The sequence below is a fragment of the Emys orbicularis genome, chromosome 11 (genome assembly GCF_028017835.1).
Source record: "Emys orbicularis isolate rEmyOrb1 chromosome 11, rEmyOrb1.hap1, whole genome shotgun sequence".
NCBI classification, from domain to species: domain Eukaryota; kingdom Metazoa; phylum Chordata; order Testudines; family Emydidae; genus Emys; species Emys orbicularis.
The window spans coordinates 667,967-737,286 of NC_088693.1; the positions used below are offsets into that span (position 1 = coordinate 667,967).

The window sequence follows — 69,320 nt, forward strand, 5'->3', positions numbered from 1 at the left end:
TAACCACTCATACCGATGAGGAGTGCTACTGGTGGTGATGGAAGGGAACTGGGGTATCTGAGAGAATTGCTTGTATGATTTCTTGGTAGCCAGTGGGGTGAAACAGAAGTTCTCTTTTTGGCTGGTTTGGTGCCTGAGAGGTGGAGAACCACTAGCCTGGGGCTGTGACTACCCTCGTTCTAAGCAGTTTGTTCTGAACTAGATACTCTCAGTAGTGTCCCGCTAGGACACGCCTTGTTACAGTTGCCTACAGGAGTATCCTTTCCCCTGCTGACCGATGGAACTGGAGAACACTGGGATTGTGGCAAAGCAAGGTAAGGTATTCCTGACCCCACAAGGGCTGAGCATTACGTCCTTCACAACAGCCACTTCTGGCCCCCGGGCAAGAAATGGAAGGTATCTCCATGTGATGACACCGCCTCTGTTTTATTAATTTGAATTAGCTGTCAGACATGGCGTGGAACCTCTTATTTGCAGGGATGTGTTCTTAGGCTTCTAAAGAAAGGGCAGTTACAGCAGGTTCTACATGTGATCTGTTTCCCCAATAGATTGTCCATCAAGGCTTATTTGGATTCTGAACTTTCTTAGAGAGAAACGATTTCAGCCACAGTCATTTCATGCTGCAAATACACTGTTTTGTTTGCCTATTTTCTTTCTACTGATCCGTAAAACTTATTTACTGTTTCAATTACTTTTTCTATTTTTGCAACTTCTGTTCGGATTTTAGCTGAAAGTCCTGTTGTGCCAGCTCCTAAACTCGTCTTTAGGACTAATGATGAATCAGTATCACTGCCATTTGTACGGATTTTGAATTCCATCTCAATACGTTCCAGCATACCCTGACATTCCTTTAAGATCTTCTCCACTTCGTTCTTTTTGTTAGAACTTGTCACCCCGTCTGTGATGGTTGCTGCAGCCCTGGTAACTCGTCCTCCCGTAGAAACAGCAAGGCTAGCCACAGGGACTGCTAGGGATCCTCCAAATGTTACAGGAGCCAGCAGGAGTCCAGCTAGGCCAGCCACCCCTCCAACAATTCCCATTGACTCGCCACAAACATTTGCTATTACAGCATTTTTATGAATTTCATCAATTTCATTTGCGATGTTTCTAAGTTGGGTTACGTGACCCTGCAGTCTGTTTGCTTTGGGCAGTAATGACTTCTTCATAATTTCACCAATGTTCTTCCTCTTCTCGCTAAGAACAGGAAAGAAAATTTATTATTTATTGCACATGGAAAACTACCATCCTCACCTTCTGTCCCCTCTGTGTCTACCTGTGAGATCTCATTTGGGTAAGGAGAGGGGTAAGAGGACTGCCACTTATGGGAGTGACACATGAGATGCCTGACACTTGGAAGTCCTGGGTTATTCTGTGTCTTGGTGAATTGCAACAGTTCAAATACCCAAGAGTTTAGGAACTCGTCTGAAATCTTTTGGGAGAGTATTTCACCGTTTTTGCTTCTAAACACACCTAAAGGTGAACAAGTGCACAAATAAGAGAGCAAAAAAGTTAATCCAAACTTTTCAGACCTTCAGGTTAGGCTCAGGTTCCCTTCAGGGAATGGACGAAAGTATGATGTATGGTGCTGGTTTTCAACCTTTTTTTATATGCGGGCCCCTTTGGAAATCTCTGGTCGGTGTATATAGTTGAATTTTGTTCAGTCAGTTTTCAGTCTAAGTCTTTCACAGACCTCTTAGACGTGGTCCGTGTATCCCCACAGGTCCGCAGACCACAGGTTGACAACAACCAATTTAGAGCGTGTTCTTTCTGAATAGTGCATCCATTTCTACCGCTCCCACAGCTGCCTGCAGGAGATCCAGGGGTGACATGGGTTCTATTAATTTAGATGGAGCAAAGGGGGCCCTAAGCCTCAAAGGTGTTAACTAGACCTCAGCTGTGAGTGCCCTGGGAACCGTTACAGAGAACCGTTATTGAGGCAAGTTGCAGGGAAAGTGACAGCGGAAGGCAGGGCCGTGCTGACTGTGGGTCCCTGGGGAACCGGGCAGAAATCTGACCAGATCTCGCTCTGCCGTGAGCTAACAAAAGGCTTTGAATCCTGTCCCCAGGTGACCAGGAATCCTGGGTGGGAGGAGAGAGATTTCCTGTGGTTCATCGCCCAGCCAGGGGCTCCAGGACCAGCCAGGGCTCTGTTTGCTGATTGCGCAGCCGGTTCCGCTGAGAGGGTTCGACTCCGACACTCACCCAGGTAGGGAAACACAAACAACCCCCCCCCTTAAAAATTAACTTAAAAAAAAGAAACCAAACGTTCCGATTTGTGGGGCCCAGAACTGATCATCTCACACCTCAACTCCTGTCCGCTCATCTCCGGCCTCACAGCCAGTCACCTTCCCCCTCAGGTTCATTCAAACCTTCCTCCTGGATGAGCTTCCTGGCTCCCTGCTCCACCCACATCACCCCGTTGTGTCACTCCCCTGGCTCCCTCTCCTCTCCCATGTCAAACCCCAGCTCCTGGTCTCTGCAGGTTGGGCACTTCCCTGTTCAGCCCCTGTCACGTTATTGATTTGAACTGGGACCATATAGAACATGGTTGCAACCAAGGTCCTGTAGTGGCACCAAATCTTGTATAAAGGGGGTCAAATGAGGTGTCTAAGACAAGATTATGGTTGGCTGGTTATGATTATGCTGTCTATATGTGTGTATCAATTTTGTAGTTGAAGTTATGAATATTGGCTCTGTACTGTCTGTATTTCAAACTTATGCTATGCTTCTGGGAGACATCCCAGACAAGTTGGTGTTAGCTCTGCCTAGCCTGCTGGATGGCCCATTAAGGACCATCAGCTACACAACTGACCCATTGAGAGAAGGCAGATATGCCTTGCAACTCAGCAAAGTATGCAGGGACTGGCCCATGTGACTCCAGACTCCATTTTGCTGTAGTTTTCCACAGTAAGAACAAAGAGGTGTTCTTACACCTGGAAAAGACTATAAAAGACTGATGCCTCATCTCCCTCTTGTCTTCAATCCGGCTTCTTACCTCTAGAGGGACTTTGCTACAAACTGAAGCTCTGAACAAAGGACTGAGGACCCATCCCAGCGGGGGATGTATTCCAGAGACTTGATTGGAACCTGCAGTTTATTGTATCACTGCTATAAGCCTGAACCAAGACTTTGCCATTACTGTATGTAATTGATTCCATTTAACCAATTCTAACTCTCATCTCTATCTTTTTCCTTTTATGAATAAACCTTTAGATTTTAGATTCTAAAGGATTGGCAACAGTGTGATTGGTGGGTAAGATCTGATTTGTATATTGACCTGGGTCTGGGGCTTGGCCCTTTGGGATTGAGAGAACCTTTTTTCTTTTACTGGGGCATTGGTTTTCATAACAATTTGTCCCTATAACGAGTGGCACTGGTGGTGATACTGGGAAACTGGAGTGTCTAAGGGAATTGCTTGTAAGACTTGTGGTTAGCCAGTGGGGTGAGACCAAAGTCCTCTTTGTCTGGCTGGTTTGGTTTGCCTTAGAGGTGGAAAAACCCCAGCCTTGGGCTGTAACTGCCCTGTTTTAAGCAATTTGTCCTGAATTGGCACTCTCAGTTGGGTCCCGCCAGAGCCAGCCTCGTTACAGCCCCACCCCACAGTCCGTTACAGCAGTGATTCTCAACCAGGGGTCCGGGGCCCCCTGCGGGGCCGCGAGCAGGTTTCAGGGGGTCCGCCGAGCAGGGCCGGCATGAGATTTGCTGGCCCAGGGAAGAAAGCCAAAGCCCCACCCGGGGCTGAAGTCGAAGCCTGAGCAATGCAGCTTTGCGGGGCCCCTGTGATGTGGGGCCCTGGGCACTTGTCCTGCTTGGTGCCCCTAACGCCAGCCCTGGATTTTATATGCAGAAAAGCAGTTGTTGTGGCACAGGCGGGGCTGTGGAGTTTTTATAGCATGTTGGGGGGGGCCTCTGAGAGAGAGAGGTTGAGAACCCCTGAGTTATAGTATCACAGCGTTGACCCCGGCCTTCCCTCTACCCGTTACTTCATCCCTTACTGCCGGCTAGTCTTTCATCCACCAGCACCTTCGTACCTTCTCCTAAACGCCCACCTCGTCCTCTGCAATCCTCCTTCAGATTTACCCCTGGCCTGGCGCCCAGTGAAACAATGGCTGTAGTCTGGCAGTGGCTACGCTGACAGTGGCTGTAGTCTGGCAGTGGCTGGCGTGAGGAAGGCTGAGATGTGTGAGCTGTTACGTAGAGGTGTGAGCGGGTCTCAGCTAGTGCAATTGGCTCCATTGCAGTAAATGGAGCTATGCCACCCTGGTCTGCACCAGCTCAGGGGCTGGCGCCTGGTGTTCATTTTACTGTCACCGTCTCCTCTCACCCTTGCCCTGGTTGTCTTTCTTCCACCTATTGGTATCTTATAATCCTGGATTGCGAGCGCCCTGGGGCAAGGGCTGTCTCTCCATCATGAGTACAGCCCCTAGCACCATGGGGACACAATCCCTGTTTGGGGTCCCTAGGCACCACTGCCATACAGTTAATAGGGAGGGAACCACACACAACATGCACTGCCCATGGGAGAGGAGAGTTGCTTACCTTCCCTGGAAATCGCAGGTAAGAAACTCATCAGGCACAGCTCTCTCACAAACTGAGTTCACGGCTTTTTCCCCACAGCAGGAGTATTTTCCATTCTTGTATCTTCCTTTGTGATTTAGGGTAATTTCAAATTCATACTCAATGTTGTTAGCATTTAATAGTGCCTTCCCAAGGGGATTCAGATCTGGGGCACTGGGGTCTGATTTGCTTTTTACCAACTTCCCTCTGCAGGCAACATAGATACTGGCTTTGGAATAGGTGATATCATGTGTCCCCAGGAAGTGAGATGCTTCATGGATAAGAAGCCCTGGCTGAGAACCTTCTCCAAGATCTGTAGAAGCCTTCCAGAATGGTGAGCACAAATACACTGTTTTGTCTCCAGTCCTTGGATAAACATATACAGACCATTTTTCAGTGGTTTGACCCTCCATAAACTTCACACCTTCCAGCTCTGAGATGAGGCCTTGAACTAACTCTTCTGTCAGTATCGCATGGCGTTCCATCCAGAATTTGGGATCTCTGCTATCACCAAAAACCAGATCCTGGGGTTTCTCCATCAGCACTCGGTCCTTCTTCTTCAGGGCATCTCTCAGAATCTCCATTGCTCTCCGCTTTGCTGTTTCTGCAATTTGTCTCCTTTCTTTAGCTAGGGGTGTATGATTTGGTGTCACGCTGCTCATGATTATTTCCTGGCAACTCGTCTTTGCGCCTACGTAGCACGTTCACTTCAGCCAAGAGTAATTCTCCAGGTGAGCTCTCTCTGTTAAAACACAAGATTTGGCTTTGATTACGTTGCCTTTTGAGGTAAAGTGTCCAACACATTTCAATTCACTCTAGTGGGAACACAAGAAACACCCGACCAGATCAGACCAGGCGTCCATCTAGCCCCCTTTTCTCTCTCTGAAACTGGCTGGTACCAGCTGGTTCAGGGGAAGGGGGAAGAAACCCCCACAATGGATAAGTACAGAATAATTCACCCTTAGAGAGAATTTCCTCCTAACTCCAGGTAGTTAGTGCCTGGGAGGCTTGTGCCTTGGGGCTGGAGCACCCATGGAAAAAAATTGGTGGGTGCTCAGCACCCACCGGCAGCTCCCCGTTGCCCCTCCCCTCCCCCCTGCTCCCGCTCACCTCCGCCTCCGCCATGAGCGCGCCACCACTTCCTGCTTCTCCCCCATTCCTCCCAGCGCTTGCGCTGCAAAACAGCTGATTCGCGGGGCAGGGAGGGAGGAGGAAGAGGGGGAAGAGGCGGAGCTGGGGCAGGGATTTGGGGAAGGGATCCAATAGGGGCAGGGAGGGGGCGGAGTTAGAGCTGGGACTTTGGGGATGGGGTTGGAATGGGGGTGGAGTCGGGGTGGGGTCAGGGGCGGGGAAAGGGGCGGGGGGGCGCAGGCACCCACCGGCACAGGAGAAAGTTGGCGCCTATGCCCTGAGGGGGAGGGTTTAGATCCCTTCCAAACACTGGAGACTTGGTTTTGTGTTTTCATTCTCTCTCGTGTAACTGTGGAGGTGCTGCCTGTCTGTCTGAGTCTCCAATTCTCCTCTGAACCCCGCACAGTTCATAACTCTAATGACAGCCTGTGGCCATGAGCTCTACAGCCGAGTTACGTGTTATGTACATGGGTGTCCGCGTGTCAGTTTTACCTTTTCTTCCCTCCACTTCATCGCGTGTCCCGTTGTTCTTGCATTATGAGAGGGGGTAAAGAGAAGCCCTGACCGACCTGCTCTCTGCCATTCGTTAGTTTGTACATTTATCATTGTCTCTCTAAACTAAACAGCCCCTTCTCATTAATCTCTCCTCACACAGCAGGTTTCCCAGACCCAAGTGATTGTTACTCATCTGAACCTCCTTTATCTCTGCTCTATCCTTGGTGAACAAAACTGGGGACAGAACTGAACTGAGGCCTAGTCTACACTCCAACGGCAGGTTGACATCAGCCAACTTGCACCAACCTCGTTACGCATTTATTGACAGTAACATTTGCCTCCCGCTGACATGAACTCCTGGTTTCGGAGCTGCAGTGACACCACGTCCCGAACGGCGAAAAGCCACGGCCACCTACATAGGTCACTGCAGTGTGAGTGCAGCTGCTGCAATTCTTGTGTCCTCCAGCCACTGCCCCACAATGCCCCAGGCCCTGCGCCAGTGACCGGTCTGAACTCCACTGCCCAGGGGTCAGACACTGGAGGCCTGTCCCCACCTTTCAGAACCCCTGGGCGTTTTTGAAATGCTTTGTCCTGATTGCCCACCTTGGCGAGCACAATTCCCTGCTGCCTTTGTGTGCGTCCAACCCTGCTGGCTTCACACACCCAGAGCTGCTCCACGGGCTCCTGGCGGGAGCAGGAAAAAAGCCTTGGATCTATTCTGCCTGGGGGAAAAGGGACTCTGCAAGCTCAGTTACGGAACAGCCGTAGCAGGACCGACATCTACGTGCAAGATGCAGAGGGATTCACAGAGCCTGGGTTCGGTTCCCAGGCTTCCTAGACAACGAGTGGTCTTCCCAAAACCCAGCACCCCGGGCGGGGAGCCACCGAGCCAGCCAACGGGAGATGCCGAGGAAAGGGGGGTGCTAAGCCCTGCTCCTCTCCTGGCGTTTGTTGCCCAAGTCTGGGCTGGAGGGAGGCGCCTCCCTCGGGGTGGGATTCACAGCTGGGAGCCGGGCCTGGGGTCAGGCACCTAAGCTGCTGTTTGCAAGAACAGCCGCCAGCAGCACACGCCGTTACCCAGGAGTTCGCGCACTCACCCAGCTGGGGGGAGAGTGGGGTTCAGTCTCCCCCACCCCCGCACGATGGGGCGAAGGGATTTGACTCTGGATCTCCCCCCGCACAGGAGAGAGCTCTCACCCCTGGGCCATGGGACAGGCTGATGAGGGGCTCTCCTGCTCCCCTGCGTATAAACATTTAAAGAGTCACTGAGCCGGTGACATGACACTATAGCCGTGGGGGTGGGGCACTTACCTGGGAGGGTCAAGTTCACGTGCCCCTGCTCCAAGGAGTCGTTAATTACTTACGCCCAGTTGGAACAGCTTCTACAGGGAGAGTGAGGGAGCCCCCGCATCAGAATCCCCCCAGCCCAGTGATTCGGACACCCGCGTCCTGTTGTGAAATGTTTTCCCTGACCGTTCTGGTTAGATTTTGATTTCATATCATTTAATATCAAATAGAAGTGAAAATGAAACGTTGTGTGTATCAAACAAACATTTCCAAAACTTTCAGACTGTTTTGTGAGCAATTCTGCTATTCTGGCTTCTCGTTCTGGTTCAGAATGAAAACAACTTTGCATGGGACAGAAATTTCGGGTTTCCACCAGCTCCAGGCTCGTGGGATGATGCTGGTGAGTAGCTACAGGGCACCAAACTAAGGGTGACAGGAACCTTAGTGCTGGCACTTCCTGAGTTCTGAGTGCTTGACTCTGTGACTTTACTAATGTTCTTATCATGCACTTTGTATGGCTGCAATATGGGATAAATACCCGCCTGCTTCAGAGCGTGAGTCGAGCATTAACTGATGGGGGGGAGGGGAGTTAGGAAAGACCCTCCTCTTTGAGCAGGTTATTCCGTAATTATTCCTCTGAAGCAGCTGGTCCTGGCCACAGCCAGAGACGGGCTCTGAGCAGGAGCACAGATCTGGTCCGGCACTGTGCGTGTTTCTCCTCAGTGTCTTTTCTCTCTCTCCTTCTTCCTCTGGTGAGGCCCCTCTGTCTCAACCCCACTCTCGCGGGTGACACTAAGCTGGGGGGAGAGGTAGATATGCTGGAGGGGAGGGGTAGGGTCCAGAGGGACCTAGACAAATTGGAGGATTGGGCCAAAAGAAATCTGATGAGGTTCAACAAGGACAAGTGCAGAGTCCTGCACTTAGGACGGAAGAATCCCATGCAACGCTACAGGCTGGGGACCCACTGGCTAAGCAGCAGTTCTGCAGAAAAGGACCTGGGGATTACAGTGGACGAGAAGCTGGATATGAGTCAGCAGTGTGTCCTTGTTGCCAAGAAGGCTAATGGCATATTGGGCTGCATTAGTAGGAGCATTGCCAGCAGATCGAGGGAAGTGATTATTCCCTCTATTCGGCACTGGTGAGGCCACATCTGGAGTTTTACATCCAGTTTTGGTCCCCCAACTACAGAAAGGATGTGGACAAATTGGAGAGAGTCCAGCGGAGGGCAACAAAAATGATTAGGGGGCTGGAGCACATGAGTTATGAGGAGAGGCTGAGGGAACTGGGATTGTTTAGTCTGCAGAAGAGAAGAATGAGGGGGGATTTGATAGCTGCTTTCAAGTACCTGAAAGGGGGTTCCAAAGAGGATGGATCTAGACTGTTCTCAGTGGTGGCAGGTGACAGAACAAGGAGTAATGGTCTCAAGTTGCAGTGGGGGAGGTCTAGGTTGGATATTAGGAAACACTATTTCACTAGGAGGGTGGTGAAGCACTGGAATGCGTTACCTAGGGAGGTGGTGGAATCTCCTTCCTTATAGGTTTTTAAGGCCCAGCTTGTGTTACCTAGCAGCTCTGTGTTCTCGGGGAACCAGGGCACAGTACCCAGCCTGTCTGACTCACGAAAGACCTTCTGCCCCCTGCCATTGCTTGAAGCAAAGCCGATCAGAAGAAAGACTTACAAAGAGCAATGACAAGGCCGTGGGAGACGCACCTGAACCCCTGGGACAAGGGTGACAGGATTAAGGAAACTGCCCTAGCCTCATTTGCATGGAGGATGGGACGAGGAGACATCTCCATTAGCTACAGAACGGAGAACAGAGATTCCAAGGCAAGAACCGCACGGAACTCTGGGACCAGAGAAGCAGGGAAGCAGTGCATGATGGGGGATCTCTGCTCCAGATGTCAATGAACCCGCCTGCACACACCCAGCTCAGCAGTTATCAGACCAGTTCTAGTCATAAATCCTTGATTGGGATCCAAAATAGTGACGCTCCCGAATTGCATTGTGAGCTCCCTCCAAGGAACAGCGCCCAAAGCCAGGAATGAGCAGCTCCCATGTCTAGCCTGCACAAAACAACTCTGGTATCTCCCTTGTTTACACACAAACAAATCGAGTGTTCTCCCTTGAACCACTGTTCTTTCCCTACAAAAACCCCGACCCACGCTCAAATGCTCTGATGCCTGGATCCAAAATCTGCATCAGTTCCACTGGGACTTCATCTTCTCCTGACTGATCGTGGGGGCTCTGCCTGTCTCCAGCACTCCGGACCCTGAGCTACCACCACCACCCGGGACCCCCGATCGATTCAAGCTTCACGGAGTGGTGAGAACCCATCTCTCTCTCTCTCTCTCTCTCTCTCTCTCTCTCTCTCTCTCGGTGTAGCCTTCTGACCCTGACTTGTGTGATCAGTTATAAGTTAGATTTAATATTGTCACTGTTTTGTTTGTTTGGCTCCCCTCTGGTTATTACCGGCAATAAATAACTTTCATGGTTAAGCTGGTTGCTTCTCACTCTCTTTCTCTCCCCCTCCCCTCCCCCCGTGGGTGTTTTTTGGTTTCCTCATTCGCTCTGCAGCGACGCTCCTCGTACCTAAGCTAAAAGATCCCTGCAGTGCCCAGAAATCCTGTGGGGTTTGCTCATCAAGTGGGTTACAACCAGAACAATTGTAACGTGAACGTGGGGATAGGGACGTGCTGAACCTGGGACATATGAGGGTGGCAGCTTGGAGGTGCTGCTCGACCCAGCCTGCTGAGTCCAGGAATATATAAGGGGTCAGCTCGGGAGTGCTGATTAACCCGGTCCTCTCAGACGCGCTCTGTTAACGTGTGTGTGTGTTCGTCTGATTCTGGGGCTGGAAGAACCCAGCCCGGGGGAACCTAGGTCCTGCAGGATAGCTCCATTCGGAGGGAACTTGCAGCAGGAGAAGTAGAGCTCCGAGTGAGAACACACATGACACAAGCAGTACATTGATAGAAATACAGATCCCCCCCTGCCCAAGAAGAGTAACCGTAATAAATGAGCGAACCCCAAAGTAACGGGCAAAGCTGGTAACACTTGACAAAGCCCTGGCTGGGATGATTTAGTTGGGGATTGGTTCTGCTTTGAGCAGGGGGTTGGACTAGATGACCTCCTGAGGTCCCTTCCAACCCTGATATTCTATGATTCTCTGCTCTGCTGTCCCAGTTCTGTTCTCTGCATACGCCCATAGATTCATAGAGTTCGGGACCAGCAGGGACCAGCAGATCATCTAGTCTGAGCTCCTGGACAGCCCAGGCTGGAATATTTTGCCCAGTTACTCTTGTGTTGAGCCCCCAGGACTTTATGTTTGACTAAAGCCCCCCCCAGAGAGGCCCCAGGCTGGATGTGACGCCACCAGGAGCTGGAGACTCCAACCCTTCCCTTGCGAGCTTGTTCCAAATCGGTGCCTTGTTTCTGATTTCAGTTTGTCGGGCTGCAGCTTCCAGCCGTTGGCTCTGGTTCGTCCCGTCTCCGCTAGATGACAGCTCCAGCGCTAGTGCCTGCTGGTATCTGCCTGGGGAGGGGCTTCCACACGGATCACGTCACCTCTCCCTCTGCCCCCTGCTCAGCTGGGCAGACCCAGCTCGGTAAGGCTCACACGGCACAGCTATTCTGCAGCCCTCGAGTCATTTCTGAGCCTCTTTTCTGCACCTGCCCCAATTTTTAAATGTTTTATTTTAATGTGGAGCCCAGAACTGGAGGCAGGATTCCAGTATCGGTCTCCCCAGTGCCATATTCCGGGTAAAATCACCTCCCTGCTCCCACTCGCTTCTCCCCTGTGTATCCAGCCCAGGCGGGCACTGGCCCTTTGTCCCACTGCATCGCACGAGGAACTCATGGTCAGATGCGTCTCCACTCTGACCCCTACATGTCTGTCAGCGTCTCTGCTTTCCAGGATACAGCCCCCCAGTGTGTGGGTCTGGCCTGTGTCCCTTGTTCCTAGATATCTGACCTCGTACTTGGCTGGATTAAAACATATTTAGTTTGAATGGACTCAGCTTACCAAACACTCCGTACAGCAACCACGGGGCTCTGCCAGTGCCCCTGCACCATGACCCCCAGCACCTCCTGCTATTCACGTCTGTGATCCACGGACCTCTCGGTGCCAGCTGGCAGAGGGTACAGGGCACATAGGGGTACAGGGATCCCCTGGGTTCACCATCGGGGTCATGTAACGTCTGCCTGAAAGCCTGTGTCACCCTGGTCATCGCAGTCATCGTGAGATATAAGTGCGGCGACTATGTGGGGACGTCTGTATATCTGCTGGAAATTGTGTTCTCCAGCCTTGCAGGTACAGGCAGGTCACTCAAAGGCAGCGCGCGGTGAGACAAGCTGCTCCTGACAGCAGATGGGAGACACTCATCTCCCCGGGGGCCGGTGGGTTTTGTGTGTCTCACAATAGACGTCTGTTAATGGAGTGAGTCAAATGCTAACAAAGAGCCGGTGGAGACCATGGAAGGCAATGAACAGGAAGAGGTAAACAGCAGCGGTTGGGGGGGACGACGACCCTGTTTTCAAATAGAGATCCAAGGTTCGGTCTGATATATCTGGGGGTGCAGAGAGACGCCCTGCTGGTCCTTCAGTCCGTGAGGACAAGCTGCCAGCGGGCTTCATCTTATGAGAGGGTCTCCGCCAACCTAGCAAAGCACGGGGCAAAGGGCCTGGGGAGCTGTCCTGGAGAAGACGGGGGAACGGCCTGTGAGTTAGGGGTCGGCTCTGGAAAGTGGGTTATGATTTTGTTTTATATGAAACCATTTGCATCCAATATTCTTACTCACTGTCACTTGAATCTCTGTTCTTTGATACCAGATTTATTCCTGTTCTCACGGTATAGAGCGATCTCTAGCGATAGCCAAGTGCTGTGTTACACGGAGCAGTGATCCTGAGTTGAATCTTCTAAGCTGGTGTGTGCTGCTCCCTCGGGAACAGAGGGGCTGAGGCCAGGGCTACACCACAGACTTATATCGGTGTAACTACGTCGCTCAGGGGTGCGCCCTCAGCCCCCCTCCTTCAATGAACCACCCAAATCCAAGAACGGGGTTTAATTTCCCTTTCCCAAGAGAGCAAATGAGGGTTGTTTTTAAAAAAGTAACACGTGTGTTTGGAACTAAGGAGCTGCCGGCTGACTCTGCCGGTTCCCTGCCCTCACACCAGGTCAGTCAGGAGAGGGGCGAGTCACCGCTGAGCTGGGCTCTGAACTCACCAGATGCTGCTGAGCTTGTCCCACGTCTGGTCTCTCACTTCAGGGGCTGCAGCGACGGCTGTTCCGCGTCCTCTGAACAATCCGATTCAGCTCGGGTTAAATGCTGGGCTGCAGAATGGGAAAGGTCCTGTGGGGCACGGTGCTGTTTGCTGATCGCTGGTCCCAAAAGTGATGTGGGATCTTCCCTATGGTCTCCTCCCTAATTACAGCCCCTTTCGCCCCCGCAACAGCAGGAAATCTCTGTGATATCAGACCTTTTGCTTTCGGTTTCTTGCCACTGGAAAGTCCCAAGTGGGGCCAGTTGTGATAAGGTCACAGTAATTACTTTATATTGTATTACGGGAATTACGTTTTTGGGTGAGTGGAAAAGCCCGTCCCCTCTAGACAGGATTCATGGGCGCAGGTCGTTTCTAATGATTCAGCGTAAAATGGGAGCAGCCAGAACTTTCTGGGCTTTTCTTCAACGCAGAGTTAACGCCAGAGTTAGGCAAAAAGCTTTTCACACACAACTTTTTTTCGGCAAAGAATGGAGATTCAGTGACACCAAAATGGTTTGTGACTTTGTGTTGATTTTGCAGAATTGTTCATTTTTGAAAAAAAAATTAAATGTCAAAATGGCCAATTTTGACATTTTCAAAATGAACCATTCAATGTTTTGGTTTGAAATGAATTCTCATTTAGAAAACTCCTTTAATTTAATTTTATTTTCAAAAAGCTTGAAATCAAAATGAAACTAATCAAAAAATATTTCTTGTTGAATTTTGTTATATTTTGATTTGCTGAAAACTTTGAAAATTTTCAATTTCTGTCAAGTTCAGATTGAATTTTCTTTTTATATTTCAAAATTTCCAACACATTGATAAATCTGTTTGGGTTCTTATTGCCCAATTCTAGTGAACTCACGTTATAGCTCAAGTGGTTGCTCTGAAGTCAAATCCCGTCCACACACAAATTCCTTGTTCACGCGCAGGGCTGCTGTTAACTCAAGCTGGCTGGGCCATCGGGGGGCACAGGCTAAAGCTCGAGTGAGCACAATTCATTAGCTGCCAACTTGGCCACTGTGTCATGTGGATGCAATTTTAAGAAGAACCCCTAGATACTGATCCCGGCTCTTCTTGCTGCTGGCACAACCTGGCAGCAGGGTTACAAATGCAAGACAACTGCCTCCTCTTGTTTGTTTCTACTGTGTTCAGGTGAACAGGGTTACGATAAGAACGGCCAGACTAGGTCAGACCAATGGGCCATGCAGCCTAGTATCCTGTCTTCAGACAGTCAGCGGTGCCAGATGCTTTCAAGGGAATGAACAGAACAGAGCAATTGAGTGATCCATCCCCCGTCATCAAGTTCTAGCTTCTAGAGAGAAGACAGATCAAATGGTGTCTAAGGCCCTTAGGTAGTACCCACACCCCCAAGACACAAACACCCATCTCCATCTTCTCTCATCGCCATGGGCTTTGGCACCCCTGCCTAGCGAGTGCAGTTGAGGTGAGGGTGAGTCCCTCGATGAGAGCAGCTCCACTGCCTGTTATTCGCTCACCAAGGGTAACAACAAGTCATTACCCCTGACCCCTATAACGAAGTGACTTGTGATCCAGCACCAGCCACGAGTGATCATTTGGGCAAAGCAGCCCCATCATGCTGTGCACTGAGGCCAAGTGGGCGTGACTATGCAAACAAGGTCAGTTCCTGAAGTCTCCTCCCCTAGCTCATCGCTAGACGCCAGGGGAGAGCTCATTCAGACCCTGCTTACACCAACCCCCTCCACCCCCCCCATTATCAGTTCACTGTGGGGGGGGCATTCTGCACAGAGTTTCACAAACAGCCCCCCCTCTTACACGCTGGCCCTTAGGGTCTGGACACCCTTCACTTCAGAGCCCTCCCCTTTTAAGGGTTTGCAATTCTTTTTCCTTTCTCTCAGAGGCTGGTGATTCCTGGTTACACAGAGCGGAGACACCTCACTCCTTTCTTAGATTTCCAAGACTGGGCTTTTCTTCTCAGTTTCAAGGTCTTTCCAGTAACTTCCAGGGCCCCCCAGTTGCCTCTTCTAGATGGGACCATGGATGGGAACTTGAAGTTAGTTTTGTCTAAACAGCTACTCTGGGGGGAGCCCCTCCCTGCTGGGAGGTGCACTTGGGATGGTGATAGAATCATAGAATATCAGGGTTGGAAGGGACCTCAGGAGGTCACCTAGTCCAACCCCCTGCTCAAAGCAGGACCAATCCCCAACTAAATCATCCCAGCCAGGGCTTTGTCAAGCCGGGCCTTAAAAACCTCCAAGGAAGGAGATTCCACTACCTCCATAGGTAACCCATTCCAGTGCTTCACCACCCTCCCAGTGAAAAAGCTTATCCTAATATCCAACCTAGACCTCCCTGTGACGTTATTGACATGAACTGTGACTGTATAGATCATTGTTGCAACCAGGGTCCTATGGTTGCACCAGGTCTTGTACAGAGGAGGTCAAGTGGGGCGTCTATGGAATGGTTGTAGTTTGCTGGTTATGTTTATGCTGTCTGTATGTGTGTATCATTTTGTATCATTTTTGTACTTGAAGTTATGAATATTGGCTATGTACTTGTATGTCAAGTAGTCTCAGTGAAGCATTTGGCTAGCTTCTTGAGAAAGGACTATTCTCAGTAAGTGCCCAATCAAGAAACACTTAACTGACAATGGACTTTGGGAGACGCCAATCCACATCTGAGCTTTCCTGGGAATGTTCAAACTAACATGTAAACAATGGCGTCAGCCTGCAAAAAGCTGAATCATTCATATACATGTGACTTGCCCAGGTGGCTACAAACTCCATCTTGTTGCTGTGACTTTGCACAGAAGAACAAAGGGGTTTCCGCCCACAAGACAGAGAATATAAAAGGCCCCGGAAGCCTCTCCATTTTGTCTTCAGCTGGCTTAACAGATGGCCTCTCCACCCCAAAGAGATACCTGAAAGAAACTGGAACAAAGAACAGTCACTACGGGTTTGTGAGTGATTGTTGGACCCAGACTAGGAAGGAGTCCAGTCTGTGAAAGAAGCTTATTGGAACATCTCTGGGGGTGAGATTTCATCTATAATCAATTTCTTAATGTATTAGGCTTAGACTTGCGTGGTTTGTTTTATTTTGCTTGATAACCTACTTTGTTCTGTCTATTATTACTTGAAACCTAGTTTTTATATTTAATAAAATCACTTTTGCTCATTAATTAACCCATGTGGCAGTATTAATACCTGGGGCATGGCTGGCTCCAGGGTTTTTGCCGCCCCAAGCAGCCCTCCCCCCCAAAAAATCCGCATCTGCGGCACTTCGGCAGCAAGTCCTTCACTCCGAGCCGGCGTGAGGGACCCTGCGCTGAATTGCTGCCAAATAGCTGGACGTGCAGCCCCCCTCAGGAGTGGCCGCCCCAAGCACCTGCTTGCTAAGCTGGTGCCTGGAGCCGGCCCTGACCTGGGGGAGCAAACAGCTGTGCATATCTCTCTATCTATGTTATAAAGGACGGACAATTTATGAGTTTACCCTGTAGAAGCTTTATACACAGTAAAATGGATTTATTTGGGGGTTGGATCCCATTGGGAACTGGGTGTCTGGGTGTTAGAGACAGGAGCACTTTCTAAGCTGTTTCCAGTTAAGCCTGCAGCTTTTGGGGGATGTGGTTCAGACCTGGGTCTGTGTTTGCAGCAGGCTGGCGTGTCTGGCTCAACAAGACAGGGCACTGAAGTCCCAAGCTGGCAGGGAAAACGGGCTCAGAGGTAGTCTCAGCACATCAGGTAACAGTCCCAAGGGGGTCTCTGTGACCGAACCCGTCACACTCCCCCACTGCAACTTGAGACCATTGCTCCTTGTTCTGTCATCTGCCACCACTGAGGACAGCCGAGCTCCATCCGCTTGGGAACCCCCCTTCAGGTAGTTGAAGGCTACTATCAAATCCCCCCTGTGACATTATTGATATGAACTGTGATCGTATAGATCATTGTTGCAATCAAGGTCCTATAATTGCACCAAATCTTGCACAAAGGAGGTCAAGTAAGGTGTCCATGAAAAGGTTAGGATTTGCTGGTTATGATGATGCTATCTGGGTGCATATGTCATTTTTGTAGTCAAAGTTATAAGTATTGGCTCTATACCTGTTTCAAATGTTGGCTCCTGGGATAACACCCACAAAGTAATCAGCCAGATATGCCATGTAAGATATCTGCAAAAATGTTATAATTTGCCAGATAGGATAATCTTGTTTATATGTTTGTATCGCCTTTGTATTATGAGTTATAGATATGTATGTATGTCTGTATTTCAAACTTGTGCTGTGCTTCTCGGTGACACCCCAGACAATTTGGTGTCAGCTCTGCCTAGCCTGCTGGATGGCCCATTAAGGACCATCAGCTACACAACTGACCCATTGAGAGAAGGCAAATACACCTTGTGACTCAGCAAGGCAGGGACAGGCCTATGGAGAGAACTCTAAGGTTTTCAGGTCATGTGCTGGGCAGCTTGTTTTTGGAACAAAGGAAGCACAGGCCGCATGGCAAGAGACTATAAAAAGCAGTTGCATCTTCTCCATCTTGTCTTCAATCCTGCTTCTGACCTCTGGAGGAACCTTGCTACAAACTAAAGCTCTGAACAAAGGACTGAATGACCCGTCCCAGCGGTGGATGTACTCCAGAAACTTAACTTAAGTCAGCAGTTTATTTCATCACTGCTACAAGCCTGAACCAAGAACTTTGCCATTACTTTATGTAATTGATTCCATTTAACCAATTCTAACTCTCATCTCTATTTCTTTCTTTTTATGAATAAACCTTTAGATTTTAGATTCTAAACTTTAGGATTGGCAACAGCGTGATTTGTGGGTAAGATCTAACTGGTATATTGACCTGGATCTGAGGCTTGGTCCTTTGGGATCGGGAGAACCTTTTTCTTTACTGGGGTATTGGTTTTCATAACCATTCATCCCCATAACGAGTGGCACTGGTGGTGATACTGGGAAACTGGAGTGTCTAAGGGAATTGCTTGTGTGACTTGTGGTTAGCCAGTGGGGTGAGACCGAAGTCCTCTCTGATTGGCTGGTTTGGTTTGCCTTAGTAGTAAAAGACCCCCAGCCTTGGGCTGTAACTGCCCTGTTCCAAGCACTTTGTCCTGAACTGATACTCTCAGCAGTGTCCCGCCAAAACCCACTTTGTTACACCTCCTCACTCTTCTCTTCTGCAGACTAAACAAGCCCAGTTCCCTCAGCCTCTCCTCATAAGTCATGTGCTCCAGCCCCCTGATCCTTTTCATTGCCCTCCGCTGGACTTAGATTTCCAAGACTGGGGTTTTCTTCTCCATTTCAAGGTCTTTCCATTAACTTCCAGGGGTCCCCGTTGCCTCTTCCTGGCTGGATAATGGATGAGAACTTGACGTTAGTTTTGTCTAAACAGCTAGCGTGGGGGGTGGGGCGCCTCCCTGCTGGGAGGTGCACTTGGGATTGTGGTACAGGTCACGAGCGTAGCATTCTCTGTACAGGGACACACAGACTCAGCACCACAGTCTGTACAGAGCTCCTAATGGCCACCCAGCTCAGAACATTGCAAGTGTTCATAACTGATCTCACCGGACATATTTTATACCCACTAACGTTGCAGACACCAGTCGGGTCAACTGCTCCCTCCTAGGGGTTCAGACCCCCCCTGTTCACCCCTTGGGGTGGCTGCGTGTCACAGGGGGAGAACAGTGATAAGATCAGGAGAGCTGGTGATCTTGAGGGTTTGGAAACGTGCATTTCCTGTCATTCAGCTGTGAACGTATCAGCAGCCCGAGTGGGGCACTAGCCAGCTGTGGTGTTGAGTGGCACTTCTGGTGGCTTCCTCATGGTGAGAACAAAATAATCCCCCAACTGTGACTTACAGGAACCCCAACTGCAAGGGCTTTGCAAAGTGAGGTTACTTAGTCCGGTCTGAAGTCTGCCTAGCAACAGGACTCAGTTTGCCCAGTGATAGTCATGGTTACAAGTTGGTGCATGTGCCTCGGTTCTTCTTTTAGTTTCCTTAGGGGTCTGTGACACATGGCCAGAAAGGGTTTTAGTTGCCCTTTTCTGAACCTTTTCTAGTGCCAGTATATCTTTTTTGGCTAGAACTTTGAAATGCAAACCTGTATTGTTAGAGAATTGGAGGTGATACTAATTGTGTGTGTTTACTTATATCTTGTTAGAGGTTAGCCATGTAAACAGACAGTTCCTGTCTCTCACTGTAGCTATTGATTCAGAGATCAAAAGGGAATATTAACATTTAGATGAATCTTGGGTGAATAATGTCATTGTCTATATGTCTCTCTAAAGTTTGTGATAAACTGCTTAATTAGGGTTACCATATTTGAACATTCAAAAAAGGGGACACTCTGTGTGTGTGGGGGGGAGGGGGGACCTTCGCTGTTGCAGCTGCCCTCCCGGACGTTTTTAGATATTTAAATAGGGTTACCATACGTCTGTATTTTCCCGGGAAGAATTTTTAAATTTTAAAAATTCCTCCCGGACGGCGATTTAAGAACCAGAAAGCCTGACATGTCCGGGAAAATATGGACGTATGGTAACCCTACCTAAAGTTCTTTTTTAAAAAGATGGGCCTGAACTAGAAATGAGCTCCGTTTCACATGTGTAGGTCCCAGCTGCTCCCTGCCCCCCTCATTGAAGCAGGTGTGCAGGGTTACTGCCCTGGGAACTGCAGGGCACCAGTGGACATGGGGCCGGCTGCAGACAGGGGCATGGGGCAGGGCTAGCTGGAGACGGGGGTGTGGGGCTGGCTGCGGGCAGGGGGGTGCAGGATTGGCTGGAGACGGGGGTGTGGGGCTGGCTGGAGACAGGGCAGGGGGTGCAGCAGGGGCTGGAGACAGGGGCTGGCTGCGGGCAGGGCAGGGGGTGTGGGGCTGGCTGCGGGCAGGGCAGGAGGTGTGGGCATAGGCGCTGACTCCGTGGGTGCTTTAGCCCCAGAGCACCCACGGGGAAAAATTGGTGGGTGCAGAGCACCCACCGGCAGCTCCCCCCCCCGTCCCAGCTCACCTCCGCTCCGCCTCCTCCTCCTCCTCCCCCAAGCGCGCCGCCGCTGCTCCGCTTCTCCCCTCTCTCTCCTTCCCTCCCTCCCAGGCTTGCCACGAATCAGCTGTTTCTGCGGCAAGCCTGGGAGGGAGGGGGAAGAAGCGGAGCGACGGCGGCGCGCTCGGCGGAGGAGGTGGAGGTGGAGCGGAGGTGAGCTGGGGCTGGGAGCGGTTCCTCTGTAACGCCCCCCCCCGGGTTACTTCCTTTCCTGCGGCCCTCCCTCGCGGCTTGCCGCCGCTCCGCTTCTCCCCCCTCCCTCCCAGGCTTGCCGCGGAAACAACTGATTCGCGGCAAGCCTGGGAGGGAAGGGGGTGGAGGGGAAATGCGGTGCGCCTGGGGGAGGAGGTGGGGCCGGGGATTTGGGGAAGGGGTTGGAATGGGGGCGGGACCGGAGACCGGGGCCGGGGGCGCGAGCACCCACCGGCTAGGCTTACCATGCCTCCCTGTTTTCCCGGACATGTTCGGCTTTTTGGAAATTCCTCCCAGACGGGGATTTGAGAACCAAAAAGCCGGACATGTCCGGGAAAATACGGACGTATGGTAACCCTAGCTTAATGGATAAATTACCTTATGTTAATCCATGTAGTTAATTACCGGTGCGGTTTGGGAAACATAAAGTTACATCAAAGGCCTATTGTTGATCCAAGAACTCTGCGCTGCCAGGAACTTTATAAAGGACTCTTGGGACCTGATCCTTTCATCTCAAATCTGCTTGCGCTTTATCAGGGAAGGCACTGAGCTGCCAGAGGGAGATCTCCAGTCTCATCTTATCACTCTGGGTCTGAAACATTGGACTGAATCTATGGACGAATTCTAAGAACTCTTGGAACTGCAAAGCTCCCCATCTCTACCATGACTCTGAGCTCAGAACTGTCCTCATGTCTGTGTGTATATTGATCTTTTAACCAATAACTCTCTCTCTTTGCTTTTCTTTTTTTAAAAATAAATTTTAGTTTAGTTAATAAGGATTGGCTGTAAGTGTGTATTTGGGTAAGATCTGAAATATTCATTAACCTGGGAGGTAATGTGTCTGATCCTTTGGGACTGGGAGAACGTTCTTATACGATGAATAAGATTTTCAGTATCCTCCTCATATTTGACTGGGTTGTTTGGGTGGAAGCCCAAAGGCTGGGTTGCTTTTAAGGGAACGGTGTTTTGGCTTCTGTGTAACCAGTAAGGTATTGTGGAAGCTGTTCTGTTGTTAGCTGGGTGGATCTCAGTATTAGAATAACCACCAGCTTTGGGGACTGTCTGCCCCATTCTTTGCAGTTTGCCTAGATTGGGTAACCTCAGTGTGGTCCCCCTGGCACCCAGTCACAGGGTCTAAAGGGAAAGGGGGCGAAGGAAGAGAGTTCGTTCCAGTTAGTTCCATGGTTAGCTACACGCCCCAACTGAATCATGGAACCGTGGGACTGGAAGGGACCTTGAGAGGTCGTCTAGTCCAGTGCCCTGCACTCGTGGCAGGACTACGGATTATCTAGACCATCCCTGACAGGTGTTTGTCAGGAAAGGAACGCCCTAGTCCTGCAGTTCGGAGGGACCCGGAGTCAGGAATCCACTAGGAAGGAGGGGTGAACTGTGTATCTTGCTGTTAAGTCGGATCGCGCTGCCAGTCTGTCAGTAAAACTCCTGGTGCGCTGACGGAACGGGGTTCCTAGTCCCTCAGCTACATAACTTCAGTCTCACCCTTAAGCCATTTTTGGCAACAGTGGGATGGGAAAAGCGAAACCTTCCTGCCCAGAGGTCAGCTGGTTTATTTGAAAGGGTGGGTCTGCCTGGCGGGGATGACTCAGGTCAGGTCCGTGTTTGCCTGTCTACTTATGGCACCTGGAACCAAACACAGGAGGTTTATCATTAACAAACAAATCTTTACGTGCAGGTTGGCAGATCACATGACCATTGTGTATCAGTTCGTGCTGTGATGGCACTGCGGAGGCCCAGTCAGGCTCTTGCCGGGTGTCGCCCAGACCCCGGGAGACCCGGTCCCTGTATGGACGGTGGGTATCATAGGCCAGGGGCAGCTCAGCCTCTCCCAGAGCTTCCCGCTGCCGCCGGACCCCCGGCTGTGGGGAAGTTTTTGCTTTATTATGCCCCATGCAGGTTCCGGGGTGGCTGAGCAGGTGGTTTGTGCTACTCAGCTTCCCTGGGCTCCAGAGAGATCACTGATGAACCCAGGAAGCTGAGTAGCAAATACGCCTCCTCAGCCCCTGAACCTGCCTGGGCCATAGCAAAACCGAGACACGTTTCCCCGGGGCAGCTTGGAGAGGAGAGGCGCGGTGCGGCTGTGACTGGCCTGGGGCTCCTCTGGGCAGCTGGGGGGGGGAGGGGGGAGCTCAAGACTTTGGCTGACTCGGGGCATCTTCAGGCAGGTGGGGGAGGGGATGGGGGGCTCAGACCTCTGGCCAGCCCGGGGCTCCTCCGGCCAAGAGGGTCACTCGGGGCTCCTCTGAGCGGAGGTGGGGCTGGTGGCTCGGGCTGGTGCCTTTGGCCGGAGCGGTGGGTGGTCTTGGGGCTCTGGCCGCAGAGGGGGATGTGAGCAGACAGAAGGGGCGGAGCCGGGATCTAGCGTCCCCAAAGGGGGGCTCCCCCTGCTGCCCATGGGTCCCTGCCCCACAGAGCTCACGGGCTAATTTAAAACAAAACACAAGAAGTGAGAGTGACACAAATTGCAAAATGCTGCTTCCTTAGTGTCCTGTTACGGTCCAACATAAAAACGTGTTCATAGAGCTTTTTTCTAATAAAACAGTTTTTTGTTGCAAAAATGAACAGCTTCAGTTAACAAAGGCGAGGGGGGCAGTCCTTATCTTTCTCCTTCACGCAGAGACAAAAGCACAGCTTCCTTTTTAAATGTTCATTGTAAATGATGGGAATGTTACAGTCACCCCCAAATCTTAACACTTTACACAGGCTATCCGCAGTGTTTCCCACTCTCATGGTTTTGCCATGAGTCTCATCATAATTATTTTTTTCCTTAAAGCGCCAGCTCCTCGAGTCAAGTGGATCTGTGATTTTTTCAGCCTTTGTTCTTACAGAAAAAATAAATTTCTAGCCCTCGGGACAATGGAAAAAGCTTCAAAAAGTGACCCCAGTGCACCCCCTAAGCAGAAGGCAAATAAAAAGAACTCCCAATCGCTTATTTTTACATAATTGCATGATTTTAAAGCCAATCTCATGATTTTTAGTGAGTCTGACTCACGATTTTGAACATTTGGGGTTGGTAATACTATAGCCTCTAAATTGGTGTGACAACATTCAAATTCAAAGCCCTGCATATTAAAGTCAATAGGGGCTAATTTCCAATTAATGTGAAAGGGTATAAAATTACTTGTCCATTTCTCTTATTCCATTTACTTAGAGGTTAGCTGTAACTTTCATGAGGATCCTTCTACCATTTTTAAAGACAGCGACTAAAGAATTTCTGTAAAAAGAGGTAACACAATTCCCGATACAAAACTGAAACCAAAGAAGGCTGTCTGCTAAACTTACCTAAATTTTGTAAATAAAGCAATCTACGTGCATACTCCTTTGGACTGGTCTTTTAAAAGTTTATTTGTTAAAACGTTCCTTGTTTTAACAGCGTTTAGATTTTTAAAATCTTAGGAAAGAAAAAAGGATGCAGGGGAGAAATAGCATTCTTGTCTCTGCTAACAAGTGCTACCCACTGTTCTGCGTAAGCTGTTTTTTCTCTAACGTTAGCGTGTGTGTGGTTTGTACAAAGGGGGTCCATCTAAAGTTTTCTTTACAGTTTACAAGTAAAAGTTTTTAGAGCAGTTTTCCTTTAGGCAAAACTTCAAAACCCAGCGAAGGCTATTTCTAATGGTTGCTGTAGTTGTGCACAAACTGGCGTTCTGCACAGCGTTGGTCTGTTCACTCCTTTCTTTAAAGAGCTGCATTTTTAAACAGGCCCGCGGTCAATAGCCACGCTTCTTGGCCCGATCTGATTGGTTCAGGAAAATGCAATTTTATGATGTGGCTACAGAATAGCTTCTGATTGGCTCAGCCAAACGGTGTGGCTTGTCCAAGACTGGCTGTCCCAGAACTCTTGCCGTCTGACGAGTGGCCAGTGCAGGGGTGAGCTGCTGTTCTCATCTCTCTGCCCCGTGGCCAGTGACACAGGCCTGCTGTCTTTCCTGCTGGTTTAAAACGCTCCCTGCAGCCTCTCGCGTTATTGTCTCGCTCTGTCTGTGATGGGCTGAAAGGCCTTTGCTTTTCTCAGCTGTTCTGCAGCCTCCCTCCCTTTGGGTCGGGTCCAGCCCCAACCCCCTTTGTTATTTCTCAGACTTCATTTCTAAACTACCTACAGTCATAAATTTTTTTCTTTATAACGAACTGTTAGCCTGTGCTCGTCTGAACACTTTATTCCTCAGTTTAGTAAACATTAAGATGTGTAAAAAGCAAGTGTTCTTCTGAAAAATCTCTTTTCTTCTAGCCTTTGAAATGGCTCCAACGGTGACAACCCCCCCCCCCCTGCAAGCACAACTCATGTGCCCCATAAATTGTTTTTTTCAATTTTCAAAGTGGGTGATGGTGTCAAATTGTAGCCATCCAGTATGAGATTGGAGGGCGGGACATCAAACAAAAATGGGGGCTGGAAACCGGTCACTTGCGATGGTGCTGAATGCTACAAACATCTTAACTCCTGGTGTGCCCATGCCTAGATTCCCACCTTCTTGGGGGAAGGAGCCCGGCCTGCCCCTTACACACCCCCTCCTTCAGCCACTCACCCTTGGGCCCATGCTCTCTGTAGGGCATGGGGGGGGGGGGCTCTCCTGGCCCCAGAGCGGCTGCTTCTGACCATACTCCAAGGAGCCCAGGTCTGTGCTGCCATGAGGGCTCCAGGCCCACGGGGCTGGTTTCTCCTGCTCTGTTAATTGAATTGGCTGCAGCTGGAGCCCTCACTCCAGGTGCCCGGATCCTGCACCTGTCCATGCCCAATGGTGGCGGAGTGTAATCGTGCCTTTGTGGGGCACAACTGAGAACACCAAATTCAGGAGAAACTGCTGAGAAATAGGGCAGAGACACCCCAAACCGGAGGTTATTCTCCCATGAGATATACGAAACCAGCAACAAAGGTAAACTAAGCTGTGGGGAGAGGTGGAATCATAGAACTGGAAGGGACATCAAGAGGTCATCTAGTCCAGTCCCCTGCACTCCTGGCAGGTAGATACGCTGGAGGGTAGGGATAGGATACAGAGGGACCGAGACAAATTGGAGGATTGGGCCAAAAGAAATCTGATGAGGTTCAAAAAGGACAAGTGCAGAGTCCTGCACTTAGGACGGAAGAATCCCATGCACTGCTACAGACTAGGAACCGAATGGCTAGGAAGCAGTTCTGCAGAAAAGGACCTAGGGGTCACAGTGGACGAGAAGCTGGATATGAGTCAGCAGTGTGCCCTTGTTGCCAAGAAGGCTAACGGCATTTTGGGCTGTATAAGTAGGAGCTCAAATATTTATTATGCTCAAATAAATTTGTTAAATAATAATAAATAATTAATGGAGATATCCCATCTCCTAGAACTGGAAGGGACCTTGAAAGATCATCGAGTCCAGCCCCCTGCCTTCACTAGCAGGACCAAGTACAGATTTTGCCCCAGATCCCTAAGTGGCCACCTCAAGGATTGACCTCACAACCCTGGGTTTAGTAGGCCAATGCTCAAACCACTGAGCTATCCCTCCCCCAAAGTGCCACAGGTACTCCTGTTCTTTTTATTAGTAGGAGCATTGCCAGCAGATCGAGGGAAGTGATTATTCCCCTCTATTTGGCACTGGTGAGGCCACACCTGGAGTATTGCGTCCAATTTTGGTCCCCCCACTACAGAAGGGATGTGGACATATTGGAGAAAGTCCAGCAGAGGGCAACGAAAATGATTAGGGGGCTGGGGCACAGGACTTATGAGGAGAGGCTGAGGGAAGTGGGGTTATTTAGTCTGCAGAAGAGAAGAGTGAGGGTGGATTTGATAGCTGCTTTCAACTACCTGAAGGGGGTTTCCAAAGAGGATGGTTCTAGACTGTTCTCAGTGGTACCAGATGACAGAACAAGGAGCAATGGTCTCAAGTTGCAGTGGGGGAGGTCTAGGTTGGATATTAGGAAACACTATTTCACTAGGAGGGTGGTGAAGCACTGGAATGGGTTACCTAGGGAGGTGGTGGAATCTCCTTCCTTAGAGGTTTTTAAAGCCCGGCTTGACAAAGCCCTGGCTGGCAGGGGCGGCTCTAGCTTTTTTGCCGCCCCAAGCACGGCAGGCCGGCTGCCTTCGGCGGCATGCCTGCGGGAGGTCCGCTGGTCCCACAGCTTCGGCGTACCCACTGCCGAATTGCCGCCGAATCCGCGGGACCGGCGGACCTCCTGCAGGCAAGCCGCCGAAGGCTGCCTGACTGCCGCCCTCACAGGGACCGGCAGGCCGCCCCCCGCGGCTTGCTTGGAGCGCTGGTGCCTGGAGCTGCCGCTGCTGGCTGGGATGATTTAGTTGGGTTTGGTCCTGCTTTGAGCAGGGGGTTGAACTAGATACCTCCTGAGGTCCCTTCCAACCCTGATATTCTATGGTTCTATTACACTTTTTCACCACATTGGCTAACAAGAAGTCATAAAAGCAGTTTTCTTGGGCATTCCAGTCCTTGTATTACCACCAAAAACATTAGACTTAGAGATGAGTGGTTCTTTAAAACTAATCTCTTCAAATAAAAGGTTCTTCTGATCCCAAAGGACCAGCCACACACCCAGATCAATATACAACTCAGATCTTACCCAAAAATCACGCTGTTGCCAATCCTTCAGGATCTAAAATCTAATGGTTTATCTGAAAGAAAGAAAGGTGAGAGTTAAAATTTGTTAAAGGAATCAAATATATACAATAAATGCAAAGTTCTTGGTTCAGGCTGTGATGTTACACCCCATAATTCTTTATGGAAATATGCTTATGAATGTATAGATGAAGTAACTGGAATATGTTTTATGCTACATATGCCATGTAACATATCTCTGTAAAGGTTATGATCTACTGAATCTATTAATCCTATTTGTATGCATGTATCATTTTTGTATCCGAAGTTATGAATATTGGCTGTGTACTTGTTTAATTTTAAGTAGTCTTAGTGAAGCAATTGGTCAGCTCCTTGAGAAAAGACTATTCTCAGTAAGTGCCCAATCAAGAAACACTTAAGCCAACAATGAACTTGGAGATGCCAATCCACATCTGAGCTTTCCCTGGAAAGTGGCCTGGCTGGTAAGGAACTCAGTCATGATAGTCCAGAGGTTTGAGCAGGAAAGCAGCTGGAGCAGGATAGAGGCACAGTGCAGATGTTTCCAGGACCTTTTATAGCTACTGCCATGAAGTAATTAGCCACATCTTGGAGGGACTGTTCAAATTGAGTGGCCCATTGAAAGGACACAACTCACAATGGACCATGGGAGACGCCCCATCTACACTGAGTGAACTGTCCTGTAAATGTGCTGTCTGGAGTGTAGGTAATGGCTTCCTGCAAAGACTGAGCGACATCGGGCATGGACAGGTGACTTGCCCATGTGATTCTAAACTCCCATCTTACACCTCTGATTTTCCACTCGCTGTGCTGAGGACTTTGTTTGAAAGGATTTAAGTGGTTCCACATCTTGTACAAGATTTGTTTCAAATATATAACAGTGGTTGCAACAATGATCTATATGGTCATGTTTTAATCAGATAACATCAAATGGACGTCTTGTGCCAGCGCACGGCCCAGCCCTGCCCGGGCCCCAGGTAGCAGCTGTTTCCTGGAGCGAACCCTGGCTGCAGGGCACAGCTCACTCACAGGTGGGGGGACCCTGGCAGGCCAGGTGCCAGCTCTTGCCAAGGCTTTCGGCCTCAGCTGAGCACTGACAAAGTCATTGGTGGAAACCAGCCTGTGTGTTAGCCTGGTTCTGTGGGTACGGGGCGTCTAACAATGTGTTTAGTGCTTATGAAATGCTTGTACGTGGCTGCCGGCGCCAATCTCCCGGAGAATAGCTGTATCACAGGCGGTAAGGGAAGAGTGAAGGTTTGTTTTATGACTCTCATTAATATTTGCTTTGAAACTGTGAACCAGCCGGGAGGGATTGTCTCCTGCCCAAAGCTCAATGGGCCGTTGTGGGACAGCACAAGGCAAAGACTTTGTCAATTGTCCCTTCGCACCTGTAACCCCCAAGGAGATGACCTAGATTCCTGGGGCTCTGTCTGCTGCCAGCTCAGGGGGACCCAAGGCAAACTCAGAGTCTGCCCGGCAAACAACAGGGAGTGAGGTGCCCCGCCCAGGGAGCTCAGGAAGGGGGAGAAGCCATTTTGAGTCAGTCTGGAGCCAGCCAGGGCCAGGGCAGGACTGGTTGTGTGGGGAGCTGGGGAGTCCCAGGTCTGCAGGCAGGTTCCCCCTGAGAACTGGTCTCTAGTGACCTGAAAGCAAAACCCTCAGCTGGGCTTTTCCTTCTCCACTGATGACTCCCAGTTTGTAGAGTTTTCCTGGGAAACTTCCCCAGCCAGGCTGGGTTTGCCCTCCAGCTCCCTAGGGGAGACCAGTCCCCACATGGTCAGCTCTGCTCTGGCTGCTAGTCCAGGGCTGCTGCCTGCTGGGAGTGTGTCTGGACGCTGCGCTAGGAGACGACAGCTTGGATGTTAGTGTAGTTGTGTAACCTGCACCTTGAGCCCTGCACCCCTTTGTGGGGAGGGGAAATCCTGGGACCGAAGCAGCCTGACTCCTGCCCTTCTGCAGTGACCGAGGGGTCCAGAGTCAGCTCTGAACCTGAGGATCATTCATGGAGTTTGTGAGTGCACCATCGGACATGCATCCGACGAAGTGGGTATTCACCCATGAAAGCTCATGCTCCAATACGTCTGTTAGTCTATAAGGTGCCACAGGACTCTTTGCCACCATCTTTTAGTTAGTCAGTCAGGGAATTGGTTTTGGGGACCCCCTACTCCCTGAACTGTGTCCTTGAGCCAGGGAGTGAGGGTTTGGGGATTTTATAACCTGCTGCGTATTAAACCTGTGGAGGGACTTACCACCTCCTCCCACTTGTGAGTCCTTTGGGCTGTACTGAACCAGTCAGCCACACTGCTAAACCACTGCAGAGAAGATCTCGTGGTCATAGGTCATCAAGGGCCCCAACAAAGTACGCGTACCAACGGGACACTGATCTTACATTTGCAACCTCAAGTCACGTGACTGGGGAAACTCACAGGTATTAGTAGCGTGGGCACCAGTGACCCTAAAAATAGTGTTTTACCCTATGTTATATTTGTCTCCTGTTTAATATAATTATTGTGTTGAATATATTATATGTGTTTGTGTTATTTCTTGGAAGTCTCCAACGATCTAGCAAGTAAGTGGGGGTTACCCTGTGGTTAGAATTTTCCTCCCAAGCTCCCCTTGTGACCCTGCTAGGAAGGAGTGAGGGGGATGAAGACACCACCAAATAATTTCATAGAAAAAAATAAAGAAGATACACGCTGCTGAGTGGGTGGCGGGATCCACAAGAACCCAGACTTGTCCATCAACACCTGTCAGCAGATTGACATTAAAGAAGGTGGAGAGAGGGCACTACACACCCTTGATGAGGCTGCACGAAAAGGCTCCTCCCACAGCTTGAATTCTGCAGGAAGGAAATAAAAACAGCTGACAAGAAAATGTTTCCTCTTCTCTGCCCTCTGGAGTCTCCCAGGGCGGAGCTACCGAACCGAAGCAGAGATCCCCGGGGTCAGCCTGCGTCAACCCTAAAAGACAGTCAGCGCTGACCAAGTGTCACCTTTTGGACCCACAGACTGTCACTCATTTGTGTGTAGACACGCCCTGCTTTGACCTGGAACAAACTCTCTCACGTCTTTTCCCTAGTTAGTAAATCCTTGGTCAGTTACTATAGGGCTGGCTCCAGGCCCTGTCTCTGGGGTGTGATCTAAGGTACAAATTGACCTGTGGCAACTGGCTGATCTCTGAGACGGGGAATAACCGGAATCGTTTGTGATCTTTGGTGCCTGGCAACCAGCGATCCCGAATCAGCTTGCTGGGTGGCCGGCTGGACGGAGAGCCCACGGGGACTGTCTGTGACGCCGGTCAGACTGTTGCAGTGCTTCGGGTGTTCACACCTGTTACTGGGCAGGTGAAATCTGTGATGGACACCCCAGTTCGGGGCGTCTGCCCGGCTTCTTGACGCTCTGCTCTGTGGCTGGCACTCACGGTCCTGCACCACCCCAGACAGCGTGACAGTGGGCTCCCCCCGCAGCCCGTCCAGTGCCTCCTCGGGGTGTGGGGGGGGGGGCAGAATTGTGATCGGGGGTGTCGGTGCTGCCCATCAGGGCCGCGTGCGTGGGGGTGTGTGTGTGACGGCAGCGTGTTCACGTGGCGGGAGGGCAATGGGGCTCACTCCTCCCTGCATGCACTCGGGGCCCCCACTGAGCTCAGCACAAGGAGGGGCCCTGGCAGCCTCCCCCCTCCCATTCCTTTGTCCAGGCGAACCCGGCCTGGCAGCCTGGGGTTCCCCTGGGCACCCCCCAGGAGCCTGCCACCCCCCCAACACGCCCCAGGCTGGGCAGGAGCCACTTTCCCAATGCGGGGGGGGGGGGTGTGCTCTCTCCCACACAGCTGGAGCCGGCTGCCCTGGGGTGGGGCGTGGGGCGGGGAACTGGCAGGGAGCTGCTGGCTCTGGGTGGGAGCGGCTGCAGCAGCAGGCAGCCTGCACATGGGGCAGGGCCCTGATGGGCGCTGGGGCATCGGTCTCCCCCTCGCCCCAGGCTCTACGGGCGCCTGGATCACCCCCCGGTGCCATCGGGGCACTGCCCTCGCGGCCGGCCCAGCTCCGCGGCAGGACACCACGCGGCGCGCCCGGCTCGGGGTCTACTTGTGCCTCTTTATTACGGAACAGTTTGTACATTTATAAAACGGGGACTCGCGTCTCTGACATTCAGCAGAACAGTGGGGTGACTGCGCCCCTCCCCCGGGACCTCGCCCCTCACGGGCTCCAGGGTGTGTGAGTCTGTCTGTCCATCCGCCCCAGTGACAGCATGCGTCTTTCTGTCTGTCTGTCCTCCAGGGGCTGCATGCCTGTTGGCGTCTGTCTGTCCATCCCCAAGGACTGTGTGGCCGTGTGTGGCGGAGGACATGTGGCCGTGCGCACACCGGGGCTGTAGCATGGGGGAGCTCAGCCTCCTGCCCTGCTTGCCGGCTTGTTGTGCCCATGGGGGGGGGGTCTGTCCCCCTGCACCCAGACACCCCCTTGCCAGGCCTGTGCCCAGCTCAGCTCTGACACAGCCAATCGTGCGAGCGCTGGGTGCAGCCAGGAGCACAACACAGGCAGCCTGTGGGTGCAGGGCCCTGGGGCGTGGGCCGGCCGGGTGCCCACATGGGCGCGTGGCTGTGTCTGAGTGCGAACCCCCTTGGGGGCACTCCTGTGAGGCCATTCCCAGGGCACCCCGGGGCACATTCCCTGGGCACCCCGGGGCACATTCCCTGAGCCCCAGGACTGTGCCGTGTGCGGGTTCATGGCACTGTGGGCCCACGAATCCAGGCCTCGTGCAGGTCTGTCAGTGCGGCCCTCGCACAGCTGGGTGCACAGCGCTGTGTGTGTGCGTCCCGGGGCGCCCATCGCCCCGCGTCTGTCTGTCCAGCCCCCCAGGGAGCCCATGGCCGTGTGTGTCTGTCTGTCCAGCCCCCCAGGGAGCCCATGGCCGTGCGCGTCTGTCTGTCCAGCCCCCCAGGGAGCCCATGGCTGTGTGTGTCTGTCTGTCCAGGCCCCTGGGGAGCCCATGGCCGTGCACGTCTGTCTGTCCAGCCCCCCCCAGGGAGCCCATGGCCGTGCGCGTCTGTCTGTCCAGCCCCCCCAGGGAGCCCATGGCCGTGCGCGTCTCTCTGTCCAGCCCCCCAGGGAGCCCATGGCCGTGCGCGTCTGTCTGTCCAGCCCCCCAGGGAGCCCATGGCCGTGCGCGTCTGTCTGTCCAGGCCCCCAGGGAGCCCATGGCTGTGTGTGTCTGTCTGTCCAGCCCCCCAGGGAGCCCATGGCCGTGTGTGTCTGTCTGTCCAGCCTCCCAGGGAGCCCATGGCCGTGCGCGTCTGTCTGTCCAGCCCCCCAGGGAGCCCATGGCTGTGTGTGTCTGTCTGTCCAGCCCCCCAGGGAGCCCATGGCCGTGTGTGGCTGTCTGTCCAGCCTCCCAGGGAGCCCATGGCCGTGCGCGTCTGTCTGTCCAGCCCCCCAGGGAGCCCATGGCTGTGTGTGTCTGTCCAGCCCCCCAGGGAGCCCATGGCTGTGTGTGTCTGTCTGTCCAGCCCCGCAGGGAGCATGTGTCCGTGCAGACGCCGGGACGCGGCCTGAGGGGGTCCGGACGCTCCCAGGAGCTCAGTCTGTGCCCAGCCTGTGGCCTGCTCTGAGCCCTGGGCTCACGGGGAGGGGGTCAGGAGTCTGCTCAAGGGGGGGGCCCTTCCCCCATCACCGCCCCTCCCCTCCCCACTCCCTGCAGCTGGGGGTGGGGAAGGGAACACAGGCTGGGCCCGGGGCTGAATGTGAAGGGGCCGGAGAGCTAAGAGCCCCTGCAGGCGTAGGAAGGGGGCGTCCCTCCCTTGCCCAATGCTCACACGGCGACACCCCCCTCAGCCCCCAGCCACGTCCTGCTGCCGGCCCGTTACCCCGGGAGCAGAAACTGTAACTACAGCGCAAGGCGCGGGCCCCCTCTCCCCCCGGCCAGGACCCTGCTGCCGCGGTGACCCCTCGGGGCTGGGTGCTGCCCCCTCACACCTGGTGCCCCCGAGGGGCTGTGCACTGCCCACCCCACCCACCCAGCAGCACCCCAGGGCCCGGCTGGTGCAGTCAGTGGGAGCGCCCCGGGGTGGGGGTTTGTCGGGTGACACAGGCAGCAGCTGGCAGTGCGGAGATCTGAGCTCAGGCCCGTCAGCCTGGGCTCTGCTGGTTGCTGCGAGGGGGGGGGGGGGCGCTGGGCTTGGGGCACAAACACACAGTGTGGGGTGGGGGCAGCAGTGCTCAGCACCCAGGGATGGGGCTGTGGGGCAGGGGCTAGGAGGGGCTGTGGCGAGCTCGGGGGGGCCATTCTCACAGGCGGTGGCAGTGCCCAGCGAAGTGCAAAGGGGAAGTAGGTCAGGCTGGGCCCTCCCCCCCCCCCCCGCCCACTACGGGTACCGGAGCAGGGCCTGAGACCCAGCTGTCCCCCTTCTCCCCCCCCCCCCCCCCCCCGGGCTCAAGGTGTTTTGGGCCCTGTTCCCAGACAGCGTCAGAGCCTCTGACGGAACCGGCCCCTGACTCCCCCCCACACCCCGGTGTGCCCTGCAGAAGCCAGGCGGCCCGGGGTGGCCACAGGCCCAGGAGACGAGTGTTACATGGAAGCAGTGGTGGGGGTGGGTGCAGAGGGGCTGGGCGGGACACACCGATCCCTGGGGGGCTACAAGGAATGGAGATGGGGGGGGGGCGGGATGCACCGGAGGGGGCAGAAGTGGGGTCTGTGCGTGGGTGGGGCTGCACCGGAGTGGAGGTGTGGGGAGCTCTGGGGTGGGGCTGCACCGGGGTGGGGTGCAGGACGGGGCATGCGTGGGGGTAGTTTGGGGGCAGGGGTCGCAGGGGGAGTTATGCAGCCGGCTGGTGCAGCCGGGTCAGGGGGGCGCTTGCTGGGGGGAGGCTCTAGGGCGGCCCGAGGCTGTTCTGGGCGAGGCCCCTTCCTCGCAGGGTGGGAGCGACTGGGCTGCAGCCCCCCCTGGGGGTGTGTGCGGGGGGGGTGTTCACCCACACTGGGGGGAGGGTTCACCTCCACAGCCAAATGCAGCATTTACACGTGGTCCCTGCCTCCCCCCCCCCGCCACGTCCCCCAGTCCCCGCGCTGGGCCCGATCTCGGGCCGGGCTGTTTTCCGGCCGGTGCCACGTCTGTCCAGGCTGGCTGCTCCCCGGGGCAGGGCCGCGCGGCTCGGCTCTGCGCCATGTGCTTCGTGCTGGGCCGACCCTGGCGGTTAGACGTGCTGACCCGGTTAGGCTGCCGTGCTGGGCCGGTCCTGGGGCCGGGGGGGAGGCGAGCGGGCAGGGGTGTGGGGTCCAAAGCATCTACTGCCTCTCCGGGAGGCGCCAGGCATGGCTGACGGGCTGGGGGGGGCGGCTGGGGAGGGGAGGGGCCCGGTGCCCGTCGTGCCAGGCGCTGGCCCCGCTCTCCGTGCAGACTGTGGGGTTGTGGGGCCCGTCGCGCCCGCAGTGCTGAGCCCGGCCTAGCAGGCGAAGTCCTCGAAGACGCCCTGGTGGGCGTAGCGGTGGCGGTGGTTGGGAAGGATGCTGGTGCTGTAGGCGCCCTCAGCGTGTCGGCCCAGCGTCCCGCAGGGGCTCTGCAGGGGAAGGCAAAGTCAGCGCCGCAGCCAGGGCCCCCCCCCGCCCCCCAGGGAGCCAGGCCTGGTGTCCCCCCCTCGAGACCCCTCCCCGCCCACGAGGCCCGTGGGCTGGTTCTGCTGGGCCATACGTTTCCCCTCCCCCAGCCGACACCCCCCCCCCCCAGGCGTTTCTGCGCCTCCTGCTGGCAAGGCCCTGCCCATCCCGAGAGCCCAGGCTGGGGCGAGGAGCCCGGTGCCATCCAGCCGCAGTCCAGGCCCCAGGTGGCTGTGTCAGGCCCTGGCTTTGCCACGTGTGTGTGGGGACATGGTTATAGCCCAGGGCAGGGTCTGGCCAGGCCCCATCGCCTGCAGGGGCCAAACACCCCTCGCCGTTAGCCTGGGCCTGGCTCCCCCTCGCTCCACCGGCTGGAGATTAAATGACCCCCCAGGGTCCCTGGCTGCAGCCAGGCACTAGAAACACCAGCCCGTACGGAGCGACTCAGCCAGAGGTGTTTGTATCGGCCAGTAGCCCCCAGGGCTGGGACCCCTCGCCCCGGCACCAGCCCCCAGGGCCAGGAGCCCTCGCCCCGGCACCAGCCCCGTCCATCTCCCCTCGCGCGGGGGAACCAGTGACGCTGTAACTCCTGTCCCTGAGCAATCGCAGCAGGATCACAATCGGGGCATGACAAGGGACCTGCCAGACACCAGCCCTACCTGCCCAGCAGGGGGCAGCGCAGCCTGGTCACCGTGCTCCTGCTGTGACGGGGCGGCCACGGGCATCCCCCCGGGATAGTCAGCACCAGGCCCCACACATGCCGCTCACTAGGGCCGGGTTCAGGTCTGCCCCACACCGTGGGACCCTGGCGTGACTCCGCTGCCGCGCACAGAGCTCCCCCGACCGACCCCAGAGCAACAGCGCAGCCGGCCCCAGAGCCTCCCGTCCGGTAGCTCAGGCTGGGGGGCGCCGGACGAGTCTGCTGCTGCCCACAGACTCCAGCCCCTGCGGCCAGGACAGCACCAGGCCCCCGGGCAGGCAGCCGGCCCCGGGCTGGTTCCCTGGGGCCCAGGAGGGGTCCCCGGGCCGTGCTGCTGGTCGCACAGACGCTAGCGATGAGCATTTCCAAGGAGGTTTAATCACTTCGATTTTTGCACTAGGAGGAAATTAAAGTAAATCCAGCGGGTGCTGAGCCAGCGCCGCTCTGACGGCCACAGCGGGCAAGTTCACGACCTGGGCGAGCGCCGGCGCCTCAGAGCAGCGTTTCCCAGCGTCATGTCACAGGGGTTCACTGCGCTCACGGCACGGCCCCGGGGCCTGGGCTCCGGCCTAGCGCTGCTAACGCGCCCCAAACGCAGCTGCGGGGGCCGACGCCATGGGCCAGTCTCGGGGCCGCAGGGCCCCCTTGTAACGAGCAGACACCTCGGCCAGCACTAGCGGGCACCTGCCCAGACAGCCGGGGCGGCGGGCAGCGGCAGAGTGCAGCCGGTGCAGCCCCCGACCCGGGAGGTTCTTAGGAACGGGTGGGCCAAGCCCCTGTCGGGGACAGGCTGAGGTTACTTGGTCCTAGCCCAGCACAGGGGCAGGACTAGCTGGGCCTTTCCAGCCCGAAACCTCTATGGTCTGAGACAGGGTAAAACCCAGCGTGTCTGGGGAGCGGGACCCGCTGAACGACCTGCCAGGCCCAGCCCGACGGGGGGGCCAGGGGCCGTGCCCAGCCCGATGGGGCCCCGGGGGGTGCACCCAGCCTGGTAGGGGGCCAGGGGCCGTGCCCAGCCCGACGGGGCCCTGGGGGGTGCACCCAGCCTGACAGAGGGGCCAGGGGCCGTGCCCAGCCTGGCAGGGAGCCTCCTCTGGGCAGGGACCCAGCAGCGTTGATCTCAGCCCCGCGCCGCAGGGACAAGGGGTGAGAACCGTCAGCGCCGCACTTACAACCCCCCCTCCCTTGTACTTAGACTCCTCCCCAACCCCGCCCCGGGCGTCTCACTGGCCCGCCCCCTTCTCCCCCCCCACACACACCCCAGGCGTCGCCGGCCAGGCCCCGTTCACTACGCCCGGGGGCTGCCGGCGGGGCCGGGGCCGAGTACCTGATCCTTGAGCTCCTCCAGCCCCAGCGTGGCGATGCTGCCCGACTGCTTCCTCAGGGGCGGCTTGGAGCGGCCCAGAGCCCGGCTCGCCTTGTCCCGGATCACCTGGGCAGGCGAGAGCGTGGGGGGGGCTGCTCAGCGCACACGTGTACAGACACGCCCAGACACACGTGTACAGACACGCCCAGACACATGTGTATAGACACCCCAGACACGTGTACACATGCCCAGACACACGTGTACACACACACGCCCAGACACACACTCACACATACTCACTCAGGATGGCGGGTTGGCCCCTCCTCTGCCCAGATCGGAGCTCCCCCGCACCCAACTCTTTCTTCCCCCCCCCCCCCCCACCCCCCCGGCCGCCTGCTCCTTCGCAGGGCGTGACGGGGCAGAGGGGAGGTGAGCCATGGGGAGAGCAGTGCACCCCCACCCCGGCTGGGAGAACACCAGGGGCCTGCAGGGGGCGGTGTGGAGCCCACACGCCGGGCCAAGCCGTCCGGCAATGGGGGGCGAGAGACAGGTGCCCAGGGTCTGTGTGACCCCCCCCCCCCGCCCCCGCCCCACACAGGCCTGGGAGCTGCCCGCACTGCCGCTCACCTCATAGATGTAGTCCAGGATCTCCAGGATGGTCAGGATACTGGCGCCGATGAACAGCCCCATCTGCCCCCCGATGTCCCCTGGCAGCAGAGAGGGAGCTGGTCACGGGGGATTGGGGGGTACGGGGGGAAGAGGATGCCGGAGCCAGCCTGGCTCAGCCCTCTGCGCCCATCGGCCGGGACAGGACCTGGGGGCAGGGCACTGCTGGGGGGGCACCTGACTGACTCCCCAGAGCCACTGGTGCCAGGGGCAGGTGGGGGGAGGAGGGGAGAGCCATGGGGGGGCAGGAGGGAGAAGTGTGCGGGAGAGGGAGTCATGGGGGTTAGTGAGAGTGGGGGAGAGGGCAGTGGGAGGGTGTTGGGGAGCAGTGGGGGGAGGGGGAGTCATGGGGGGTTGTGAGAGTGGGGGAGGGGGCAGGAGCAGGGGGCAGTGGCAGGGTGTTGGCGAGCAGTATGGGGGGAAGGGGGAGCCGTGGGGGGGGGGTAGGAGGAGACAGTGGGGGGCGTGGGAGAGGAGTGGGGTGAGGGGTTATTACAGCCAGTCGAATGCTGCCCCATGTCCCTGCCTGGCGTCTGCCCTGCCCAGGGCACCCCAGGGCCGAGCGCCCCCGTCCCTCGGGTACCCGCTGTGCTGGGCGGCTGCTCTGCCCAAGGCCAGGGCGTGTGCGGGGAACGGGACCCGTCAGCGCCCGCCCGGGGGGAGGTGAGAGGTTCCCTCAGGCTGTGTCCTGGGGCGACCGGGGGTAGGGGCGGGGGATGGCCCATGGGCACCACAGACTGGGCAGGACGGCACTGGGGGTGGAGCAGCTCATGGGCATTCAGGGGTGGGGAGATGGGGCGGGGGCACCCCTGTATGGGCGGGGTGGCGCAGGGGGTGCCCAGGGACACGGGGACGGGGGTGAGGGACGGGGGGATGGGGCGGGGGCACCCCCGGATGGGCGGGGGGGTGGGGGGGTGCCCAGGGGTGGGGGGATGTGGTGGGGGCACCCCCAGATGGGCGGGGGGGTGGGGGGGTGCCCAGGGGTGGGGGGATGTGGTGGGGGCACCCCCGGATGGGCGGGGTGGCGCAGGGGGTGCCCAGGGACAGGGGGTACAAGGGACGGGGGGATGGGGTGGGGGCACCCCCAGATGGGTGGGGTGGCGCGGGGGGTGCCCAGGGGGCGCGAGGGCCCCAGCCACTCACCCAGCAGCCCCGCCAGCTCGTAGGCCTTCTTCTGCTCGATAGCCTCGTAGTTCAGCGCCTCGAAGAAAATGTCCAGCACCAGGAAGTTCTCTCTGTGGGCGGGACAAATGGGAGCAGGGGCTCGGCACGGGCACAGCAAGGGGGGGTCAGCGCGGGCACAACGTCGGGGGTCGGTGCGGGCACAGCGTCGGGGACAGCAGGGGGGGCTCAGCTTGGACACTGTGGGAAGTTGCCGGGCCGTGGGGTGGGTGTGGGCCCAGGAGCACTGGGCACTATGGGGCTGGGTGCTGTAGGGCTGGGGGTGACGCTGGCTGGGGCAGGGGGCACTAGGGGACTGAGGCAGGGGGATGCTGGGGGCAGCGGGTGCTGGGGGGCAGGAGGGGCGCTGGGGGCAGGGTGAAGGGGGCACTGTGGGGTAGCAGGTGCTGGGGGCAAGGAGGGGCGCTGGGGGCAGCGGGAACCGGGGGGCAGGGAGGTGCTATGGGGCAGGGGTAACAAGGGGCAGGGGCAGGTGGGCGCTGGGGGCAGTAGGTGCTGAGGGGTAGGGGCAGAGGAGAACTATGGGGTAGCAGCTGTTGCGGGCAGAGGTAGCGGGGGGCTGGAGCAGGGGAAAGGGGGCGCTGGGGGAGACTGGTGGGCAGCGGGCGCTCACCGGATGTAGGTCTCATTGCGGTGGTACTTGCGGGCGAGGTAGCGGGGGGCTGGGGCAGGGGGGTGCTGTGGGGCTGGGGCAGGGGGGCGCTATGGGGCAGGGGGGCACCGGGGGGCGCTCACCGGATGTAGGTCTCGTTGCGGTGGTACTTGCGGGCGAGGTAGTGGAGGGCTGGGGCAGGGGGGGCGCTGTGGGGCTGGGGCAGGGGGGCGCTGTGGGGTAGGGGGGCGCCGGGGGGCGCTCACCGGATGTAGGTTTCATTGCGGTGGTACTTGCGGGCGAGGTAGCGGAGGGCTGGGACAGGGGGGCGCTGTGGGGCTGGGGCAGGGGGGCGCTATGGGGCAGGGGGGCGCTATGGGGCAGGGGGGCACCGGGGGTCGCTCACCGGATGTAGGTCTCGTTGCGGTGGTACTTGCGGGCGAGGTAGCGGGCCGAGCCCTTGTTGGGGATGCGCACCATGGAGATCTCCTTGCCGTAGCGCGTCAGGTTGCAGGGCGTGGGGCAGCTGCAGCGCTCCTGGGAGTCCTCCACCGCCGCGTCTGCCCGGCACACGGCAGTGCATGGGCCTCGGGCCCCACTCCCCCCCGGCTCCCAGCCGCCCCCTCCCGCAGCCCCAAAGCCCCCAGCACACCGGGCAGGGCGGGCCCCACGGCCCCGCACGGGGGGTGTTCTCCCCACCAGCCCCCCCCCCCCCCCGGAGCCCTGGGTGCCAGCTACCCCTCCCCCTCCCCGTGGTGCCAGCTGCCCCTCCCCCTCCCCGCGGCGTGGCCGTTCCCTGCTGACCCTGGTGGTCCCGGGGGAGGCGCGATGCCGGGCGGCACCTACCGAGCGTCCGGTCGGCACATTCGATGTAGACGTTGGGCGAGCAGATGGACTCGTTCCCTGGGAGAAGGAACCAGGTTAGAGATGCCCGCGGATCCCTGCCAGCCCCGGCCTGCCCCAGAGCCGCTGCCAACCTCGGGTGCCTGGCTGCCCCCACTACAGGGCACCCGCCTCGGCCCCCCAGGGCACCTGTTGGCTCCACAGCATCCCCTCCTCCCAGGGTGCCTCCCTTGGACCCAGGTGCCCCCTCCCCCTGGGGTGCTTGGGGTCCCCCCCAGTCCCGCAGCTCTTCCTCCTGCCAGGGTAAAAACCCCTCTTCCCCCCAGCACCCGCCACCGTCTCCCTTACGTGGGACGTGGCTGTCACAGACCCCCAGGATCGGGGCCACGGCCCCAGCGTGGGGACAGGCTCTAGGAGGCCCCGTCAGGGGCCAGGCCCCCGAGGGGTCTCGCTCTCCCTCCAGGGGAAGCCACACAGCTTCACCGCCTCCTGGGGCTGGACCCCTGGGCCTGCAGCCCCCCTGCTCCCTCCGTGAGCTCCAGGCAGCGAGTCCCCCTGAGACAGACCCCGACGGAGACTTGTAACACTTGGGGGCAGCGTCTGCAGGGACATGCAGCCAGCTTGGGCCGACAGGCAGCAGCGGGATGCTGAACCCACCAGCCGCATTTCGCAGTAAATGACGCACAGCAGCAGGACGAGGGGAGTGAAAGTCACAGCAAGAAAATGGTGCGAAGCCACCGCCCGGAGCAGCACTCGCAGCCCTGGGCCTGGAGCGGGGGTTACGCGTGTGGAAGCTCAACAAGGCACAGCTCATTGTGACGACGGGGGGGGGATGTTCTTAGTGTTTTCCATGAACAGTGTGTGTGCCTCAGTTTCCCTGTGTGCTGCGTGTGTAACGAGGGGTGGGAGGATCAGGTGTGACCTCGCCTAGCAGCTGGGACCCCAGACAACGGTCTGGAGATGGGGGACCTAACGACTGGTGACCGGGTGGCCCAGCCCAACTTGGCAGCCAGCCGGTTCTGGCCAGTGGGAGGACAATGGGCTGGGGAGAGAGGATCCCGGTGACCTGACCAGCCGGTTCCAGCCAGGGGTGGGAACAAAGGAGGGAAGAGAGGAGGCCCAGGTGACCTATTTACCTGGGACTGCAGACAATGGACAGGGGAGGAGCCGTAGGGGGAGATGATTTCGGATGATCGGCTGGAAGGAGGGGGCGGCTGGACTGGGGAGAGAGGAGCCGGAGGGCCCCCCCCCCTCCGAGGCTGGAGAGACCTAGATGTACTGGGCTGAGGGTTGCTAGGCCCAAGGGCCTGGAGAGTTTCCTGTGCTGGGTTCAGACGCTCAATAAACCTCCTGTTTTATGCCGGCTGAGAGTCACTCCGGACCGTATGGAGCCAAGAGAGAGCACGAGTCCTGTGAGTCCGTGACACCAGGACCCTTCTGTCCTGCTCCCCTGTCGCTCTTCTCGCTTGAGCCTCCGAGCCCAGACAGCAGCAGCACCAAGCCGGGGTGAAGGCAGGACAGCCAGAGAGACAGGCCCTGATCCTGGCTGGCCAGAGCAGTCCTAGGTCATCGTGGCATCCCCGCCTATGTCCTAGGGCTGGTGACTGGTGCGAGAGCCTCCCCTTCCCGTGCCCTTTGACGCTGGAACCGGAGACCTCCCGCAACCCATCGAACAGCCTTCTGCGTCCCCAAGCCCACCCTTCTGCCTTGCAATGTCCTAACCAGAAATGCCACTGCAATGAAGCGGGAATTGGCTGTAATATTTTCATGAAGCCTATGCGTGCCTCAGTTTCCCCTATGTGCTGCAGTGACCTCGGGGATAGAAAGACCTGTCGCTCTCTGGGCCGGCTAACACAGGTGTGACGGGCTCCCAGCTGTCTGGGCCCTTAGGTCCCATATCAGTGGAGCTCTGAGAAGACAATGGCAAATCCGACTGCCCAGACACGGACCCCAGCAACCAGCGACCCAGAGAGATCTGCACCCCCCACCACTGGGCAGGGGGCTGAGCCGCATCCCCCCACTCGGCTCGGGAACAAAGGGCTGGGTGGTGGGGGGGGAGGAAGTTAAGTGCTGGCTGCCGAGGGCTCTGGGTGCACCTGCCTTGGGACAAAGGGAGGTCAGAGGGATGGGGCTCTGGGCTGACCAGGATGGTCTCGGCTGTAACTTTCTGTTCTCTGGGCTCCCCAAGGGCTCCCTGGGCTGGTCCAGGTGACTAATAACCCGCCTGTCAGCTCGCGCTGGCTGCATGTCCCTGCAGACACTGGCGGAGGGGGCGCTGCCCCCCAAGCGGTACAAGTCTCCGTTGGGGTCTGTCTCAGGGGGACTCGCTGCCCAGAGCTCATGGGGTGGGGGAGCAGGGGGGCTGACGGCCCAGAGGTCCAGCCCCAGGAGGCAATGAAGCCACGTGGCTTCCCCTGGAGGGAGAGCGAGACCCCTCGGGGGCCTGGCCCACTGACGGGGCCTCCCAGAGCCTGTCCCCACCCTGGGGCCGTGGTCCCAATCCTGGGGGTCCGTGACACCGGGCTCAACCAGACTGCCAGGAAACGGCACTGGGCACAGAGCAGAGGTGAGTGCGACAGGCAAACGTCCAGGGGTAGAGAGACTTACCAGGCACAGGACGGGAGGCAGGGTGGGGAGGTCTCACCTGGCACAGGGACGGGGGACAGGTTGGGGGGGTTTCACCTGGCACAGGATGGGGGGCAGGGTGGGGGGGTCTCACCTGGCACAGGACGGGGTGCGGGGTGGGGGGGTCTCACCGGCATAGGACGTGGGGAGCGGGGTGGGGGGTCTCACCTGGCACAGGACGGGGTGCGGGGTGGGGGGGTCTCACCGGCACAGGACGTGGGGTGCGGGGTGGGGGGTCTCACCTGGCACAGGACGGGGTGCGGGGTGGGGGGGGTCTCACCGGCATAGGACGTGGGGTGCGGGGTGGGGGGTCTCACCTGGCACAGGACGGAGGCAGGGGGCGGGGTGGGGGGGTCTCACCAGCACAGGACGTGGGGTGCGGGGTGGGGGGTCTCACCTGGCACAGGACAGAGGCTGGGGGCGGGGTGGGGGGGTCTCACCGGCACAGGACGTGGGGTGCGGGGTGGGGGGTCTCACCTGGCACACGACGGAGGCAGGGGGCGGGGTGGGGGGGTCTCACCTGGCACAGGACGTGTGGTGCGGGGTGGGGGGGTCTCACCTGGCACATGACGGAGGCAGGGGACGGGGTGGGGGGGTCTCACCTGGCACAGGACGGAGGCAGGGGGCGGGGTGGGGGGTCTCACCTGGCACAGGACGGAGGCAGGGGGCGGGGTGGGGGTTCTCACCTGGCATGTGCACCATGCGGCACTGGCAGCTGCTCACCACAGCCTCCTTCTCGCACTGCAGGCGGCAGGCGGCGATGCTGTAGCCCTCGTACCCCGGCAGGATCTGCTCCCCGGGCACGCTGGCCCGGCAGTTCCCCCAGGGCTGGGGCAGGTAGGTGAGCTGCGGGCAGGAGGGGGCAGTGAGGGCAGGGGCAGCAAGCAGGCAGCCCCCCCCCCCAGGAGAGCACCCGCACGGGGCCGGGCGCAGGGATGCTCCTGGTGCCACCTTCGCCCTGGGACGGGGCGGCACTAGGCTGGAGGGACCGGGGCCCATCGCCCGACACAGCCGGGCCCGTGCCAGGAGCACCAGAGCCGCAGGGGGATGGTACAGCGCCCCCCACCCCGGGGAGGGGAACCGCCCGCCGGCTTGGCCCCCCCACAGCCTCGGAGCTACCCTGGCCCCACCTCGCCCCCCTCAGCCTGCTCCGCCCCCACTACGCCTCACCTGCCCCACCTGGCCAGCTCTGCCCCCTCGGCCTCATCTAGCCAGCTCTGCTCCCTGCCCTAGAGCCCCCCCCGGCGAGCTCTGCCTCCCCACCAGCCCCTCTGACAAACTCTGTCCCCCCTCGGCCCCACCTGGCCCGCTCCACCCCCCAGAGCCTCACGTAGCTCTGCCCTCCTCTGACCCCCCCCCCAGCTCTGACCCCCCCAGCGCCCCGACGCCCTGGCCCAGCCTCACCCTCTGCTCCTGGCAGGACACGAAGGTCTGGAAGCCGGGGGAGACCCCGAAGCCGAGCTGGTGGATGTAGGGCGGCTCGTCCTGGCTGTGGATCTGCACCCGGATCCCGGCCTCGAACGACGTCTCATCTGCGGGAGGCAGGGAAAGGCCGGAGGGTCAGCGCTGCAGCAGGACCCCCCATCTCCTGGCCCCCAGCCTGGGACAGGCCCCCCCGGCTCCTGGCCCCCTGCCCGGGACAGGCCCCCCCGGCTCCTGGCCCCCAGCCCAGGACAGGCCCCCCCCGGCTCCTGGCCCCCTGCCCGGGACAGGCCCCCCCGGCTCCTGCCCCCCAGCCCGGGACAGGCCCCCCCCCGGCTCCTGGCCTCTGTGACGAACTGGGACTGTTCTTAATGTGGTCTGTGAATGCTGACAGGGGAGTGTGGCTGGGATAGTCTGCATTGGGGGATGGGAGACTGACCCACGAGAATACCTGAGCATGTAACATGAGAACCCAGGAGGGGGCTGGGGCGAGGTGACACCTTTGCCCGGGAAACTGAACAAAGGCTGTGGGAGGGGTCGCTGAAGGCAGAGTTTCAGGAGCTGGCTGGTGATATGGCTGGGAGGCAGACGGGGCTCTGACCTCCCAAGGGGGCTGGGGCGCCCTGGGACCCCAAGATGGACCTAACTGAGGGGGTCCTGTTGTCTGCGCCTGCAAGACCTGTCTCGGACTGTATTCCCGTCGTCTAAATAAACCTTCTGCTTTACTGGCTGGCTGAGGGTCATGGTGAATCGCAGGACTCCGGGGGTGCAGGGCCTTGTGTCCCCCCACACTCCGTGACAGCCTCCAACCCGGGACAGGCCCACCCCCCCGGCTCCTGATCCCCTGCCTGGGACAGGCCCCCCCGGCTCCTGGCCCCCAGCCCGGGACAGGCCCCCCCCCCCGGCTCCTGGCCCCAAGCCCGGGACAGGCCCCGCAGTCCCGCCCCCCCGGCGCTCACTGGTCTCTCTCCAGATGGGCAGATATTCCTCCTGCTGGATGTCCAGCATCAGCTCCAGCCCGCTGCCCATCCCGCCCTGGCGGGTGACGCGCGGGCTCCTCCGGTCGGCGTTGAAGGTGTAGCACTTGCCATAGCGGGTGTAGACCTGGGCAGGAGACGGGGGAGGGGTTAGTGCCGCCGGGGGGAGCTCAGCCAGCGGCCCTGGGGCTGGGCTGTTACCCCGGCCCCACGCTCGGGACCGGGGAGACGTGGGGCTTTGCAGCCACTTTGCCCTCCCCTGTCTGAGGCTGTGCCCGGCCCTGCCCGACCCTGTGTCTGCTAGAGCAGCCTCAGGACTGCACTGACCTACACTCTGCCCCATGGGCCCTGGGGGGGCAGAGAATAGCCACAGCACAGAGCACCCGGCCATGCCCCTGAACCGCCCCCATGGGCAGAGAATAGCTACTTCAGAACCCCTCACTCCCGACCCGCAGCCCCTGCCAGCCCAGCCCTGGGCTCCTGCCACCCCCAGCTCTGCCGGTGCCCCTCACTCACGACCCGCAGCCCCTGCCAGCCCAGCCCTGGGCTCCCGCCACCCCCAGCTCTGCCGGTGCCCCTCACTCCCGACCCGCAGCCCCCTGCCAGCCCACCCCTGGGCTCCCGCCACCCCCAGCTCTGCCGATGCCCCTCACTCCCGACCCGCAGCCCCCTGCCAGCCCACCCCTGGGCTCCCGCCACCCCCAGCTCTGCCGGTGCCCCTCACTCCCGACCCGCAGCCCCCTGCCAGCCCAGCCCACGGCTCCTCTCACACACAGCTCTGCCAGTGCCCCTCAGTCCCGACCCGCAGCCCCCTGCCAGCCCAGCCCTGGGCTCCCGCCACCCCCAGCTCTGCCGGTGCCCCTCACTCCCGACCCGCAGCCCCCTGCTAGCCCAGCCCACGGCTCCTCTCACACACAGCTCTGCCAGTGCCCCTCAGTCCCGACCCGCAGCCCCCTGCCAGCCCAGCCCTGGGCTCCCGCCACCCCCAGCTCTGCCGGTGCCCCCTCACTCCCGACCCGCAGCCCCCTGCTAGCCCAGCCCACGGCTCCTCTCACACACAGCTCTGCCAGTGCCCCTCAGTCCCGACCCGCAGCCCCCTGCCAGCCCAGCCCTGGGCTCCCGCCACCCCCAGCTCTGCCGGTGCCCCTCACTCCCGACCCGCAGCCCCCTGCTAGCCCAGCCCACGGCTCCTCTCACCCCCAGCTCTGCCAGTGCCCCTCAGTCCCGACCTGCAGCCCCCTGCCAGCCCACCCCTGGGCTCCCGCCACCCCCAGCTCTGCCGGTGCTCCTCGATCCTGACCTGGATACACCCCAAGGCACCGGGCTGCAGCCAGGATCCTGCCTCCAGCTGCTGATGCCAACGTGCTGGGAGCCGGGAGTCCGGCACTCGGTGCCCGGCCAGGCAGCGGCTCGTCAGCCCCTCGCACCTCGAGTGCGGAGCCGGAGCTCACTGACCCCCGGGCTGGAGCATGGGGGCCTTGGGGGGGTCTTAGCCTGGTGCCCCCCATGGAGTGCGCCCCCTGCTGCCCCACAGCAGCACAGCTGCTCCTGCTGCCGGCTGGCCAGGGGCTCGCACCCAGGACCAGGGGGCCGTGCTGGGCCATGTCCCCAGGGACCTGCTGGATCCACTACGGGGTGCAGGGGGGTCACCCCAGGACCCACTGTGGGGCGGCGCCGCCCTGAGGCTGTCGCTTCTGTCTGCCCTGCACCAGGCAGGTTACGGTCTGGTCCACCCGCCCACCTCCCTGCATCACACAGCCCCCCCCACCTGTGACCCTGCGCCCCAGCCTCACGGCCCCCTCCCCAACCCCCCAGCCTTCAGCACACGCCCTCCCCCCCCAGCCACACAGCCCCCTCCCCAACCCTCCAGCCTTCAGCACACGCCCTCCGCCCCCCAGCCACACGGCCCCCTCCCTAACCCTCCAGCCTTCAGCACACGCCCTCCCCCCCCCCCCAGCCACACGGCCCCCTCCCCAACCCCCCAGCCTTCAGCACACGCCCCCCCCCAGCCACACAGCCCCCTCCCCAACCCTCCAGCCTTCAGCACACGCCCCCCCAGCCCCCCTCCCTAACCTCCCAGCCTTCAGCACACGCCCCCCCCCCAGCCACATGGCCCCTCCCCGGCCCACCTCACACACACACCCCGGCAAAGTAACACACGGCCCCTCCCTGGCATTTGGATGTGGCGCGCATCTCTGAGACGAGAGACCCCAAGACAGCAAGGTCCCACAGATCCCACCTGGCTGTGGGGCAGAGCAGGGCAGGGATCTGGGAGGGGGCTCCTGTCCCTCCCATTCTCTACAGCCCCCATCAGCACCACGTGTGAGCCTCCCAAATGCCCGCAGAGTCGTCGTTCCCCCGCGTCCCCACATGCAGAGCCAGCGACCTGCCTCGGACCCCGGCCAGCTGCCCCCCCAGAGCTCCCGGGTACCGCGTGCGCCCGCCCCGCGGCGGGGGACTCACGGGCGTGAAGTGCTGGGGGCCGCAGGGCTCTCCCCGGAAGCGGCAGGCCAGCAGCATGTCCTCGATCTGGTGGCCCAGGCGGTGGAAGAGGCTGTGCATGGTGCGCTCGGAGCGGCGCGGCGGGAGGAAGCGCGAGTAGTTGGCGAGGCGGCTGAGCCAGTGGCGCTGGGCGTCGGGCAGCCCCTCCAGCAGCCCGGGCAGCAGGGAGCGGTTCTCCCCGGCCAGGCCCAGCCACTGCCCGGCCGAGTACAGGTCGGGCTTGGTGAGCTGCAGGAAGCGCACGGGGTTGTTGTTGCAGAGGGTGACAGCCGGGAAGCGCAGCCGCGCCGCCCACGCCATGAGCACCCGGCTGTGCACGGGGCAGGACAGCAGGTAGCGCACACGGTTGCTGGACCAGGTGCCCAGGAGGCCGAGCGAGAGCAGGAAGGCCAGGCCCCAGAGCAGGCACCGTGGGCGCGACTGCCGGCGGGAGCCCATGTGGTGCAGGCCGTGGATCTTGGTGACGCGCAGGAACCGGGCGGTGATCTGGGCGAAGGAACCGCCCGGGGCTGGGGCCAGGGGCGCCCTCCTGGGGCAGCAGGAATGGGGCCGGGGCATCGCCACCGGCTGGGCCTGGTGTCCTCAGGCTTCAGCCAGGGGTTGGTTTGCCCTGGGAGGCGCCCGGCCCCACAGCCTGCCCTGGCTCTGCCCCGGAGGCGCCCGGCCCCACGGCCTGCCCTGGATCTGCCCTGGCTCTGCCCCGGAGGCGCCCGGTCTCGCAGCCTGCCCTGGATCTGTCCTGGTTCTGCCCCGGAGGTGCCCGGTCTCGCAGCCTGCCCTAGTTTCCCTCCAGGGAGGTTCCTCTCTCCGGAGCCTGTCGTGCAGCTCCCAGTATCCAGCGCCCTGCGCGAGCCGAGCTTGGCAAGCACCTCCTGAGCTGCTCCAGTGACGGGCGAGGCGAGGGGCGGGGGCTGGTGCAGACAGACACCCTCCCCCCAAGCTCCAGGCAGGAACGGAAAATTCCTAGAGCCCCCCGGCACCGGGCTGGGCAGGTGGCATCGCGCTGGCCCTGGCACCTGGGCGAGGGAGGCCTGGCAGGACCAGGTGCCCAGCGGGGGCAGTGATCCCAGGGGGTCCGTGTCCCAGCCCTAACAAAGCCCGCGGCAGCTGGTGGCTCCAGTGCCAAGTCCCGGCAGGGCTGTGTGGTCACTTCCACTGGGAGCCGGGTCCCGGGAACCCCGACTTCTGCCCGTCCTCGGCCCCGTCACCCCACTCCCTAGACGCAGGGTCCTGCCCCGGAGTGTCTGTGCCCCTCAGACAGTGCCTGAGCCCTGCTGCCTGGGCCCTGCCTCCGGTCAGGGGGCTCCCTCGGGGGGTCCCCAGCACGGCCACACAAATTGGGGCAGAGCTGGGGCAGGGGCTGCCAGGCTCGGGGAGGCTACCCCCCCCAGACTGAGCCGTTCACAGGCAGCAGCAACCCATTGCTCTGAATGTTGCGGGAACCAGCCTGGCATTGCCCCGCCAGCTCCTGCCCCCCAACCCCAGTCCCCGACCTCACCCCAGCCCGGCAGCCGGGGTCCCCCCACGCCGGGGCTGGGTCGGGAGCGCCCGAGCCTGGCATGCTGACGTGGGCGCCGGTCGGCTCTTTGAAGCGGCGGGTGAGACGGTGATCAGAGCCGGGGGGGGGGGGCGCTGTGCTCCCCCCGTCGGCTCCTCAAAGGGAGACGCTGTCGTCGGCGCGGCTCCGACACCCAGACAGCTCGTCAGGGCGGCTTCAAAGCCGCGTCTCCGTGTTCCCGGTGCCGCCTGGCAGCCTCTGATCAGCCCGGCAGCCCCTCCCCCAGCCCTGTGAGACAGCTGGCAGCAGAGGGGCAGCCTGGGGGGGAAGTGCCCGGGCTGCAGACCCGGCGATGCCCCCCCCCCGCACGGCGCTTGGCCACACAGCTCCCGCAGGGCAGCATCGGGGCCTGGGGCCTGGCGTCTCCACAGGCCGCCCCTTCCTAAGAGCCGAGGGGCTGCCACGGGCCCTCGTTAGAACGGTCGGTCGGTGCCGCCACGGCCACGCGCCCGCTGCCACCCGGGGGCACAGCCCAGCCCACAGAAACAGCCACCAGCTGCCACATTCCCAGGAGCCTGGGATCCCAAGATGGGGTGACGAGGGGGGGTCCACGGTGCTGGGGGCCCAGCTGGGACCCAGCCCCCACCTCTGGACCTGCCTCCGACGGGGCAGCACAAAGCCTGTGTCCTCTCCTTCGACACCAGAGCATCCTCCCGCCCCGGGCACCGCAGCCCCTGCCCCCTGTGCCCCCTCTGCACCACCCCGATCCCCTGTGCTCTCCCCCCCGTGCTCTGTTCTGCCCCACTCCCCTTAGGGACAGCACCGAGCTCCCCCCCAGCTCCCCACTCCCATCGTGCCCCCTGCAGAGACCAGGCAGCAGGGAGGGCGCCAGCTCCTTAGCGGTCCCTGAGCCAGCGGGACAGACCAGGCTGCTTGGGGGCAGGCCGGCCGGCTCACTTGGCATGGGGTGGGGAGAGGTGCCTGGCACAGCCGTGGCCCCCCAGAGCCAGTGCAGCCCTTCCCCAGTCCCACACCGGCACCGGGAACCCAGTCCTGCCAGGGCCCAGGGACTGCCCCAGTGTGCACACGGGTCCATCCATCCGTGTCTGCGTGTCTCACGCATGGCTGGGCCAGCGTGTGCCCGTGCCGGTCTGCATGGTGCGTGTGTGTGTGTGTGTGTGTGTACCCTGTGCCAGTGTCTGCATGGTACGTGTGCATGCACTGTGTGTGTGTGTGCATGTGTATCTGAGCACTGTGTATTGTGTGGCCGTGCCTGTGTGTGTACATGGTGTGTGTACGGGCGTGTGCAGGGCCATGCTTCGGCATAGGTGGGGCACCCCTGGGTCTTAGTGTCCATCCTCCGGTTTCCTCCTCTCCCTGCTGCAGCCTGGTGACTTATTCCGGAGGGATCTCGGTGAAAACGCCTCCAGCCGCCAGCCCTATTAGCCCAGCATTGACACTGTTAAAGAGCCATTGGAGGGGTAATGAAGCCATTTAACAGGCCAGGGATATACTGTCAGTTTCTGAATTTACTGACAAAACCAGCTGTGCGTCACTGTCATATTTACTCAGAACATGTCAGTCTACAGGACCCTCGTTTAACATTTGCTGTAGAAATATTTCATTAGTGAGTTGGTGAAGATTACAAAATCACATCTCTAAAACTTCCTTGCATAGATTTTTAGAGGCACAATCATCTTTAGCCTTAAACGCTTCGATCTTCAGACATAGAGTTTTTTAAATAAATCCTTCAAAAGACCCCCCCCCTTCTCTAACATACACATGTGGGCCCGGGCTGCTGTGGGGCACAAGGGCACCAGTTTAATAATACTGCACAGGGCCCCATAAATCCCAAGGATGGCCCTGTGGGAGTGCACCTGTGTCTGTGTGCAGCATGTGTGCTGTGTGCAGTGTGTGTGTCTGTGTGCAGTGTGTGTGCTGTGTGTGTGCCTGTGTCTGCGTGCAGTGTGTGTGTCTGTGTGCAGTGTGTGTGTGCAATCTGTGTGTGTGCAGTGTGTGTGCCTGTTTGTGTGTGTGCATGTGTCTGCATGCAGTGTGTGTGCGTGCAGTGTGTGTGTGCGGTGTGTCTGTATGCAGTGTGTGCATGCAGTATGTGTGTGTGCAGTGTGTGTCTGTGTGCAGTGTGTCTGTGTGCTGTGTGCAGTGTGTGTGCATGCAGTATGTGTGTGTGACGAACTGGGACTGTTCTGACTGTGGGCTTTGAATGCTGACAGGGGAGTGTGGCTAGGATGGTCTGCATCGGGGGATGGGAGACTGACCCACGGAGAATACCTGAGCCTGTAATATGAGAACCCAGGAGGGGGCTGGGGCGAGGTGACACCTTTGCCCGGGAAACTGAACAAAGGCTGTGGGAGGGGTCGCTGAAGGCAGAGTCTCGGGAGCTGTGTGGTGATGTGGCTGGGAGGGAGACAGGGCTCTGACCTCCCAAGGGGGCTAGGGTGCCCTGGGACCCCAAGATGGACCTAACTGAGGGGGGTCCTGTTGTCTGTGCCTGCAAGACCTGTCTTGGACTGTATTCCTGTCGTCTAAATAAACCCTCTGCTTTACTGGCTGGCTGAGAGTCCTGGTGAATCGCAGGAAGCCGGGGGTGCAGGGCCCTGAGTCCCCCACACTCCGCGACAGTGTGTCTGTGTGTGTCTGTGTGCAGTGTGTGCATGCAGTCTGTGTGTATGTGCAGGCGCACTGACAGTTGCGAATACGCTACCAGCTCCGGGGACTCTTGCCACGCTGGGAGGAGCTGGCTCTGAGCTCCTGGCAGAGGCTGGGGTGTTTGGAGCTGGGGCTGCCCTGGGGGTGCGGACTGGGGCAGAGCACGGGGGGGGGAGGGGCAGCGTCACCAGGCAGGGGAGCTCTGTGATTGCACGGGGAGCCGACGTTGACGTCAATTAGTGTTTTGCTCTCTGGTTTGGGGGGGGTCCCCGCTCGCTCTCTCTGCTCCGTGGGTCCCCAGGTTGCTGTACTCGGGGTTCCCCACTCATCTCGGGTCGTTCCCTTCCTGCCCTGCCCCCGAGCCAGGCCCTGCCCCCTGCCCCTGCCCTGCCCCCGAGCCGGGCGCTGCCCCTGCCATCCCCCTGCCCTGCTCTGCCTTGTGTCAGCCGGAGCTGCTGCCCCCGGGCTGCGGGCGCGTTAGTGGGTCAGAACCAGCCTGGGCTGGGAGCTGGGGCGGCCGCGTGGAGCTGGCCGGGAGAGGACACAAACCGCTTGCCCCCAGCCCCAGTGCTGGGCTCACAGGACCTGGCCCATCGCTCGGGGCCCGGCCCGGCCTGAGCTCTGGGCCCCGTGTTTCCCGGTGTCCGTGGGCAGCGACAGGCGATGTCAGGGCTGCTGGCACGTGGCAGAAGCGCGGAGCCGTCCTGGGCCAGGCCCCAGCCATGCCGAGATCTGAGCCAGTCAGTGTGACGCGAACCCCCAGCTCTGCCTCCGCTCAGCCACGGCCTCACCCCGACCGCTCTGGGGGGAGCCAAACTGCCCAGCCCCGGGGCTCCCGCTGCCCGTCCGTAATTCCACCACCACCCAGCCAGTGGCCAGCACTAGCCAACGGCCAGCCCACGAGTGGTCACGGCCACAGTCCCCATCCTACGAAAAGGGAAACTGAGGCCCAGAAGGGTACACGGGGAGCCAGAGCTTTCGGAGCCCACGGGCTCGCTGGCCATGCAGTGGCATGCCTGGGTGCACATGCTCCGGAATTGTCTTTGTCTTCCATGCTCATCACCTGTCCACACCAGGACAGGTGCTTTGATTAGCCGTGGGTCTGACCCTGCCCTGCCGCTCAGATGGAACAGCTGCCGGAGCCGTCCCTGCTGTTATTCAGCCTTCCTCAGCGCCACGGAGCCACAGGGTCCTCACAGCGCCCCCGGCTTCGGGCCAGCTCCTAGAGGAGACCTCCGATGGGGGGTCTCACGTGCCCTTAGCCACGTGGGCTCCCCACCTCCTGGACTGGAGCTCCGGAGCCCTCCTGCTCCCCACCGGGAGCCCTGCCCTGCGGGTCCAACTGAGGCCAACCCATGGTGGAGACGCTTCAGGGAGTAACGCCCCTCCCCAGGTACCTGCAGCGCCAACTACAGGGTTTGAGAGTCGCCTGGACCCGGCCCCGGACGCCCTTAGGGCCACCCTTGTTCCTGAGCTGGGGTCTCCGCTCACTGGAGCTGCATTGTCTCTCTGGGCCCCTGCCTCAGTTTCCCCATGTGCCGTGTTGTTACCCAGTGGGTGGAAAAGGCCTCTCAGAGCAGGTCAGGAGACGTCACTGAGCTGTCTGGGTCTGGTCTGGTCCCCATAGCAATGGAGCATTGGAGAAGACAATGGCAAATCCAGTCCCCAGGACAGTGACACCTAGCAGCCAATGTCCCAGAGGGATACAGATTTCCACACCTCTCAGCAGAGAGGCTGAGCAAAATCCCCCAGCTGGAGAACAAAGGCCGGGGGAGATGTGAGGGGGGGGATCAGAGCTGGCTGCTGGAAGGAATCGGGGGCTCTCACCTGGAGTCTGACAAAGGAGGTCAGACGGAGGGACGGACAGAGCTTGAACCAAGGGGATTGCTACAGCTGGGCTGGGCTCTGGGCTAACCAGGATGGACTGTGCTTTAGCCTTCAGTTCTCTAGGCTACCCAAAGGCCTTCCCGTGCTGTGTCCAGTTAACAAATACCCGACTCTTCTGTGCTGGGAGTGTCCCTGCAGATGCTGGGTGAGGTGCATTAGTCCCTGAAGAATGGATAAGTCTCCCTCGGGGTCTGTCGCCCTGGGACTCGCTGCCCGGAGCTCACGGGGTCCAGTCTAAGGGGGCCTGGCCCACTGAAGGGGCTTCCCTAGAGACCGTTCCAAAGCTGGGGCCGTGGCTCCGTGACACCTCCATTTCAGCCACTTCCTTAACGACGCTATTCATCCCGCCCAGACCGGGCAGCGAGCCACTCGCCTTTCTCCAGCCTGCCCTGAGAGCAAATGTCCCCTTCCCCCACGCTGGGCAGCCGTGCAACGGACCGGGGGCCCCGGGGCACATGCAAGTTCAAACACATCCTATAGAAAGTTCCCACGTCATCCCAATCAGCGTCCGCACGCGAGAGCTGACACAACTCCTGTTCTTACAGCTGCGGCTTCGCGGCCCATTGAGCTCACGCTGAGCCCACGAGCCGCTGGCTCCCCCCCACGCACACACACACCTTCCCAGCATCGTCCGGCAGGGCCGCGTCACCGGCCACCCGTGTGACAGCTGCCCCCACGGCTCTCTCAGCCAGACGAGGGCAAGCGCACAGCCTGGCACTTCGCTTTATCCCAGTTAACAACCAGACCAATGCGCCTGCTTCCCGCCTGACCCACCCGCTCCCCCCCCCGACCCACCCGCGACACACCTGCTTCCCCCCCCAACCCGCCTGCCACACAACACGCCCGCTTCCCCCTGACCTGACTACTTCCCCTCTGACCCCCCCCATGACGCGCCCGCTTCCCCCCTGACCCGCCTGCCATGCAACACACCCGCTTCCCCCAGACCTGACTGCTTCCCCCCTGACCCTCATGACACGCCCGCTTCCCCCCCAACCCGCCTGCCATGCAACACGCCCGCTTCCCCCCGACCTGACTGCTTCCCCCTGACCCCCCATGACACGCCCGCTTCCCCCCAAACCCGCCTGCCATGCAACACGCCCGCTTCCCCCGACCTGACTACTTCCCCCCTGACCCCCCCCCCCCCCGACCTGCCCACGACGTGCCTGCCTCGGCGAACAGCCCAGCGTCCCCTGGAAGCAGAACCGCGTTCAGCGTTACGCTGCCGACAGCCACTTCGCACCAGCCAGTCGGTGCCACCGGGCCCAGGCCCAGCTCTGCGCCGCCCCCCGTGGAGGTAGGAGACGGGCAGTGGCACTGGGCCACGTTATGGGGGCGCTGAAAGCCAGCTAACGACACTAACCCTGGTGTTCAAATGCACGGTGAAAAGGGGCGATTCCCGCTCACGCCACACGGCTCAGCACAGCGCCGGGGCCCCCCAGAATTATGAAATATGCGGCTTCGCTCTGGCAGCACCAGCCAACGTCGGACAGCGAGACCTGGGGGTGCTGCGCCCTCGTTCCCGCGCCGATGGAAACGGCCACGCATCGGCCATGTGTATCGTAACAGCGTCTGGGCCATTACCGAGCTCTTCTGTGCGTGACGCCGAGACACCTCATCAGAGCCCCGAACTCGTGTGCTGAGGCTCACTGGCCCGAGGCCATGCAGGAAAAGTGCAGCGCATGGCTCATTGCGTTCAGCCATCGGCTCCTAAAGCATCTCAAGCTAAAGCCCCGGGCAGCAGTGGGACGACCTGCTCCAAGCGCTGCCCTGCGTGTCCCGCATTAACGCAGATGTGAAGACTTTCCTTGGGACCGACAACAGAGTCGCGCTCTGGGGTTGCTACGGTCAGCTGCATTGCTCTTTCTGAACAGCGGCCGAGTAATTCCTTCGTCCGGTCAGCGCAGGGGACAGAAGGGCACCAGATGGCCTGGATGAGGTCACGAAGCCTGGACACACGCGACGGAGTGGGAATTTGTCATAATATTTTGGATGAATATTGTGTGTGCCTCGGTTTCCCCTAGGTGGTGCACGGGTAAGTAGGGTGTTTGCTCTATGCAGAGACCCAGAGATACAAGATACTTTCCTACCCAGAAGACAATGGCCACTCCAATAGCCCGGACATTTGGCACCTAGCAACAAATGCCCATGGATGCCCCCCCATAGGAAGCCAGCGGGGTGCGACCAGTGGGGGGACAAAGGGCTGAGGAGGGGCCAGGTGGGTTGTGAAGTGGGACAGATGCTGCTGGGCTCAGAGGGCTCTGGACAGATCCAGCTGGATTTTGCTGTAACTTTCCCTGCTCTGGTAACTAAGGATCTGGTTGCTGCATCCGGACGCCTGGAACCCCCCTGCTGTTACGGGGCGACTGAGAGTCACTCCAGTTTAAGGAAGGGGGGGTGCATTGCTCCCTCCGGGTGCACACGGCTCCCTCGGGTGCCCAAACCAGATGGACTCACAGAGGGGAGCTCACGGCGTGACCCGTACCAAGTGCTGCAGGCTTGGCGGGTCAGTCCCAGGAGACGGGGAAGCCCAGTGAGAGTGTGAGCCCAAGGGGGGCTGACCCACTGAGCCGTGCGAGAGCACCGGGCTGGTGGATCCGTGAAAGCACAATAGGGATAAAGCCCTGGTACTGTCCCAGACATCGGTGCAGGGACTGGGATCCTGTCTCTGCTCGGCTGGAGGAAGGGGGCTTCCCCGAACGTCCTGCCCCTCTCCAGGGGCTGCCGGCTTGAAACGATCCCAGCAACGCAGCTGGTCCTGCCGGCGCTGCCCCCGGCCCCACAATGGGGGGGGCGCAGAGACTGGGCCTGGCCCAGCCTGGGCTAAACCGGCTGCTGGAGGCGCCACCGGGACTCCCGCTCAGTCCCCCACGGTGCCTCGACCGTGTGCTCAGGTCGCACCCGCTCGGCCTTGGCTTCTGCTCTTGATGGACGCGCCTTCGAAGACTCAACCCGCAGCCTCGCTGCAGCCAGTCCCCCCAGGCTGACTCCCGTCTCCGGTGCGTCGCGGGCCATTCGGCACTGTCAGCTGTCGTACAGCTGGGCCGGCGAGGAGCTCGTGGCTGAATCAGGCTGATTTGGGCCCATTGCCGGGCCGGCTGTGAACTCAGCGGTGCACATTCCTCAGCCGACGCTGACGGTCAGTGCCAAGTTCAGCCCCCCTGCAAACCCTGCCCCCATCACTGCCGCCCGCCCCGGCCGGGAGCCAGGACACGCCCAGTAACAGCCTTGGTGGAACCGTCCAGGCCGTGACAAAGCCGGGGGTGGGGGTGGGTTCTTAATATTTCCCGTGAACCATAATGTTTTGCATGACCACTGTGTGCGCGCCTCAGTTTCCCCAGTGTGTTACACATATGCCCCGGGGGTGGGACATGGGGGTGTGTGATTTTTGCTAAGACCCTAGTATGTGGGGGAGAGGGGAGGGTGGCTGCCTCTAGCTACCAGTGTGCAGATAATGGCCGAAGCGCTCGGTAACCTGGCAACCAGGAGAGAGGTGGAGACCAGGTGATCCTTGCCCAAGAAACAAAAGGCTGGAGCGGGACAGGGGGCAGGTCTGAGGCTGGGCTGCTGGAAGCGAGTCAGTCGCCTGGTTTGGGACTCACGGGGGGGGGGGCGCACTCTGGGCCCTGGATCCCCCCAAGCTGGACTTTGCTGCAGGTCCCTGATTTCTGTGCTCACAAGCTCTGTCCTACCCTGGGCTCCCGACTAAGAACCCGTCTGTGTCCCACGCTGGCTGGGAGTCACGGCTGGCTGTGGAGTGGGGGGCAGGGCCCTTTGGGGGGGTGGGAGGCTCCCCAGGGGTCGGGGGACTCACTGCGGGGAGCTCTCGGGGTGAGCAGGGGGATGAAGGCTGCGAGATCAGAGCCAGGAGGGGCTGAAGCCGGGCAGGCTCCTTGCCCTGGTGAGTGTGTGCTGGGCGGGCGCAGGCCGGGCTCACACGTCCGTGCAAACGCTCTCACTGTGCTGGGCAGGCGCGGGCTGGGCTCACACGTCCGTGCAAACGTTCTCACTGCGCTGGGCGGGCGCAGGCCGGGCCGTCACATCTGTGCAAATGCTCTCACTGCGCTGGGCGGGCGCAGGCCTAGCCAACACGTCTGTGCAAACGCTCTCACCGCGCTGGGTGGGCGCAGGCCGGGCCGTCACATCCGTGCAAACGCTCTCACCGCGCTGGGTGGGCGCAGGCCGGGCTGTCACGTCCGTGCAAATGCTCTCACTGCGCTGGGCGGGCGCAGGCCGGGCCATCACATCCGTGCAAACGCTCTCACCGTGCTGGGCGGGCGCAGGCCGGGCTGTCACGTCCGTGCAAACGCTCTCACCGCGCTGGTCATGCAGCAATGAGGCTGGGGTGGCTGAAGTGCAGGGACCCCACATAGCGCCGCCGTCTCCAGCTGGGTGGCACCTGCAGCGGCCCCCGGACTAGCTCAGGACAAGAGCCGGCCCCAGTGAGCTGCGTCTCACCCAGCAACGCTCGCTCTGCCCAGCAGGTGGCAGCAGACGCCCACAGACGGGCTCCGGCTTCTGTCACTCACGGCAGGCGCTGAGCCGGGAACCCCCCCCCCCGCGCCCCAACCATCGGCTAGCTCGGTGCAGCCTGGGGCTACCCCCCCCACACACACACCCCCACGCACTGGTCCTAGGGTCACCGCACACACGCCCTGGGGTTACTGGAGACGCGGGTATTTGACCGGCCTGGCCGGGTTTCACGGATTTGCCAGTTACCAGACAGATAATGGAACCTGCCGGGCTGTTTTACGGGGCTCGAACAATTTGCACCATCCCAGGACACGGCGATGGAGTGAAAAGTTTCTGTGCCCAGCTCCAGATGCTGCCGCAGGGTCAGACAGACACTGATGTTCTCACTCTTATGGCTCTGCCCTCGCTCTGACATGGTGCGGGGGGGGGGGGAGGTTGTGGAGTTCCCATGGGGGGGTGTTAGTTTTTTTGCATTTCAAAGGTGGTGACCCAGTGCAGCCAGACCCAGAGCCCCACACACCGGCTGCAGCCGCCCCCTGCAGGGCCCAGCCACTGAAACCCAGAGCCCCCTGCGCAGCCCCATTGCATGGCCTGGTCACAGCATCCCCCCCTCCCCTCCCCTCCCCGGGGCAGTAACCGGAGGGGGGCAAGGCCCATCCAGCAGGCAGGGCCCCGGGGCAGCTTTCAGGGCTGTACGCTCAGGGCTCAGTAATCCCTGGGTGCTCAGCGGCCTGGTTTCCACAGGTGCAGGCCCCCCTTGGGAGGTGGATCGGGGGAGGGGTGCATGGTGCCCCCAGGGGAGGTGGGTGGGGGAGGGGTGCAGGGTGCCCCCCAGGGGAGGAGGGTGGGGGAGGGGTGCAGTGACCCCCATGGGAGGTGGATGGGGGGAGGGGTGCAGGGTGCCCCCCAGGGGTGGTGGGTGGGGGAGGGGTGCAGGGGAGGTGGGGGGGCAGATGCCCCGTGCCCTGGGGGGGGGCCTGGAGCTGCCCGCGCTCTCAGTCCATCACTGCGCTGGGAGCCCATTGGTCACTGGGCCCGTGTCCAGCTGCAGGGGAGTTTGGTGTCCCAGTTCGCAGCCTGTGACTGGTCACCTAAGTCACATGGGCTTGCTCCTGCACCCCGATTGGACGGCGGAAGGGTATTTAAAGGGAGGACGGTGTCTAGGGTGCCCCCAGCTGGCGCTGGCTGGGGATGTGGCACAGGGCAGAGAGGCCCCGTCTGTGCCTGCCCCGGCGGCGTGGGCGAGCCCTGGGGAGACCCCTTCCTGGGGATGCCCCCATGGCCTTGGCAGTCCCCCCCGGGCCGAGCAGAGCCCCAGGTGACCCCGTGGGGCTGGCTCCCTTCCCCGCCGGCAAAGGGCAGAGGGGTCGTGGGCTGGCGACGTGGCTGGGCAGAGACGGGCACTAGGGTTGCCAACTTTCTGATTGCACAAACCAAACACCCCTTCCCCGCCCCTTCCACAAGGCCCCGCCCCATTCACTCCATCCCCCCTCCCTCGGTCACTCGCTCTCCCCCACCCTTGCTCACTCGCTCATTTTCCCTGGGCTGGGGCAGGGGGTTGGGGTGCGGGGGGGCGGTGAGGGCTCCAGCTGGGGGTGTGGGCTCTGGGGTGGGGCTGGAGATGAGGAGTTTGGGTGCCGGAGGGGGTTCAGGGCTGGGGCAAGCGATTGGGGTGCAGGACAGGGTGCGGGATGCAGACTCGGGGCGGCACTTACCTCGGGTGGCTCCCGGAAGTGGCCGGCATGTCTGGCCCCCAGCCCCTAGGCTCCGGGGCGGCCAGGTGGCTCTGTGCGCTGCCCCTGCCTGCGGGCACCACCCCCACAGCTCCCATGGCCGTGATTCCCATCCAATGGGAGCTGCAGAGCCGGCGCTCAGGGTGGGGGCAGCATGCGGAGCCCCCTGGCTGCACCTCTGCTTGGAGCCGAGGGACACGCCGGCTGCTTCCGGGAGCCGCACGGAGCAGGGCAGGCAGGGAACCCGCTTAGTCCCGCTGCGCCGCCAACCGGACTTTTTATGGCCCGGTTCGCAGGGCTGACCGGAGCCGCCAGGTCCCTTTTCGACCGGGCGTCTGGGTGAAAACCGGACGCCTGGCACCCCTACTGCTGCTGGCTTGTGTAGTTCCTGTGACGGGCTAGCGGCACAGGCTGCCTGGGGCCCCTACACACCCCGCGCCTCCACCCCGTACCTGTGCCGGTGTGAACCTGGCATAGGTGGGACAGCGGGGGCTGGGCCAGGAGGAACGGGGGTGACTCTCCCAGGTTTGGCCCAGCGGCATCCAGAAACCCCCACTGAATGGCACAGCCCCCGCGCTGCCCTCGCGCCCCCCTTGACCATGTGTGCCCTGTAGCAGCAATGGCCGCCCCCGCTAGCACTGGCCTGTCCCTGCGAGCGCCGGGGCTGTACCCTTGGCAGCCGTGGGCCCTGCAGCCCCTCACTGCCGCCGGGGGCGGGGGGGTGGCTCTGAGCCGCAGGCCGGTGGCGGCTGCGAGGTTGTTGCGTTGCTGAGCGCCGGCGGCCTGATACCATCAGCCCCTTTCACACAAGGCAGCTTTCGGTTCGTTTCCTTTCAGCAGCGGCTGCCGGGCGAAGGGAAATGGCTTTTCAGAAATCTCAGGGCAGCGCTGACTGCGATCAGCTGGGGAGGGGGGCCAGCCCCCCCGCCAGCCCCTCTCTGCCACGCCAGGCACCACAGCCCCCCCAGGGCCAGCCACAACTGGGGGGGGGGAGAGCACACAAACCTGGAAGGGGTCACATTTAACCCTCTCCCCCTGCTAGGCATCCCCGCCCTGGGAACCCAGAGGCCCGGGCTGGCAGAGCGGGGGCTGGCAAGGGCAGCGTTGACGGGGGAGGGCAGTGATGGGCGGGGGGGCAATGGGTGGCCTGCTTGTGCCTATCCCATCCCATGACACCCGTCCCTCAGCGTGTGGGGTCCGTGAGCCCCTCCCCTTGGAGCTGGCGGGACAGAGCCAAGAGACCGAGCGCAGAGGGGAGCCGGCCGAGGGGCAGCGCAATGGGGAACCCGTTGAGGGGGACCAGGGGGGCAGCACAGAGGAGAGCCGGCCGAGGGGCGGCACAGAGGGGAGCTGGTCGGGGGTGGAGCAGAGGGGAACCCGTTGAGGGGGATCAGGGGGACGGCGCAGAGGGGAGCCAGTTGGGGGTGGAGCAGAGGGGAACCCGTTGAGGGGGATCAGAGGGGCAGCGCAGAGGGGAGCCGGCCGAGGGGCAGCGCAATGGGGAACCCGTTGAGGGGGACCAGGGGGGCAGCACAGAGGAGAGCCGGCCGAGGGGCGGCACAGAGGGGAGCTGGTCGGGGGTGGAGCAGAGGGGAACCCGTTGAGGGGGATCAGGGGGACGGCGCAGAGGGGAGCCAGTTGGGGGTGGAGCAGAGGGGAACCCGTTGAGGGGGATCAGGGGGACGGCGCAGAGGGGAGCCAGTTGGGGGTGGAGCAGAGGGGAGCCGGCTGGGGGGCGGCACAGAGGGGAACCCGTTGAGGGGGATCAGGGGGACGGCGCAGAGGGGAGCCGGTCGGGGGTGGAGCAGAGGGGAACCCGTTGAGGGGGATCAGGGGGACGGCGCAGAGGGGAGCTGGCCGGGGGTGGAGCAGAGGGGAGCCGGCTGGGGGGCGGCACAGAGGGGAACCCGTTGAGGGGGATCAGAGGGGCAGCGCAGAGGGGAGCCAGTTGGGGGTGGAGCAGAGGGGAACCCGTTGAGGGGGATCAGAGGGGCAGCGCAGAGGGGAGCCGGCCGAGGGGCAGCGCAATGGGGAACCCATTGAGGGGGACCAGGGGGGCAGCACAGAGGAGAGCCGGCCAAGGGGCAGCGCAGAGGGGAGCCGGCCGAGGGGCAGCGCAATGGGGAACCCGTTGAGGGGGATCAGGGGGACGGCGCAGAGGGGAGCTGGCCGGGGGTGGAGCAGAGGGGAGCCGGCTGGGGGGCGGCACAGAGGGGAACCCGTTGAGGGGGATCAGGGGGACGGCGCAGAGGGGAGCCAGTTGGGGGTGGAGCAGAGGGGAACCCGTTGAGGGGGATCAGGGGGACGGCGCAGAGGGGAGCCAGCCGGGGGTGGAGCAGAGGGGAGCCGGCTGGGGGGCGGCACAGAGGGGAACCCGTTGAGGGGGATCAGAGGGGCAGCGCAGAGGGGAGCCGGCCGAGGGGCAGCGCAATGGGGAACCCATTGAGGGGGACCAGGGGGGCAGCACAGAGGAGAGCCGGCCAAGGGGCAGCGCAGAGGGGAGCCGGTCGGGGGTGGAGCAGAGGGGAACCCGTTGAGGGGGATCAGGGGGACGGCGCAGAGGGGAGCCAGCCGGGGGTGGAGCAGAGGGGAGCCGGCTGGGGGGCGGCACAGAGGGGAACCCGTTGAGGGGGATCAGAGGGGCAGCGCAGAGGGGAGCCGGCCGAGGGGCAGCGCAATGGGGAACCCATTGAGGGGGACCAGGGGGGCAGCACAGAGGAGAGCCAGCCAAGGGGCAGCGCAGAGGGGAGCCGGTCGGGGGTGGAGCAGAGGGGAACCCGTTGAGGGGGATCAGGGGGACGGCGCAGAGGGGAGCCAGCGGAGGGGCCCAGGAGCCGCGCAGAGGGGAGCCGGCCGGACCCGGCGCAGCGCTGATGGCCCGGGAAGCCTGGCCGGCCGAGCGGAGCACAGAACAGTCCTGAAGGGCTCTGCCTTTCCAGCCCGCCAAACCCAATTAGCGACAGGCAGCTCCGGGGGGGCTGCCTGTGCCGGGAACGCGATTTTCTCCCAGCAGCTGACCCAGAAATGTGCCTGGCAGGGCCGGGCTCCAGCCGGGCTCTGTGCAGCCGCTCGCCAGCTCCTGGCAGCTCCCATCTGTCCTGTCAGACGCGATCGCGCACAGGGGAGAGACAGCAGGGCCTGGGGGGGGTAGGCTCCCATGTGAGCGCAGCCAGACCCCCGTTCCCCCCCCTTCCCCTTCCCCTCACCGGCCCACAGGACACCGGTGTTTTGGGGAACCAGGAGGCCCCATGCAGGCCTGGCGCTCTGTGCCCGGCGCTCTGGCTCGGCCCTGCCCGCGGCTGGGATCCCGGCGCTGCGCTCACGCAGGGGGACACCCCCATTAGGCAGGTAATTTCCTGCCATGATTCCTCATTTCCCTGGCGCGGAGACGCTCTGACCTTGACAGGAATCGCAGCTCGCACATCTCGCCGCTCGGCTCCCAGATGAATTTGCCTCCGCAGCACCAGGGCCTCGCTCCTGCCATGCCGGGGGGGCATCAGACCCCAGCTCTGCGGCCCCGGGGCTCGGATGACAGATTGGGGGTGCTGGGAACCCCGCTCCAGGCCCTATGGGGCTTGGAGCTCAGCCGGCCCCATGTGAGCGGGCTGGGGGATGCCCAGGGAGGCGGCAGGATGCCCCTTGTCCCTATGCTCGGCTCTATCACCTCCTGGGGCGGGAGGCACCCGGCTCAACCCCACTCTCCCTGAGAGCCGATAGAGCCCAGCCCATGAGGCCTCTGCGCCCCTCCCCGCGGTGCCAGGGACACCGGGTCCCCCACAGCCCCCCGCCAGCTCCCAGCCCCTCCCCGCCGGTGCCAGGGACGCCGGGTCCCCCACAGCCCCCCGCCAGCTCCCAGCCCCTCCCCGCCGGTGCCAGGGACGCCGGGTCGCCCACAGCCCCCCGCCAGCTCCCAGCCCCTCCCCGCCGGTGCCAGGGACGCCGGGTCCCCCACAGCCCCCCGCCAGCTCCCAGCCCCTCCCCGCCGGTGCCAGGGACGCCGGGTCCCCCACAGCCCCCCGCCAGCTCCCAGCCCCTCCCCGCCGGTGCCAGCCCTGGATGTAGGGGAGGAGTCCTGGGCCCTACTGGCTTCTGGCCCTTCCCCAGCTGTCGATCTCGGGGTCACCCCTTTCCGGCCCTGCCCGAACTCCCCGCAAGCCCTGAGCTGCGGGGGGGGGGGGGATTTCTCTGACAGCCCCCCCCCCCCCACACACACACACTCCAGGACTGCTTGCCCTCCTCCCAGCCTGGGAGACGGGGCGGGATCCCACGGGACCGGGCCAGGCTCTGCAGTTGAATTGTCGGTGCTGAGCCGGGCTCCCCACAGCCCTGGGGCAGAGCCTCCGGAGCAGCGGTTCTCGACCAGGGGTACACGTACCCCGGGGTGCACAGGGGTCTGCCGGGGGCCATCAGCTCAGCTAGCGCTTTGCCGAGTTTCACAGCAGGCTCCATAACGAGCACTAGCGAAGTCGGCGCACACGGACATTTCACACGATGATTGTTCCCCGGGCTCTGGAGACAGGACCCGGGCCTGCGAGTGCAGCGTTTACCCCCTGTCCATGGCTTGTCGGCGGGACAGAGACGTCAGCAATGTCGTCCCAGGGGCGATGACGCTCGGGGTCCTTCTGTCGGATGTTGTCAGCAGGTCGTTTTTAAGTGAGGTGTAACTTGGGGTACGCGAGACAAGGGGGGCAGGAGTCTGGAAAGGTCGCGAGTCCCTGCCCTGGACGGCCGCGTTCGACGCCCTGAGCAGCGGCAAATCCCGCTTGCTCTCAGGAGCCGAGCTGGCTCCAGGGAGCGACCCCCCATCCTGCCGCATGGCTCCTGGCTGGGCCGCGCTGGGGATCTGATCGCCCCCAGAGCCGGGGGGAGCCAGCAGCCCCCAGCCAGGGCCCCGGCACGTCCCTCTGTTAGCGGCTTCAGGGCCACGCCAGGGTGAGGAGAGAAGGCAGCATGGCCTCTGGGTGGTGCTGGGGAAAGATGTGCCAGGCTCTGGCTCCGTGTGCCCTTCTGGGCCTCAGTTTCCCTTTTCGTAGGATGGGGACTGTGGCCGTGACCACTCGTGGGCTGGCCGTTGCCTAGTGCTGGCCACTGGCTGGGTGGTGATGGAATTACGGCCGGGCAGCGGGAGCCCTGGGGCTGGGCAGTTCGGCTCCCCCCGGAGCGGTCGGGGTGAGGCCGTGGCTGAGCGGAGGCAGAGCTGGGGGTTTGTGTCACACTGACTGGCTCAGATCTCGGCATGGCCGGGGCCTGGCCCAGAACAGTTCCGCGCTTCTGCCACGTGCCAGCAGCCCTGACAGCGCCTGTCGCTGCCCACGGACACCGGGAAACGTGGGGCAAGTGACGCTGATGGATGGGGAGAGGCGAGACCACCCCCGGCCCCACTCCAGCCTCCTCCCCAGGGACTCCTGCCCTCGCCAGGGTCAGCACCCTCTGCCCAGGGCAGCCCGGACGGTGTCCTCTGCCAGGAGGGCGCGTGCTCGGCCTGCTGCCACAGGGCAGAGTAGCAACCACGGTGCCAGGGCACCAAGCCTGCGGGTGGGTGAGGCTGTGCCAGGTGGGGGTCTGGGGGCTGCGCCAGGCGAGGGGTTGCGGCAGGCCTGGGGGTGGGTGAGGCTATGCCAGGCGGGGGGCCGGGGGCTGCTCCAGGCAGGGGCCTGGGGGCTGCACCAGGCAGGGGCCCGGGGGCTGCGCCAGGCAGGGGTCCTGGGGGCTGTGCCAGGCGGGGGGCCGGGGGCTGCACCAGGCGGGGGGCCCGGGGGCTGCGCCAGGCGGGGGGTTGCGGCAGGCCTGGGGGTGGGTGAGGCTGTGCCAGGCGGGGGGCCCGGGGGCTGCGCCAGGCGGGGGGTTGCGGCAGGCCTGGGGGTGGGTGAGGCTGTGCCAGGCGGGGGCCCGGGGGCTGCGCCAGGCGGGGGGGCCGGGGGCTGCACCAGGCGGGGGGTTGCGGCAGGCCTGGAGGTGGGTGAGGCTGTGCCAGGCGGGGGGCCCGGGGGCTGCGCCAGGCGGGGGGTTGCGGCAGGCCTGGAGGTGGGTGAGGCTGTGCCAGGCGGGGGGCCCGGGGGCTGCGCCAGGCGGGGGGTTGCGGCAGGCCTGGGGGTGGGTGAGGCTGTGCCAGGCGGGGGCCCGGGGGCTGTGCCAGGCGGGGGGCCGGGGGCTGCACCAGGCGGGGGGTTGCGGCAGGCCTGGAGGTGGGTGAGGCTGTGCCAGGCGGGGGGCCCGGGGGCTGCGCCAGGCGGGGGGTTGCGGCAGGCCTGGAGGTGGGTGAGGCTGTGCCAGGCGGGGGGCCCGGGGGCTGCGCCAGGCGGGGGGTTGCGGCAGGCCTGGGGCTGGGTGAGGCTGCGCCAGGCGGGGGGCCAGGGGCCTCGCGGCGCCAGGCGGAAGCGGCTCGGAAGTTGCAAGCTGCATCCTAAGTGAGAGCCTGGCCCGGGAGTCACACGCGCCCGTTGCCAGGGGAGACGGCCCCACAGCCGGCCCGGAGCAGCGCGGACGAGCTAAGTGGCACTGGCAGAGCCAGGGCACGACCGGGCCGGCGAGGGCAGAGCTGGGGGGAGGGGCCCATCATCCCTGCACAGCCCCCTGCCCCCCCCCTCACTGCCCATCCCCCATTGCTCATCACCCCCTGCCCCCCGTCACTGCCCATCCCCCATTGCTCATCACCCCCTGCCCATCCCCCTGCCCCCCGTCACCGCCCATCCCCCATTGCTCATCACCCCCTGCCCAGCCCCAGATCAGCCCCCTGCCCCCCCTCACCGCCCATCCCCCATTGCTCATCACCCCCTGCCCAGCCCCCTGCCCCCGTCACTGCCCATCCCCCATTGCTCATCACCTCCTGCCCAGCCCCCAGATCAGCCCCCTGCCCCCCATCACTGCCCATCCCCCCATCCCCCATTGCTCATCACCCCTGCCCAGCCCCCAGATAAGCCCTGCCCCCCCTCACCGCCCATCCCCCATTGCTCATCACCCCCTGCCCAGCCCCCCGATGAGCCCTTCCCCCATTGCTCATCACCCCTTGCCCAGCCCCCTGATGAGCCCTGCCCCTCCTCACCGCCCATCCCCCAGGGCTCATCACCCCCTGCCCCCCTCACCACCCTTCCCCCATTGCTCATCACCCCCTGCCCAGCCCCCAGATCAGCCTCCTGCCCCCCCGTCACTGCCCATCCCCCATTGCTCATCACCCCCTGCCCAGCTCCCAGATCAGCCCTGCCCCCCATCACTCCCCCCCCCAAGGCTCATCACCCCTGCTGGGACCCCAGCTCAACCCTGGCCCTTGTGACAGAGTGGGAATTTTTCATATTTTGGATGACTGCTGTGTGCCTCAGTTTCCCCTATGAGGTGCAGGGGTAACGGGGGGGAAGGTTGCAGAGACCCAATGATCCAGGTGTGACCCAGGCCGGGCCGTCTGGGTCGGGGGGCCCATACCCAGAGAGAGTCCGACAGGACATTGGGTACCTAGGAACCAATGCCCGACCCAGTGGGATGAAGCGCCCGGGGCTGGAGCCGGAGGGCTGGGAGGGGCAGGTGGGGCTGTTCAGTGGGGGCTGCTGGAAGCAAGCAAAGGTTCGGGCCTGGGACCACAGGGGGTCGGGGGGCTCTGGCCTGACCCAGCTGGACTTTGCTGTAACTTTCTGGTCTCTGTGCTAAGGACTCTGCTGGGTCCAGACGCCGGGAACCCCCCTGCTGTCACCCCACTGGCTGAGTCCCTGCAGGGGGGGGGGGCTTTGCTCCCTCTGGGGTCCCATCCATGTGGACTCGCTGGGGGCTCACGTGTGACCCGGGGTGCTGGCAGCTCCCAGGGTCGGTCCCGGAGGCAGAAAGCTGAGGGGCCGACTCCCCAGGACACCCCATCACCACCCAGCCTCTGCTGCTCCCCCAGGGCTCATCCCCACACACCTGCCGGTCCCCCCCAGCCCCCAAACTAGCACAATCCCCCCGTAGCTCCGGGCTTTCTTCACCCCTGAGCCCCCATTCCTCCCAGGAGCGGTGGGGGGCTCACGGAGTCCCGGGCTGGGGACTCGGGCACCACGCTGAGTGAAGCCAGCCAGGACTCAGGGGCAGCGTCTCCCCTCAGGGCCCCTCAGCAGGGCAAGGAGCCTGCCCGGCTTCAGCTCCTCCTGGGTCCGACCTCGGAGCGTTCAGCCCCCTGCTCACCCCGGGAGCTCCCCGCAGCGAGTCCCCCGACCCCTGGGGAGCCTCACCCCCCCACAGGGCCCCGCCCCCCACTCCGCAGCCAGCTGTGACTCCCAGCCAGCGTGGGACACAGACGGGTTCTTAGTCGGGAGCCCAGCGTAGGACAGAGCTTGTGAGCACAGAAATCAGGGACCGGCAGCAAAGTCCAGCTTGGGGGGATCCAGGGCCCAGAGTGCCCCCCCCCCGGGTCCCAAACCAGGCGACTGACTCGCTTCCAGCAGCCCAGCCCCAGTCACCCCCAGCTGCCCCCCCCCGTGGCCTTTGTCTCCTTCCCGGGCAAACAGGGCCCCTGGGCTCTGGTCTCCAGCACCCCCGGGGGCTCTGGCAGGGGAGGGGCCGGGCCGTCAGTTGCTGGGATACAGGGTGTCGGCCATTGTCTGTGCCCAGGCAGCCAGTCAGTGTCACACCTGCCCCAGGGGGTCTCTGCAACGATCACACCCCCTGTCCCACCACCTGAGTAGCACACAGGGGAAACTGAGGCACACACACACTATTCAGAGAAAACATTAAGAACATTCCCACTTCGTCACAGGAGGTCACTCAGGGCTGCCCCGAGCCGCTGTGCTCTCTGTGCTCCCCTCCCCCTCCCAGGAGAACAGACTATCTGCGGGGGGGGAGGGAAGGGGGGAAGCTGGGCAGGGCAGAGCAGCCAATCAGAGGGGTTTTCCCCCCAGACTGCCCCTCACAGGGACCCTGCTCTAGCCTGGAGATCCCTGCTGAGAACCAGGGCTGCTGCTGCTATGGGACAGACCCTCCAGCCCACCTGAGCCACCCCTACTCCCCGCCAGCTCTGCCGGTGCCCCTCACTCCCGACCCGCAGCCCCCTGCTAGCCCAGCCCAGGGCTCCCCTCAGCTCTGGTGCCCCTCACTCCCGACCCGCAGCCCCCTGCTAGCCCAGCCGAGGGCTCCCCTCAGCTCTGGTGCCCCTCACTCCCGACCCGCAGCCCCCGCTAGAACAGCCCAGCCCCCCCCCAGCGCTGCCAGTGCCCCTCACTCCCGACCCACAGCCCCTGCTAGCCCAGCCCAGGGCTCCCCTCAGCTCTGGTGCCCCTCACTCCCGACCCGCAGCCCCCTGCTAGCCCAGCCCAGGGCTCCCCTCAGCTCTGGTGCCCCTCACTCCCGACCCGCAGCCCCCTGCTAGCCCAGCCGAGGGCTCCCCTCAGCTCTGGTGCCCCTCACTCCCGACCCGCAGCCCCCGCTAGAACAGCCCAGCCCCCCCCCAGCGCTGCCAGTGCCCCTCACTCCCGACCCACAGCCCCTGCTAGCCCAGCCCAGGGCTCCCCTCAGCTCTGGTGCCCCTCACTCCCGACCCGCAGCCCCCTGCTAGCCCAGCCCAGGGCTCCCCTCAGCTCTGGTGCCCCTCACTCCCGACCCGCAGCCCCCTGCTAGCCCAGCCCAGGGCTCCCCTCAGCTCTGGTGCCCCTCACTCCCGACCCGCAGCCCCCTGCTAGCCCAGCCCAGGGCTCCCCTCAGCTCTGGTGCCCCTCACTCCCGACCCGCAGCCCCCTGCTAGCCCAGCCCAGGGCTCCCCTCAGCTCTGGTGCCCCTCACTCCCGACCCGCAGCCCCCTGCTAGCCCAGCCGAGGGCTCCCCTCAGCTCTGGTGCCCCTCACTCCCGACTCGCAGCCCCTGCTAGAACAGCCCAGCCCCCCCCCAGCGCTGCCAGTGCCCCTCACTCCCGACCCGCAGCCCCTTGCTAGCCCAGCCCAGGGCTCCCCTCAGCTCTGGTGCCCCTCACTCCCGACTCGCAGCCCCCGCTAGAACAGCCCAGCCCCCCCCCCCCCCCCCAGCGCTGCCAGTGCCCCTCACTCCCGACTCGCAGCCCCCGTTATCCCAGAGCGCAGTCACTGACATTCACCGCCTGGGCGCCCAGGAGGGAGGCAGCAGAGCTGACGCCAGCATTGCAACCGCCTGGGATATTAGATCTGTTTGGATTCAGCAATTTCGACTCATTTCAAGCCTGATTCCGTA

The 69,320-nt window shown here is 60.9% G+C and overlaps 1 protein-coding gene across 1 annotated transcript; it reads right to left on the reverse strand.

Moving 5' to 3' along the window:
• Positions 1 to 33,941: 33,941 nt before the first annotated feature.
• On the reverse strand, positions 33,942 to 47,465 carry ASIC4 (acid sensing ion channel subunit family member 4). Its single transcript, XM_065413223.1, has 10 exons — positions 46,869 to 47,465; positions 44,388 to 44,532; positions 43,411 to 43,538; positions 42,693 to 42,852; positions 39,385 to 39,441; positions 38,945 to 39,098; positions 37,908 to 37,999; positions 36,726 to 36,805; positions 36,120 to 36,224; positions 33,942 to 34,055 (listed from the first exon to the last, which is right to left on the reverse strand). The coding sequence occupies exons 1-10, from the start codon at positions 47,463 to 47,465 to the stop codon at positions 33,942 to 33,944; spliced, it is 1,632 nt and encodes a 543-aa protein (XP_065269295.1).
• Positions 47,466 to 69,320: the final 21,855 nt, after the last annotated feature.

Excerpts from the sequence above, each read along its gene's own strand:
- ASIC4 (XM_065413223.1), bottom strand. The coding sequence starts at position 47,465 with ATGCCCCGGCCCCATTCCTGCTGCCCCAGGAGGGCGCCCCTGGCCCCA. Across the intron at positions 36,225-36,725 it reads TCCTGGACTACATCTATGAG|GTGATCCGGGACAAGGCGAG; the intron begins GTGAGCGGCAGT and ends TCGCCTGCCCAG. Across the intron at positions 34,056-36,119 it reads TGGAGGAGCTCAAGGATCAG|AGCCCCTGCGGGACGCTGGG; the intron begins GTACTCGGCCCC and ends CTTCCCCTGCAG.